The sequence below is a fragment of the Tachypleus tridentatus genome, chromosome 1 (assembly GCF_004210375.1).
Source record: "Tachypleus tridentatus isolate NWPU-2018 chromosome 1, ASM421037v1, whole genome shotgun sequence".
NCBI classification, from domain to species: Eukaryota; Metazoa; Arthropoda; class Merostomata; order Xiphosura; family Limulidae; genus Tachypleus; species Tachypleus tridentatus.
The window spans coordinates 72,940,317-73,012,405 of record NC_134825.1 but is presented as its reverse complement, the minus strand read 5'-3'; the positions used below and the strand labels follow the sequence as shown (position 1 = coordinate 73,012,405).

The 72,089-nt window shown below is 32.7% G+C and overlaps 2 protein-coding genes across 5 annotated transcripts; one reads left to right on the top strand and one right to left on the bottom strand.

Annotated features, from left to right (window-relative positions):
* The first annotated feature begins 11,695 nt into the window (after positions 1-11,695).
* On the top strand, positions 11,696-33,358 carry mtTFB2 (mitochondrial transcription factor B2). Of its 4 annotated transcripts, none has more exons than XM_076503859.1 (10): positions 11,719-12,300; positions 12,705-13,023; positions 13,587-13,655; positions 16,109-16,200; positions 18,380-18,527; positions 22,838-22,986; positions 24,872-24,964; positions 27,254-27,310; positions 29,699-29,853; positions 32,094-33,358. In XM_076503859.1, exons 2-10 carry the CDS (start codon positions 12,708-12,710, stop codon positions 32,296-32,298), a joined length of 1,284 nt encoding a protein of 427 aa, XP_076359974.1. In that variant the 5' UTR covers positions 11,719-12,300; positions 12,705-12,707; the 3' UTR covers positions 32,299-33,358. The 4 variants fall into 4 exon arrangements, with proteins under 4 accessions (XP_076359981.1, XP_076359965.1, XP_076359974.1 ...); XM_076503876.1 differs by having other exon boundaries at positions 11,728-12,300; positions 12,820-13,023; XM_076503866.1 differs by having other exon boundaries at positions 11,696-13,023; positions 32,215-33,358.
* Positions 33,359-36,975: 3,617 nt separating this feature from the next.
* LOC143252146 (MFS-type transporter SLC18B1-like) lies at positions 36,976-70,867 on the bottom strand. Its single transcript, XM_076503840.1, has 13 exons — positions 70,615-70,867; positions 60,780-60,875; positions 59,957-60,030; positions 57,615-57,762; positions 55,333-55,401; positions 48,704-48,794; positions 47,969-48,123; positions 47,502-47,600; positions 43,357-43,448; positions 41,299-41,394; positions 39,642-39,719; positions 39,149-39,242; positions 36,976-38,495 (listed from the first exon to the last, which is right to left on the bottom strand). The coding sequence occupies exons 1-13, from the start codon at positions 70,720-70,722 to the stop codon at positions 38,406-38,408; spliced, it is 1,290 nt and encodes a 429-aa protein (XP_076359955.1). The 5' UTR covers positions 70,723-70,867; the 3' UTR covers positions 36,976-38,405.
* Positions 70,868-72,089: the final 1,222 nt, after the last annotated feature.

The following is a 72,089-nucleotide window of genomic DNA, read 5'->3' as shown; positions in this document are numbered from 1 at the left end:
ATAAAAAGAACTTTATTCTTCACTTCTTTTTTTATGAAATATCAAAGCTGATTTTTAAAAAATTGATTAGAATAACATATCTTTTCAACCACTCTCCAGGTGTTATCTTTATTTTATTTTACATAAGCACCTAAGCATATTTGTTTAAAAATACACATACATTTAGCCATTTCAAAATTAAAATATCACTAACACCTTTTCACACACACATTCGCCATCGGCTACATTGCACCGGAAATGAGACGTTCACAACAGTACACACAGAAATAAACAATTTCGGGAAAACAGCATGACCCTATGATGATTTCACTAAACACGCTATATATATATATAAACGGCTAAAACGGTTTGGGTTGCGAAAATCTTTTATATAGAGGAGCGAACAACGTTTCGACCTTTTTCGGTCATCGCTAGGTTCACAAAGAAAGAAAGAAGTAACTGACCGATAGCTGACCACATGTTTGAAGGAGGTTGTGTAACTGAGTGTAGAAATGTAAAGGGCGTGCCTAGATGTTTGATTATATTTATTAATATAGGTATAAAGGTGTTCCTTTGTGTTTGTTTATTTTGGGCTTGAGTTGTTGTATAAGTAAGGCTTCTTTAATTTTGCGTTTGTTTATGTTTGTTTCTTTATTTAGTATTTGGGTGTTTTTTATGGTTATGTTGTGTTTATTTGACTTGCAGTGTTCGAAAACGTGTGAAGATGACTTTTTGTGTTCTTTGAATCTGGTTTCCATTTTTCTACTTGTTTCTTCAATATAGAAGTCGTGGCAGTTATCAAATTGTATTTTATAAATAATGTTGGTGTGGTGTTTGTCAGTGTAGTTTTTACATAGTATAGACCTTAGTTTTGTTTCTGGTTTTCGAATGAATTTGGTATTAACTGGAATGTCATATTTTTTACTAGTTTTTGCCAAATGTTGGTTACTTTTCTGCTGATGTCGGGAATATATGGTATTCAGCAGTATATGGTTTTCTGATTTTATGATTCGTGAGATGTATTTACTTTTGGTTGATTTTGCTTTCTGTCTAGGTGTGTGCGTATGTTTTCTACGGTTTGTGGAGAAAACTTATTGATGTTGATGAAGTATTGTTTTATTTTGTCTAATTCATCGTTAATTTTATCTGGTGAGCATAGTTCTATGGCTGTGTTTATTTGGTTTCTTAGTATGTTACGTTTTTGTTTTGTTTCATGTGCTGAGTCCCAAGAAATGTATAGTCCAGTATGGGTGATTTTTTGGTGGATTTCTGTTTAAAATTGTGTTTCGGTTCTTGTAATTTTGAGGTTAAGAAATGATATGTGATTGCTTTCTTCCTGTTCACATGTGAAGTTAATGTTGGGATGGAGAGAGTTAATGTGATTGAAAAGATTAAGTGTGTGTTCTATAGATGTGAATCCCGTAATCGTGTCGTCTACATATCTGTACCAGTGTAGTGGTGGATATAATGCTGTGTTAATTGCTTGTGTTTCAACTTGTGTCATAAAATATTAGCTAGAACTGGTGATACTGGGTTGCCCATGCTTAGGCCATTTGTTTGTATATAGTTGTGGTTGTTGAGCATGAAGTTTGTCTTCATCGTGGTGAATTCTATGAGGGTTGCTAATTGGTTGTTGGGAATGCCTATTGATGGGTTAGGGTCTCGGATGTATAGTTCCAAGGCTATCTTGCAAGCTTCAGCGGTTGGGACTTCTGTAAAGAGGAATATAACATCGAAACTGGCCATTGAGGCTTCATTATTAAGTTGATTAAGATTAGACTTGAAATTAAAAGAGTCTTTGATGAATGAGCTGGCTGATGTTACATATTTGGAGAATGCCCATGCTATGTATTTACCAAAATTGTAATTAAATGATTAATATGTAGACATTATTGGTCGTAATGGACAATCTGGTTTATGAGGTTTGGGGGTGCCGTATATTTGTGGTGTGCGTGAGTCAGTCTTGCGTCGGTAGGACTAAAGTGTTTTTGAAATTGTGTTGGCTTTTTTCATTTTTAGTGGTATTTTGTTTAGTTGCGTTTCGTGTGTTTTTGTTGGATTTGTTTATATTGGTTTAAATTTGTTTGTGTCTGATAGGATGTTCTTCATTTTTTGGATCTATTAATTCGTGTTCATTATGACTATAGCGTTTCCTTTATCTGCTTTTAGAATTTTTATGTGTTTGTCTTGTTTTAGGTTTTTAATGGAATTAATGTCTCTTTTTGTAAGATTGTTTTTTAGCTTTCTGTTTTGTAAAATTATGTTGATAGTTTTGTGAGAAAATTCTTTGCAAGAATCGTTTAAGATGTTGTTTTTTAGGTGTTTCTGGAAAATATTAATTTTTTCTGGGAAATTTGGCTGTTGGATGTCAATAAAATTGTCGAAGTTGTCTTCTTTCTGTTGGTTGTTTTCTTGTTTTTGTTTTCTATGGAAAGTATCACAAGTCTCCTGGCTAGATCTTCTAAACATGTTTTAATTTCTGAGGTTGGAATGTACCTAGGTGCTATTGCGAAGTTGAGTCCTTTGTTAAGTAGATGTATCTCGTCTGTGTTTAATTGTCGGTAGGAAAAGATCTGCCACAACAACAAAAAACTAGAGAAAGTAAGATGCAAACAACAGAAAAGACACCAACACGATAAACTGTTGACTAACCTCATAATTAACAGATCCGTCTAAGGTCTATACTATGTAAAAACTACACTGACAAACACCACACCAACATTATTTATAAAATACAATGTGATAACTGCCACGACTTCTATATTGAAGAAACAAGTAGAAAAACGGAAACCAGATTCAAAGGACACAAAAAGTCATCTTCACACGTTTTCGAACACTGCAAGTCAAATAAACACAACATAACCATAAAAAACACCCAAATACTAAATTAAGAAACAAACATAAACAAACGCAAAATTAAAGAAGCCTTACTTATACAACAACTCAAGCCCAAAATAAACAAACACAAAGGAACACCTTTATACCTATATTAATAAATATAATCAAACATCTAAGCACGCCCTCTACATTCCTACACTCAGTTACACAACCTCCTTCAAACATGTGGTCAGCTATCGGTCAGCTACCTCTTTCTTACTTTGTGAACCTGATGAAGACCGAAGAAGGTCGAAACGTTGTTCGTTCCTCTACATAAAATTTTTCTCAACCCAAACTAGCCGTTTTTACATATATATTTTTCTCTACAAGTGGGTTTTCGCGTCACCACTGACTCTCTCTCTGTATATATATATCACTCGTTCAATCACACTACCACTTCCAGTTTGCGCCTGAAGAAGAAAGCGCTCAAGTTATAATTGTTAATATTAACCTCTGATTATAACATATATATTTTTATGGAAAGAACGACAACATTCTCGGTCATTTTTATCTTTTATACCTATTTAATAAAAAAGTGACATTTACTTTTTCAATTTAATAAACGTTAATTTTTACACCAATCTGCTTACACGTACTTTTCAGGCCTGGCATGGCCAAGCGCGTAAGGCTTGCGACTCGTAATCCGAGGGTCGCGGGTTCACGCCCGCGTCGCGCCAAACATGCTCGCCCTCCCAGCCGTGGGGGCGTTATAATGTGACGGTCAATCCCACTTTTCGTTGGTAAAATAGTAGCCCAAGAGTTGGCGGTGGGTGGTGATGACTAGCTGCCTTCCCTCTAGTCTTACACTGCTAAATTAGGGACGGCTAGCACAGATAGCCCTCGAGTAGCTTTGTGCAAAATTCCCCCCAAAAAAAAAAATACACGTACCTTTTGTTTGCTTTGCTCTTACTATCATACATATTGTACAAGTATATCTTTCAAGCAGTTTCAACGGATATACTGTCATTAACAATGTGATGGAATTCGTAAAAGAGGAAGTCAACTGGTATTTTTCCAAACCCTAATGGTTTGTGTGGTACCTTATCAAGAGCGTCTGAAAGTCTGGTTACACCAGTTACACGCATTTTTTCAGTTTTCTATATAACAAGTAACATCCTCCAAACAGTTAACAAATCAACAAGGTAAAATATTCCTTTAGTGAAGTTATGCTTCGTGAATTGTATGATATCGTATTTCACTAAGTGATCTTGGTAAACCTCGAAGTATTCTCTAGTGTACTTTACATCCATGTCGTTTTGTACATTTTCTGTATTGACCCTTTCTGGTTTATAAACTAAGTCAAAACACAAAAGGTACGAAACAATAATCGTTAATAAGAACAATGTAAGAGTTTTGTTTGTTTTGGAATTTCGCACAAAGCTACTCGAGGTCTATCTGTGCTAGCCGTCCCTAATTTAGCAGTGTAAGACTAGAGGGAAGGCAGCTAGTCATCACCACCCACCGCCAACTCTTGGGCTACTCTTTTACCAACGAATAGTGGGATTGACCGTCACATTATACACCCCCACGGCTGGGAGGGCGAGCATGTTTAGCGCGACGCGGGCGCGAACCCGCGACCCTCGGATTACGAGTCGCACGCCTTACGCGCTCGGCCATACCAGGCCAGAATGTAAGAGAGAAATACAAGACACGACAAAAACAAACGTTTTTAGTGAGTGTGTAAAACTGGTAAGAGAGAAAATGGAAAAAGAATCATTTACTGGTTCTCTCTCACCAGTTCTGTGTGAGCGTCCTCCACCTCATACATTTGTAAGCTAAAAGTAAAGAAAGTTAAACAAAAACCCAAGAGGCTAAGCAGTGTTAAACAAACACAAATTAAATCTTTGCAATTCAACAACCTTAAAAGCTCTAACATTTGATAAAGCTAAAAAAAAAAATCCACAACATAACTTAAAGAAGTTGCATTAGAAATTACGAACAAATTTCAGTTTAATTTCTGTAGAGTATGTTGTTTTTTTAATACTGAATGTTATATACTTTCTACAGGCGTTAAAAATGTCTACAAACCTGATGCATTGAGTCATCAGTAAAAAAAATGATATGTTATAAGTTGGCGAAACAGGTCCCCACTCACGAGGTCATTCACGTAAACATCTTTCCAAAATGGAGATAATGACGTTACGAAATCCACAAGAAGATACTTTAATAGCTCTTCACACTAAATTTCCGACTTCTCTGTAGTTGGGGTCATATTAACTTTCTCCACTGTAACGGAAAAGAACGCCTGGAAAATATTGGTTTTTAAATTATGCGGTATTAACCCCCTTAAAATGAATGAAAAATTATCTTTCCTTTTACTTTTTCCATGGTATTTTCCTTTATACTTGGCTTAAACTTTATCATTGCGAATTTTGATTTGCTTAATAATTTTGTTCTATAGGCGCACTATTTTTCTTTTTTTCACCATTTTGGCCACTTGGGTTTGTTATCACAACCTCTTTTCTTAACTTTATTTGTTGCCTTTATATTTATTTGTTTATTTTCGTTTCATAAGTATTTTTTCACGATTTTTACATTAAATTCCCATGCCTTTAATTATATCTCACTGTAAAAATTTATTGTGCACTATAACGTAAATAAAATGTGTCTTTACAATGAGCCCTCATCAACTGGCTTTCGATATCCCGTGACGAAGCGAAATATTAAAGTAATAAAGATACATTCAGAAAATATAGGTTGTTATCTTACGTACATTATTTAAAATGTATACTGATTTTTTTGTAGTTAAGCATGAGTTTTTTATTATTTTTTTTTGTAATTAAGCACAAACCGACTCTACACAATGGACTATTTGCGCTGTACCTATTACTGATTGTTAGCGTTATAAGCCTCCACTTACAGCTATGACACTGGAGATTTGTTTGTTTGTTTGTTTGTTTGTTTGTTTGTTTGTTTGTTTGTTTGTTTTGGAATTTCGCGCAAAGCTACACAAGGGCTATCTGCGCTATCTGTCCCTAATTTTGCAATGTAAGATTAGAGAGAAGGCAGCGTGTAGCTTTGCGAGAAAATCAAAGAAAAAACAAACAAACATACTTAGTTAAAAGAAAACCAAGAAGAAATTTACGGAAAAATAAAAAGCGAAGAATAATGAGATAGAAAACATGAAGAATGTAACAGAAATTTATATTAGAAGTTAAAAAGAAGACATGATATTTGAAAAAGAATTAGAATCAATGATGAATCTGAGAGAAGACAATATCCATGAAGCTATTGGAGATGCACAGAGAAATTACAACAATATGGTTGAAGGAGTACAAAAAGATTGTAATGATAGAATTGAAAAGTAAAGAAAAAAGACAGAACATAGTATAAGATAGTATTATTAAGGTAGAAAAGTACATCAAACAGGGAATAGAGCAATTGAAAAATAAATTATTAAAAGCAAAGATTAAACCAGCCCTAGCTCTTCCTGCATCACCTCAAGACTTTCAACTTAAAACACAATCTATTACTGGATATGGAATAGAAGAATGTATTTGGTTTAAATATACTCTTCAAAAAAAGAAACACAAAAGGGATATTTTTGTTATTTTAAAGAGAAATATATGTAATAACGTTACAAGCTCAGAGTATGTGATGTTACACGTGTTAAGGCACTGATTGTCAGACCAAAATGACAATAAAAGTTGTGCACTTTGAAAACGGAGGAAAATATCGGATTTTTCGCCAAAACACATTTGTGTCCAATAAATTTGTTTGAGAGATCTGCATGTTTTGCAAGTGCAACATGTGCAAAATCCCTATAAAAGTGACGGGTTGTCGGTTTTCATAGCTCAGTGTTAAGCCACCGACACGCAATACAGTTACGCCAAGACTGACTGAAACACAACGCAACAACGCCATTGGTCGCTTAGAAGCAGGCGAATCTGGATCAGATGTTGCCAGAGCTGTGAATGTCCACCCAAGCACCATCACAAGGCTATGGAATCGTCACCAACAACATGGATCAACTTGTGACCGTCCACGATCTGGCAGACCTCGTGTGACCACGCCCGCACAAGATCGCAACATCCGGTTACGTCACCTTCGGGATAGGACCACCACTGCGACGTCTGCTGTCTCAACCATACCAGGGCTGCGTAGGATTTCTGATCAGACCGTATGCAACCGTCGACGAGATTCTTAGGCCCCATGTGCAACCCATCATGGTGAACGTCAACGACGTTTTTCAACATGACAATGCCCGTCCTCACACAGCCCGACTTACCACTGTCTTCTTGAGACAACACAAAATCAACGTTCTTCCCTGGCCCTCCAGATCACTAGATTTAAACCCCATCGAACATCTTTGGAACGAGTTGGACCGACGTCTGCGACGGCGACAACCTCAACCGCAGACTCTACCTCAGTTTGCAGCAGCTTTGCAGGCTGAGTGGACAGGCATTCCACAGGATGTGATTCGTCATCTCATCGCTTCCATGGGCAGGAGATGCCAAGCAGTTATTGATGCTCACGGGGGGCATACTCGTTATTGACGTTGAGTGACGTTAAACTTCAACTAGCGAGCGTGGACTTCGCCTTTGCAGACTTTGGATGTTCAGCAGTGAATTTGCAAAGTTTCACACATGTCATACAGAACTATCCGGAATAAACTTGTTAACAATATGTCTCAAATTTTGCCTTTTGCGTTTCTTTTTTTTAAAGAGTATATATTACAACTACTGCTCTACCACCTGTTATTAAAGGTTTGGTTTGGTTTGAATTTCGAGCAAAGCTACACGATGGCTAACTGCGCTAGCTGTTCTTAATTTAGCAGTGTAAGACTAGAGGGAAGGCAGCTAGTCATCGCTACCCACCGCCAACTCTTGGGCTACTCTTTTACCAACAAATAGTGGGATTGACCGTCACATTATAACGGCCCCACGCCTGAAAGGGCGAACATGTTTGGTGTGACGGGGATTCGAACCTGCGGCCCTCGAATAACGAGTCGAGTGCCTTAACCACCTGGCCATACTGGGCCTTTAAGTTATAGACGGCTAGCGCAGATAGTCCTTGAATAGCTTTGCGTGAAATTCAAAACAAACCAAACCAAAACTACGTAATAACGTTAACGTAATGATCCAGAACTTTTCTGTAGTAAATAGAAAACAAGACTTCTTTAAATACCAGACTGTGTGACATACTCAGTAAATAAGTAATCAGTTAGATATACAGTTCAGTGTCAGTTAGTGTCAGACAAGAAAGTTAAGACCTCTTCCATTCAGTTAGTTGTCGGCGTGTTGCTTATTGATGACATAGCGAGAAAATTCTGTAAGTAGGTATACAAGTAATTTAGGTTGCATAATGCTGGTCTCGAAATTTCTGTCAGAGATTTATATGTGAAGTTAGTACTACAAATGAACACAGCCTGTAAAGATGCAAATGTCATGGAATGAAAAAAAATAAGTTCGTTATTGTTAAATGGACTGGATGTGATATATTTATACCAAATAACTTATCCAAAGATAGATTATGAATTTTAATTCTGAGTGAAGCTATGGGGGTATATGCGTTATCCGTTTCTAATTTGTAAGTGATAGACTAAAGGAAAAGCAGCTAGTTAACATAATCCATCAACAGCTGTTGTGTTATTCTAATCAAATATTGGAATTAATAATTACTGTATAACACCAGCACAGCTTAAAAGAGAAACATTTTCATGATAAGACTCGAACTCGCGACGAAACCTGCACGTCACATCTGGTTCCATATGGATGGAATATGTTGCAACAATGTCACTGGATGCATTCATCCATTATTTTTTAGTTTGAATATCTAATCATTTTGCTGCCCTCTTTTATGTTCCACATTTTTTATTATTATTATCTAGTTTTATTTATTTACTCTAATTTATTTTTCCTCCGGAACAGCAATATGTTGTTGGGTTTATGATGCTGCAATTAAGAGTTTGATTCTCCTCGGTGGACATAGTAGATAGCCTGATGCGACTTTGCTATTGGAAAAGCACAGGTATTCTCCACTTTACCCTCTTTTTTCATGAGTTTTCAATTTATCGAAATTTACACAGCTAATTATTGCTTTTCTTTTGATCGTGCTTTTATTATTTTATTTGCTTAAAAATATCGTTATAAATTGTATCCATAATGTTCTAATTTATTTAATTTTTATGTTAGCTAAAGGGAGCATGATGTTAATATAAAACAAGTCCTAAAAATATTTGTATCAAATATAGATTATAAATATGAAGTTTTATGAGACTTCGTTAAACTAGTTGGATAATGAAATGAAATTTACTCAATAATATAGTTACGAGAGTACTGAGTTATTCGAAGATAAGAATCTTTTCAATATAGATTAATTAGTTAATATGTTTTCGTGAAGTATTTTGATCTATATTTGCTATTGCGCATATTGAGTTACGAGTAAGCTGATTTGTGTTACGTAAGCTATTGTCATTGGTAATGTAGGTCCACTACAAGTTATGATAATGTACGTATGTTCAAGTTTGTTGAAACGTTAAAAGAGGAAACAAAGTAATTTGACATCATCATGTGTACTAATGTTTAATTTATTTCTTCCACATAATTTACAAGTAGCTGCCAAAAAAAAAAAAGGACAACTTCATTGCACTAATGTCAGTAGGAGGATATTTGGATGAAAATTTGTTTTGTTTGTTTTGAATTTCGCACAAAGCTACTCGAGGGCTATCTGCGCTAGCCGTCCCTAATTTAGCAGTGTAAGACTAGAGGGAAGGCAGCTAGTCATCACCACCCACCGCCAACTCTTGGGCTACTCTTTTACCAACGAATAGTGGGATTGACCGTCACATTATAACGCACCCACGGCTGTGAGGGCGAGCATGTTCAGCTGGACGCGGGCACGAACCCGCGACCCTCGGATTACGAGTCGCACGCCTTACGCGCTTGGCCATGCTGGATGAAAATAAATCAAAACTTTCAATATTTTAAACAGATGTTCAGTTATTGAAAATGACGACCGTGAAATTAAAAAGCGAAAGTGACGTGTTGCTTGAAATCATTATGATGAGATATAAAAGATCAATAAAGTAAAGTAGAAGAAAGAGATACATAGTTAAAAAAAACCAAGAAGAAATTTACAGAAAAATAAAAAGTGAAGAATAAAGAGACAGAAAACATGAAGAATGTAACGGAAATTTATATTATAAGTTAAAAAGAAGACATGATATTTGAAAAATGATTAGAATCAATGATGAATCCGAGAGAAGAAAATATCTATGAAGCTATTGGAGATGCACAGAGAAATTACAACAATATGGTTGAAGGAGTACAAAAAGATTGTCATGATAGAATTGAAAAGTAAAGAAAGAAGACAGAACATAGTATAAGATAGTATTATTAAGGTAGAAAAGTACATCAAACAGAGAATAGAGCAATTGAAAAATAAATTATTAAACGCAAAATTAAACCAGCCCTAACTCTTCCTGCATCACCTCAACTTGAAAACACAATCAACTATAAACTTCAACTATCAACTTGAAAACACAATCTACTACTAGATATGGAATAGAAGAATGTATTTGGTTTAAATATATTACAACTACTGCTATACCGCCTGTTACTAAAGGTTTGGTTTGGCTTGGTTTGAATTTCGCTCAAAGCTACTCAAGGACTACCTGCGCTAGCCATCCCTAATTTAGCAGTGTAAGACTATAAGACCAACGAATAGTGAGGTTTACCATCACATTATAACGCTCCCACGGCTGAATGGCCGAGTATATTTGTTGTGACGGGGATTCGAAGTTGCGACTTTCGGTTAACGAGTCGAGTGCCTAAACCACTTGGCCATGGCTGACGGTTACTAACGGTCGTTCTTTAATTGCTCCAACCACGACACTAATTTTATCTAATCAATTCAGATGAAATTAGGAACTTGTTTTGATAGCCAATGGCTAGCGTTAATGGTTGCCATTGGTTAATCGAAAAACAGTAGACTATCTCCGAAAGATAGACCAGTCCAACCAGACTCAATTCAAAATCATTTTAAGAATTATTTGGTGAAATAGGTAACAACAAGCCACCCATTTTGCTGTCCATCTAAAATGATCAGGTTTAAGAACACTAAGTAACTTTCCAGCTGAAAGCCATAATATCAAGCGTTGACAGGCTTTATCCAATGCAGTTAGAGCGTCACATCAGAAAGAAATATCCGTTACAAAGTTCCAAAATCAGATAAAGAGGAATCAAGGGTTCTAACCATCTGGCCATGCTGGGTCTCACATATAGAATGGCAGGTGTCACACACTGTCGAATAGTAACATCAAAGGAATGTGTCATTACTGTGGTATTATCTCATAGGTGCTAGATAACACTTTCATTTTTTATTTTTTTCACTTTGCGATTTAAGACTTTAGTACCAAAGCTTGTAAAAACTTTGTAAAAAGAAATGAAGTAATTTATTCTTGTCATGAGGAATCCGTGGTCACTTTCCTTTGAAGCTTAGCAGTAAGATAGATGGCTTATAATGCTAAAAATCGGGTTTCGATACCCCTGTCAGGCAGAGTAAAGTATTCTGCACAGATAGTTTATTATATAGCTTTGTTCTTTACAACAAACAAAATCTTCATTTTTACCTAAGACTGAATTAGTTTATTCAGATAACTTGAAAGAACCTACCAAGGAAAAAACAGCGTTATTACAATACGTTTCCGAGTTCCAAGCTGCATGATATTTGTTTTTTTTCTTTACTTCTTATCCTCTATCTTTTCTATAAGCGTCCCCCCCCCTCTTAGTGGAAACAAAATAAATGGGTGGCTTCAACAGTTGCTTCTGTATTCCTCAATAAACTTCTATTTTTAATTGGCGAATGTTTTATCTTGTTTGCTTTAATCCAGCTTTTTAAAAAAATTCAGCGCACCCACAAGAGTTTGTTCATTACTATGAATGAAGGTTTAACAATATTTGGTATTATGCGACTTTATTGCTTCATTTGATTCTAGTGCAGAGCATGAGGGTTGTTGATGTTAATAAAGCGTAACGCATCTTCCTAGTAACGTGAATCTGTGAATAGCAGAATGTTAACATGGCATAGGTTTAATAATATTAACAATAATAGCAGATACCATTAATTGGATTTATGAAATTATGTTCATTTTTCGGAATGAATCTCGTTTTCAACGTAGCGTGACTGAAATATTTATTAGTTTTTACCTAGCAGTAAATTTATTGTTAATATGAAATAAGTGTGTTGTGCAACATAAATTTGAAAGTGTAGTTACTTTGTGAAACTGGAAGTTGGAGCTGTGTAAAGATAAACATATTAATTAATCGCATTTCTTTTCTTTTTTTTACTTTACATCATGATAAACTTTGAACAGAAATTCATGCAAAGTTTCACTTGTGCATTTGATTTATGAATATAAATTTGAAAACAACAACTGGAACCGTATAAGTTATTGAACTTTCCTGGTTTTGAATTTAGGATAGGCCTAAGCCTTCAATACAGGTAGAATTCGTAAATCAATTGAACTTGTGTCAAATTGTCAGTTACTTATTATAAGTTTTACAGTCTAGACCTACAAATGATATACAGCTGATCCTTGTTTATATATATTCGATATTATTTTCGGCTTTTTTGCGTTTTATTAAATATGTGAATATACTGAAGTTTATAATTTTTTTAGTACACTTATAATAACGAGTGTAACGTGATTGGGTGAAATAGTACTTGTTGGTATTAAGATATAATAAATACAACATTAAAATATATATAAATTAATTTTTGCAAGAAATTAGTGTTAACAATTTTCTAAGTTGAAAATACAAATAATTACGTGTTTTGTTGATCTACCAAATTAATAAAGAATGATAACAATGAAATTTCTTCATCCAACTTATTCCATCTTGAAGTACATGCATCTGTTTCAACGCCTTTTTGATAAAATATCCAAAAGAAACTTTGCTATTCAACCTTTTGCATCTTCAAAACGATTAAACAGAATAAAGTGGTCTTCCCCTAATTCAGTTATACATGGATTTGAAACAAAAACAGAAGAACCTGTGGTAAAAAAGAAAAGGAATGTGCAAAAAAAATCTGAAGAGAATATAGATTTGATGACCATACCTCCTGATGTTGCTGAAGTTATACAGCATCAAGGACTTACTGGCCGTTGGATAAAAAGTACCCGATTTCCTGATAATTTGTACATAGCTAGCACCCAAATTGCAGGTAATCTATTATTTTTTATTTGTAAGTTTAATACAAGAAACAAAGAGTATTGTGATGAAGTATGGATAAACAGAATATAGGATATATTTGATTGTGTTAATAGTATGTTGTAGAGTTAAGTTGTAAATGAAGCAGAATGATAAGGATTATTTGAGAATAAATATGGCTTCTGTAGATATGTCTGATAATCTTGCAGCTTTCATTCATTGTTTCAGAGGGAAATTTAAAGAATATAAATTAATAGAGTACCCATATGAGACAAGATAACTTATTGTTCAGTGTGTTAAAGAGGTTCATTAAATTCTCATATCCTAGTGTTTTTAAAATATTTTCTGCATTACAATTTATTCTGTAGCATACAGTATACATGTTATATGTTCTTCTTTTAAATATTTTTTTAATAAATATTAAATGAAGAAATTATAAACTGGCTATTTACAGCTTTTTTAGTTTTCTTACATTAGTTCTTCATAATTTTAACAAGTAATACAGCATCTATTTTTATATCTAGGATGAATGTGTTATACTCTAAAGTCTAAACTAACTGTAAACTTGTCTTTCAGATATTTTGACACATCAGTTAATATCGCAGTTTCTCGGTGATGAAACTTGTGTCTTTGAAGCATCTCCAGGTATGAATCTGAAAACAAATTCATTTTCTAATTTTTATTATTAATATATGAATAATTTTTAATTCTATCAAAAATAGTGGAATTTAGGCTCATTTTTATAGTTCCATTTGATGTCAATGGACATAATAATAGATATGTAAAACAAAATTATAATACCACCCTTAATATTAATTGAAATATGTTTTGGGTTCAAGAACTTGATTTGCTATGGATAATGTTATAATATTTTGCCTTAATGGAGTATAATTGTATTTATTTTAATTACTATTTTTAAGTACTTTCATCAGGCATAGTTGTGTTTGTAGAAAATGTGCCATTATTAGGTTCTGAATTTTGATTAGATTTCCACTCGCCCTGTCAGAGCACTACAAATCTAAGTCCACTGGAAAGAGGGGGGAGGCACAATCACTCATGGTAACAGGCATTATAAATTAAATGAAATAGATAATATTAATTTCCAATTAGTGTAAGCTATTTACCTACCACAAAACTAAAAATTAACCTGATAATGAATAAGGCTAATTAAATACACTCATGTTCTTACATATGAATATTAGAATGCATTGTTTCATCAGTTGGGTACCCTCACTGTTTTTATGATATTTTGGGCTATAATGCATACTTTGTCAACAAAATTTGGCCAGAATAGAAAATTTAGGCTATGAAGTTAATACAAAATTTTACTTGTTATCATTACATACATGTGTAAACTCTGCAAGTCAAAGAAATTACACAAACAGATAAGATAGTATTTTTAAAAAATCATGGCTTCTGTGGGTATGTGTAATAATTTTGTAGTTTATGTTCATTGTTTTGGAGGGAAAAATTAAATAATCTAAATTAACTGAGTACCCACATGTGACTAGATATATTAGGAATGGTATAAAAATGGTATTCTGCTTTTGCATAATTACATACATGTATAAACCCTGTTCTGAATTGATAACTATTGATACTGTTTCCCAGAATTTATTTTCTTTTAACCCTTGCTTTTATTACCTAGATTCAAACCTTATATGTAATACAGTGAGTGAAAGTAGCAACAGTGTGCCTTACTTACAGAACACATAAACATTAGCTGCTGGCTTCAAGTATTGTCACAGGTTTAATGCCATACATTTTCATAACATTTTTTGTATGTTTATAAATCCCAAATAAAATTTGTGTGATGTGTCACACAACTATATCTTAAGTATTTGTATTGTATGCTACAAGTTGGCTAACTGTGCCTTACTTTCTACTGTTTTTGTTTTATTTCATATTCAAGAGATAACATGAGGCCATTAGGTTTGTCTAGACTTTTCCATTGTATACTACATTATTCTAAGCTACATATTTTATAAATTTCATTTTGTGTATTTAATTCTAATTACTAAAATATTCACTTAATATCCTCTTAAACTTGTGCAAGTTTGTAGCTGTTATCACATCAGAATAGGAAACTATTCCAAAGAACAATGCAACACTATCTTAACTGGAACCAAATTTGAGTTTTACATGTTTTAGATTTGGGTTCTTTTATCTTACTGTCTGATGACGGTAACTGTATTAACAAAACTAGTTAGGTGAAACAACCATTAGAGATTTTGTCTTTAATTATGCCAAAAATCATTTATGTTTTAACGTATAGTAGCATAGTGTACCTGATAATAAATTAAGTAGATACTTCCTTATATTCAAGGCTTTTAGATCCATGTTCATTGACAAAAGCCCTTCTGATATCTGTAATTCCTTTGGCTTGTACTCAATATGGATGAAATAATTAGTAGTTCTGATTGAATATAAATTTCAGGTCTTCATGTACTGATCTCTGAATGTATTTGAATATTTCAGATCAGTTAGCAGATGTGGTCACACACATTGAAAATGTATTGTGTGCCTGTGCTACCACGTCATTATAGTGCAGTATTAAACTAGTTACTTTGTAATTGGTTTATGAAAACTTAATAAGGATGTACAGTTTTTCATGAGTGAGTATCCACTGTAGTCCTTGTAATTGAATGAGACATTTAGAAGATTTCCCATTCATACTTTTGTTTGGATTGAACTTGCCAATTTTGTTGCTGTTACTACCATGATAACCTATCTGTATTATGACTTGAAGGCAAATGCCACAATGTTTAAAAGCTAGTGGAAAGCATAAGTGGGCTAGGTGATACATTACCTAGTGTGTTATAAATGTGCAAATAGTATCATGCCTGTATATTGTGAAGTAATTATTTGTGGGAAGGCTTTTAATTCATGACAAAGTCAATATCCAGTTAGATCAGATTTCAGCAGATAACAGAATATTGAGTGGGATTGGATTTAAGGAGATAGAGAAATATCTAAAGGGAAAAAATATTTATTCCATCTTTAGTACTTAACATTTTTGTGTAGATATTGTAATATTTGTAGGATTTCTTGGTAATCAGTTTCAATAATCAATACTCCCTTCTATATGAAACCTTTAGGTCTGTGTTTGTTAACAAAAGGTCTTCTGAAAGCTGGAGTTCCTCATCTAAGAGTATTTGAGAAAAGAACAGACTCTCTAAGTCATTTGGAAGTGAGTGGTTCAAAGATTTGTACACAATTTTTTTGGAAAATTATAATTCTTCATGTATAGGATTTCTTATAGTTTTAAGACTTGATATGAAAAATGACAAATTGTTTTTAAGTATAATATGTATATATGTGTATTACTATAAATATTAAAAGCTCAATTTTGTTCACACTAATCAATAGTAGTATTTGTAAACTTATAATAATATTCAGACTGCTGTGTCTCTGCAGTGATAAAAATTCATATTCATAAGAACTTACTAAATGTTAAAATCTGGTTCATTTAATGGAAGTGGCATTCAACATCAGTGTTTATTTTTTAAAAAAAGTTTATGAAAGCTGTCACATGAAACTACTTTTGTAACTGTGATATCACTATTTTAAAAGTAATTCTAAAGCATGTTTAGTTTGCGATAAAGAAGAATAAATTCTCTCTTTTATATTCCTATTTACAATATGTTTCTAATAATACTCATGCACAAGGGTTTATTTTTTGTGGACAAAATCCTTCATGATGAGTATTGATGAATAATTTTTATGTAAGTTAAAGTCACAAAGTGTAGTATTTAATGTTTCACTACTGTTGAAGTTATTAAGTTGAAATTACTACATTGGTCTTATGTTTGCCTTGTGTCTGTTGATGATAGATGAATTAAAAACTTCAGTCAGTTTATGTCAGGTAAATCACCCTTAAAACTGAAGGTTCATGGGCTTTGATGCTGTTTGGCAAGTATATTTTTATCATACAGAAGTAAGGTTTTGCCAAGTTTTGCATCCCTAGGTCAAATAAATTTGATGTGAGAGGTCACCAAATATTTGACTCATGATGACTTTCATATAAGACTGATCACATAAAGGTACCAATAATATTTTATACTTTTATGCTGCTTTTAAAAATATTGAAGAATTGCTGGAAAGCTCTCTGTGATCTAGTTAATGATGTCATTTCTTCTAATATTTAGCTGTTTTTTTTTACTTATGACCTTGAAGTGTTAACTTATGAACTCACTTTGAGAGTCACCCCAACTTATATGATCAAAATCAAGATAAGGTACTGTCTTATATAATTTGGTTGTGCAGGTGTGAATGATCGTTGTTCATACACAAAGTAAAAAGGCTATTGTAATGAGATGATTCACATAAATAGTTTAACTTTTAACATTATCACAGTCTTTGTTGACATTTTTGAGTACTGTTGTTCTTCCTTTGGTACCTTGAATAGTTGCTAGATGAAAAATAGATCAAACAAGATGATCTTATTAATTCTGAGCATAGAAAAGTTTAGAGAATGACAAATTTTCTGGGCAAATTGGTTTGAAGGAGGTTAAGGATTGTATATGTGGGCCATTTGCTACTCTTTTTTTAAAGTATTCGAATAATGGACATGTGCTAAAGAATTGAAAGTTAGCTAATGTTACTTCTTTCATAGAAGGTGATAACAATTGTCCTAGTAATTATAGGCCTGGTTGTCTTTTATCAGCAAAAGAAAAATTCTGAAAGTCTGATAAAGATGCTTTGCAAAATCACTAAAGAAAGTTTAAGATTTTGTCGGATAGTTAGCATCATTTTACTATAGGAAACTCTTGCTTTACTCACAATATTTTTTTCTCAGTTGTGATCCTGCATGGTTGTACAGCATTCTGATAGTGCTGTGCGTCACAAATAACAGGCCTCTCACAAATTATTCAGTTGGCATTTGGTTGTGTGTTGAAAACATAGGCCTACCATTTTGACAATATCATGTCCAAGTGTAAGTTAGCTACCTCTTTAAAAAAAAAGCTCTGTTCTGCTTTTTAAGAGGAATGTTTTTTGGAAGTTATGAAAACTGAAACTGCCTATGGACATAAAAGTGATGCACAGAGGAGTTTTTAGTCCATCCATTACAAAGAAACACTAGAGAAGACAGCTTATTAATATGTTAACATTCATGGAAGAAGTTACTGTTTTATTAATACTGATGATTTTGTGTAAGCTCTATAAATTATTTCAGATTATGTGTTAGGAACTTTTAATGATAATTATGTAGTTCTAAGCTCTGTGAAGAAGCTTTATGACTGATCTTTTATAAATACTTTACACAGTGTTAGCAATGCTATATAAACTTGGAAATATCTATGAATGAACTAAAAAAAACATGTACTATCATACAACAAAAAGAAATATCAGAGTTTTATTTTATTCAGGATCTAAAAGAACAGTATCCTTCACAGTTAGAGATTGTTAAAGAAGACATTCTGAATCTTCCAAAACTTACAGCTCGTGATATGCACACAGGAGATAATACTGTTGATCAGTTACTAAAGGGAGTGCAGCACCGTGAGTGGAAAGAATGTATGTTGCTTTATAAATCATTCTTTATATATAACTTTATACACTCGTACAGAAGAATTATTCAATGCATAGAATTCTATGTAATTTAAGTAAAAGATATAATTTTTAAGCTATCAGGTTAGTTAAGCTACTACATATATGAAAAAGACAAATTTTATTGGAAAGCCATTCAACCCTTTTGCTATGGGTTACTGGTTAAAGGGCATGTCATCTCATTTGATGATTTGCATTCAAAGTTTTATTGAACTGCTATTTTATAAATTTATGTCAGTAAGTTTGGAATCAAATTGTAGATTATAATTCAAACTTTAATATTACTTATGAGTTAATTTCTTAATTTAGAAGTAAATGTTAAAAAAAACAACCAAAATTTAGATTTTAGTAAATCATGTAGTATGTTGAATGTAGCACTGGTTGAAATTAGATGTTTGTGATAACAAAATACTAAGTCTGTAGTTTCATACAAATTAAAAACTAAAATGACCAATATTGACATGTCATCAAGTAAAATATGAACCTCGTATCTTTTTATTTTGATGAGATATGGTGTATGTACTGAATCAAATACAGTGGCTTTTTTCACCTCTTTCCATTTCTAGAAATGGTCCCTTATACACACTTACTACAATATATGATGTGAATAACCAATCAACAGCCTGCTAGTTTTCTCAGCCACTTTAATCTCTGAAAAGGCTACCATATTGTTTTGATCTAAGATTTCAAGGTGGTAGGTTGCTTCTTTAGTTTACTCAAAGTTTCATACTATTTTAGACCTAAATACAGCTTAGTTACTAAGCAGTGTAGTTATTTATTATTTTTTTTATTCAGCTATATATATACGAAACCTAAAAAAAAATTGATATCTTCCATGTGCAAAATTTTAATAGACTTAGCAACTTACATCCAACTGCAACTGTATTCAGAGGTCGTAGCCAGAAGAGAGAATTCTTTGCTTTACTTCTTTATTTATTGTTCTGTATTTTAAGAAATATAAGTTTCATAACTTCTTTCTAAATAGTAATAATCTATATACATATATAATGCATAATCATTTAAATGTTACTATACATTACAAAATACTAGTCCACTAAAACATGACCAAAAACCGGGCCAGTTTTATATTATTGGCTACGGTAATGTAAGTGCACATGCACCATGTCAATGCAAGTTATATAATGCAAGCTAGGCATGACTAGAAGGTCAATAAAATAAAAATAATAAAAAAACATATGTATAATTATATAATGTTATGAGACTTAAACTACTTAGACTGAACATTTATATTTTCATGTTATAATATCTTGTCATTGTAGCATGACAAAAAAAATATATTTATTTCCTAATTTTCTTATGATGATTGATTATGAAGTTGGTCTGTTGACAAACTCCACATAAGGTATAGAAAATGACATAAAATATAAAGTCTTACAGAAATCAAATATTTAAAGTGTGTATAGGAGGTTCTAGAGATTACACAAATAATATTTGAGGTTTTTGGGATAAAGAATAGGTTTTTTTAATCACAATATGAAATCACTTTGCACTCAGACTAACAACTAAACAAACTTATTATTTTCACAAACAAGTCTTCAGTAAAAGTCTGCCAAATCTTGTGAAAGTATACCTATGGTGCCAAAAGTTATAGGGTAGATGCTTAACATGTGCAAATGTGTATGTAAACTTGTGTATTTTATAATGAGCCCGTTATGCCCAAAGGGTTTTAAAATGTGAAACTCTAACAAAAAACTAAATATTCAGTCAAGAACCAATTAGAATTAAAATGATGTGATAATTTTGTACTTTTAAGTAAAATATGGTTCACATGTATTGCAGATTCAAGTATGCATACTGTTTTCCAATATGGTATTTACCTTTTCTCACAAGATTAGCTGTTCTAGTTCCATGCTACTCTCCATATGCCCCATCTACCCTGTTAGAATTGCAATATTAAAACATATGTCTTTTTCAAATCATTATGTATCACCTTCTTACCAACCAGAGAATTACATGCTTGCATGATGTGTGCAACTCTCTAATTAACTGTGGTGGTGACACAGTTCACCTTACAAATGTTTTGATTTTTTTAAGAGCCATTGGCCTTTTTAATTTTACTTAAGTTTTTATTTGATGTTAAGCTACTGTTTTTGTTTTAACTTAATTTCCCTGTACACTTTATAATATGTTTACTGTTATTTTTTACCGGTTGTTTAGCATAAATAGTCTAGTTGCTTTGCACCATAAAACACCAAACAACAATAACCCTCTATTCAACTATCACTTCTCATTTTGCAGCACTTTGGTTTGGATGTATCCTTTGTTTTTTAATGCTTCTTATTTGACTTTATTTCCTCGTAGGTTTTTTAGATGAATTTACTTTCATCCAGCCTTTTTCTTCTATTAGTATTTTTCAGTTAATTCTAGTCCCAGTCTTCTCATTTATAACTTTGTTCAATGGAATTTTCAATTTATAATGTCTTCTTAGCTCAATCACTTATTGCTCCATTGGTTCTATTGCATTTGGGTATATGGCCATCAATGACATCACTTGAACCCCCTGGGAGCTTCACGATCGATAGAACTTTACTCTGAATTTTCTTCCCACTCTTAGTTACTTTCCTATTTCTACATGAAACAATCTGCTTTGGTGGTTTGACAAGGTTCATATGTTGGTGAGCATGCTGTTTTCTCCCCTGCATCTGGGTCTCCATCTTTTCACAGACATATCCTATAAGGGATAGAGGGCAAGGGTCAGTCACTCAAAGACTTTGGACCATTGGTCTGTGGAAAAAGGTGCTGTCTATATCTGTGTTCTTAAACTTCTAACTATATGTTGGGTGTTGCATCATTTCCTTTTCTCTCCCACCCATCAGATTACTTCATTGGGTGATTTCTCTCATTTATTCTTTATTGGCAAGCTTAAAGCCTCAGTTTCCATGGTTATAGCACCTGCTACTATCCCCTCTTTTCTCTCTTCCAATTTCTTCCTACCTTCTGCATCAACCTTGGTCACATGTCCTACATCCCACCCTTCATGCCTTTTTTTTTTTTGTCAGGTCCTCAGTGAGAAGATGTGGTTTCACAAGTCAAGTCACTTCCTTGTTAGTTGGTTCCATCTGTCCATCTTCCATGGAGGTGTACTAATGTAAGCGGAAAGTATTCTGTTGTTGGTTTATCTCTTGAAATTTTCCACTGACCAGCATACTGTGATCCATGTAGTAAAATTTCTCACCTGGATTTTTAACTATGAGTATGTGGTTTCCTTGCTTTCTGTATATTGGGTGGCCTTTATCCCATACCTTTCATTTTTGTAATACTGTAGAGTTTTTACTTCGCCTGTCCTTACCATGCTCAGGTATTCCTTCCAGATGCATTGCCTTCCCAGGAGAACTACCTTTCTGGACTGGAATGTTAATTTAGTCCTCCATTTTCCTTACTTTGCATCTGTTTGAACCATATTTCTCATGTTTTCCTTAAAACAGATTTCCATCTTTCCTTAGCCTGTGAATGTCGACAGATTTGTTTCCCATGGATTTTTCACATACTCTCTATCACCCTACCTATCTTCTTTTTTCAGATTCTTTCTTTCTCTTGAAGACCTCAGAAACTCAGGAGTGTAGTTCCTCCTTTTCTTCTGTTTCTCTTCCTTCCATTTCCTATCTTTACCTTTGACTGAATTATAAAGATGAAAATTTGTTGATTGTAACTTTTTTAGCTGAGTGTTCCAAACAAAACTACATTTAACAATACGTGTTACTTAATTCTGAAACAAAAACATTTCTCTGTCAACAAGCCATTAAAGCTTAATAGCTTGACATTATACATCATATGTAGAGTGAAGCATAGTTGCACCTATAAATACAGAACTGTTTCAATAAATTAATTCAGTTGTCAGGCATTTTTAAGTTCCAACAACAACTTGGTTGCACAGCCTTTAAAATAAAAAGGAAGAATGTTATGCACTACAACTAAAGTGTTACAACAGGATATCTTGTTAGTAGGAGAAAGTCTAACCAGATATTTTTACTGGGTTTTCAGAGCAGGAGAGAAATATGTTATTCTTGAAGAAGTAATTTAGGGGTTAAACACACAATGATGTGGCTGTATGAAGGATGTGTAAAAAAAAAAAATGAAATTATTTTTTACCAATAAATGTATATGTTAATGTAAGATTTATACCCTTTCTTTATAACTTTATAACTCTAGAATTTTTAAGTGTATTTAAACCGTGCTTAAGGTAAAATGGTTTATATTATTTATGGTTATCTGTATTTTGAATGCATGTAGTTAAAACGTTTTTAATGATTTTTCAGCTCCACCATTGAAAATAGTTGCTGTTTTGTCAGAAAAGAGAGAAGTTACCTTTCTAAGGTTTTTGTTATCCAGGTTGTCTTTACAAACATCAGTGTATGCTGTTGGTAGAACTCAGCTTTTTGTGTTTGTAACTGGAAAAGAATACATGGTAAATGAAGTACAAAAACACACTTTTATGTGACCTGTTTTCAAAGCAAGCAAACAGTGTTAAACAGAAGTTAATTGATATCTATATCTTTCAGTTAATAAGTGTCTCTCTTACTTTCTGTGTATTTATATTGTCTCACTTTGTCTGTGTAAACATACACACACACACACACACACACACACACACAGAGGACACATTCCAAGTTGTTTTATTGATTTAAATGTTTTCTTAAGCTTTAATTTCAGATAATTTACCTGTTTATAGAAAATTATTAAAAAAATAACATCATCATAATATTTTTAATTCAAAAACATATTTTCACAGTGAAAAACAGTCTTATAAAAGGTTTCAGAAAAAATAATTTAAAGAGGTGTGGTTTATGGTTTAGATGGTTCGAGTCATTATGTTTGTGTTTTAAAAATGAGAACATTTCTAGATTCCTGTTTAAATCATTTGTTTAAAATGAAGGAAGGTGGTTAAATTGAACTACATGTGACATTTTTCTAGACTTAACAGGCTGTGTATTTCAATTTTTTCATCTGATTATGTTACTTTAAGTATTAATATTGTTATGTGTTTATATACATTTTATACCATTTTAAGTTTTCTTTAAAATTGATTTTTAATTGGAATTTATCCTTTGTTTGGAAAATGTATGTCCATCTGTTTTACATTGGTGTTTTTAGAGTAAAGATAGGTAGGATTATAAATAAAAAGTAAATTACTTTTATTCCACTACTATATGAGACCCAGCATGGCCAGGTGGTAAAGGCACTCGATCTGTATTATGAGTGTCGAGAGTTCGAATTCCAATCACACCAAACATGCTCTCCCTTTCAGCTGTGGGGATGTTATATTGTGACTGTCAAGCTCACTATTAATTGGTAAAAGAATAACCGAAGAGTTGGTGGTGGGTTGTGGTAACTAGCTGCCTTCCTACTACTCTTAAAGTGCTGAATTGTAGATGGCTATTGCAGATAACCCTCGTGTAGCCTTCCACAAAATTCAAAAAACAAACAATCCACTACTATATGAGGCCTAATGTATTTATTACTTCATGTTACATGTACAGAATCAAATGAAGTTAGTTGTAATTATGTTTTTACAATAGGTAAGTTTTAACCAATTCACAGCTGAGGAGGTATATTTAAAAACAAAACTTTTCATAAATTGATTTACTGAAAAAAGTTTGTTATTTTGCTAGTCTGTTGAATTGCATTAATCTAATGAAATATACCTTTTTATAGTTTTTGTAACCTTACATTTAGAATTGAATGAAAGTAAATCTTAGTTATTTTTGAATTTTAAAAAAGGGAATGCATAGTTACTAAAATAAGTATACAAATTTCAAATATATTCATGGTAATAAATAAATCATAGCAAAATATCTTAGTCTACTTATGTCATGTTTAAATAAAAGGTCTCAGTTCTAGTCAATTCAAAATCTTCAGTATTAGTGACTTTTTGTTATCTTGTGAAAAATGTTAAAGTTTTAAATAAATGTTGTAATATGTAATTTGTTTTCGATATAATGTACTTCCACATACTACAATTGAAAAGTACAATACATTTTGACTAAATTAAACATTGTTTATTCAATATTACATTTTGCAATGCAAATGCAAACAAACTAATAAGTTGTGGTTTTTAAGACATGTTTGCTATATAGATAATAAAACCTGATTTCATGTTATATTAAGTCAAAATAAGAAATTTTCATTTAGTTTTAAGCTTGAAGTTTAGATATCAGCTTTTATTGAAAGAGAAATAATTTCATATAAGAGTTATTCATAATTACCAGATAGGCTTATTGTATAGTGTGTATGAAATATTTGATAAGGCTGAAGCAGTTTGAGATTAATAAAGTAAGTCTTTTTATTAACAGTATATGACTGCCTCAGCTGGAGACAACTACATGAAGTATCGGAGTTCTACGGTGTTATACAACCTCTTCTTTGATATAGAACTGTTGAAAAAAGTATGTTTAAAATGATAAGTTTTACATTTAGGAACTACTTTTATAATTCATAGAGAGAAATAGGTAAATAAAGTAGTACCATGGTAGTTTCTAGAGATGAATTAAATAAATGAATGAAGTACCATGGTTGCTTCTGAAGAAGAAATAAGCAAACAAATGTAGTATCTTGTTATTGTATTTTCTGAAGAGAAAATAAACTGATATATAATTTCTTGTTACTTTCTTAAAAGTATAGTAAGTCTGGACTTACAGTGTCAAAATCCGTGGTTTTATTTCCTTTGGTAGACACGAAAGATAACTGAGTGTGCCTTTCCTCTAAAGTAAACAAACAAAATCTAAAGATTAAATAAACAGGTAGATATAATACCATTGTAGTTTCTAGAAGTGTAATAAGTAAACAGCTGTGGTATTATGACAATTTCCAGAGATGTTATTGCATTAATAGAGGCACTATAAATGTTAAAAAGTGGATGAAATGAGTTTATGTTATTATCTTTTATTGTTTTCATGTGATTATTTATTACTGTGATTAAAAACTGGAAAGAAAGTTTTATTTTGAAAAATAAAAGATAGTTAAATGTTCACCGTGCAACATAAATATGTATACTCGCAGGAAATCATTAATGTTTTTCCCTACAAGATACATTTCAGGCATACAGATTTATTTATGTACAATTTAGGTGACAAAGAAACCACTTGATGAATCATCAGCTTGTAGAGAAAGGACCCTAGTTGTACAAGTTTATACATACATTTTATCCTGAAAAATAAAAATGTTTAGGATATAATTATTCCTATATACTAGTGACTTATTACTCCCATAAATATATTTCATGCTGAAAATTTTTTTAGTCCTGCTTGATACACATTTGTTGTAGAAACTAAAATACTAATTCTTAGATGTTTTTTTTGTGTGTGATTGGTAAAAGATTAGGATTAATCATTACCTTATATAAGTAATATGATTAAGCCTGATAATAATTTAAGAAAATCTGTTTTCATTTTTACCTATTTCTAAATTAAATTGCATAAAAATAAACTTTAATATATTATTAATGTTACAGTTTTACCAATGGGGACTTCCATAACCTTTTTAAACTTATCTTTCCAAATAAGTAAGCACTAAGTTTCTCGTGGGTTACAGGGTAACTTTTAACATAGGAGTCACAGAAAAATATTTTCACTAAATTCCATCATTATCTTTAAGTAGAATAAGAATCCTTTGTCTAACGTACATAGAAAATTAGATCTGAACATCAAGTGTTTTAACAGGCAAAATCATAAGATTAGTCTGTATAATGTAATATTTGAATTCCCAGTCACTAATGAATGGTAAAAAACACATTTGTAAACTGAGATTTGATACATGACATGATGTGACTTAGTGTGGTAACTTATGGTTTTGGACAAAACATTAAATAGGTTATCTAAGTATTAGTAACTAGAGTGGCACTCAGTAGAGCACACATCTCTACTATGCAGCATTGATCATATTTGGCTTGCAAATAATATGAAAATGTGCCTGTGGACCATTTTTGAGTTGTAGTGCAGAAAAAATGTGTAAACAAATTGGCAAAAAATATTTTTATTTTATTTTTGTGACCTTGACCTTACAAAAACTAGTCACTTCTAATTTGGGTCATTTTCCAAATTTACTTCAACTTTTGTCCAAATGCATTCAGATGTTTTTGAATAATCTTGCTAACAAACACACACTCAATGTCTAAAATGTAACCAATGTCACTTTTAGTGGTGGAGGTAATAATGGCCAAGTATGTGTTTCCACTAAAAGGATTATACATATGTATGTATGTATGTATGTATGTATGTATGTATGTATATATATAACTTGTTGTCTCACAGAATACTGATATAAATAATATTTTTACTAAGATTTTGTACATTGTAATCCAGCAAGCCTGCTGAGCTTCTGGTGTTGAGAAGAAGGTTTTTTACACACCATGAACTGTTTCCTGAGAACCCTTACATAGAGCAAAATGATACAAATTATTATCAGTATTATTGTGGTGTAGTGTCATTCTCATGTTGCTAATAGCTAGTAATAAAACAATTCAATAAAAAAACTGCATACATGAAATTTTGTACTTAGCATAAAGGTTTGAAATAAAATCAGTAAAACATTAAAATATATTTTGATATATTTTTAATGTAGGTTATTTTCTGGTCTTGTTAGTTTTTTTTCCATATAATAAATAATGTTTTATTCTTACTTACTGTTTACTGGAAAAATGTTTTGACAGAGATTAATGATATTTTTATTTCTTAAAGATTCCAAGAAATTATTTCCTGCCACCGTTCAAAAGGCAAGCAAAGAGCTGTAAAAAGGTATAAATAATAAAATTATGTACATTATAATAATTATTTGTTTGACAGGTATTCTTTAAACCATGTTGTCTACATGGGTAGAAGGTATGAAGAGCTCTTTGCTCTAAGTAATATTTACAAGACAATTATTATTGCAGGTATAATATAGTAACATTAAGTAATAATTTGGATTGTGCTATGTTGTAGTAGCTGTAACAGAAAAGGTGACATGCCTATGGAAAGATTCATTGAAATAATTTTAATATTTATTTTTACATCTATGGATATGAACTGATACAGAAAATACAACTATAATAATGTTAAGAAAAAGGACAAATCATGCTTTTAATATAGTTTCAGGCATTGAGATAAAATATTCTTCCAGTATAATGATCCATTTTATCTTCAAATATGGAATAACCTTAGTGTTTACTGTATTTTAAAAAAATACAAGTTTCAGAAAGGATGTAATTATTAAAGTTATTCTTGCATAGAAAATACTGTAAAAATATAATCTGTTCTTCTTAGCATAAAAAATAACTTTTTTTTGTTATGAATGAATGAAATCCAAATGTAAAGTGAGTTTTTATTCAGTGCATACATTACAAAAACTTGTAATGTTTGTAATGTATTGACTAGAAGACCTAAAAGTGTTATCAGTTTTTGGCCAAAGGATAAGTGTTGCATTAGTTTCTGATGGGATCAGTTTTAAACTTTTGGTGATAATTAGCAACTAAGAATATCTAAAGACACCATTTAAAAGCATGAAATTAAAAATGTAAAAAAAACATCGGGTATCATCATAAAGTGTCACTTTCTACTAATAGATATCCAGTATAATATAGAGGTATAGTGAATGACTGAAACTTAAATGTGTTTATAACAGGAAAACTCAATCAGTTTGTACTGTAATTAATAAGTTCATTAAGGCTACTAGTATACTTAATATATCAGTTTAGTACATATTTGGTCAACTGAATGATGTGTTGACCTTGTAGTTTTACACAAAGTTCATCTGAACCTCAAATTTAAAAAATGAAATATGACTGGTTTAAATTATAATAAAGCTTCAATGGGTTGAATTTGGTCAGAAAATGTAGTAATCCTGTGGCAGTTGTAGATAGTGATATGGTCCATATGACATTTGGTTAGGAAATATAAGTGATATGGTCCATATGACATTTGGTTAGGAAATATAACATTATTGTATTAGTTGTATATAGTGATGTGGACAGCAGATGTGTACTTTGGATTATTTATTTCATTCAGAAATATTAAAAGTGTTTCATTTGTGCAGAACTTAAGATTCATAATGTGCTAAACACTACAGTTATTTTTGATTCACATGCTATGGAGAGCTAATGCTGTATTAAGTAATAAGCTGTGGGTTAATGTGCTTAAAGAACACAGCAGATAATATACTGTTCATTGTACTGAATAAGATAGTTGGGTTAGTTTAACAACTTCCTTTGATTAATGATTAAGGCAGAAAATTATGAATCTTTGAAAAATGTCAGGTTTTCTAACAGATATGAACTTCAGAATTTCCCTGGTAGAAACATGAAAACAAATTCCATTTTGGATTTTAAAATACTTTATGACTAAATATGCTGCTAATTGTGTACATTTTTTACTACTAGATTAGTTCAAAAATAGATTTCATTTTTAAAAGATGGAAAGAGATGTCAACCTCTAAACAAATGCTTGTTTTTCTTTTTGTGTTTTTATTTGAATATTAAAAAAGACATGTTAAAATTTCTAGAATAACTTTTAGAAGACATACACACTTATTAAACATATTAATGAAATGAATGGTCAGACTATAAAATGTCTTATGATAATGATGTTTAGTAGGCTTTCCAAATAAACTAAACTTTTTTAATAAAAAGTTATTATCTTACCAACGTAGAAATAAAATATGCGTTTTTTTTATGGACAGGCTTAGCAATGGGTGAGATATTCTAGTACAAAACTAAACTTGTACAGGGTGATCTAGCAGTATGCATATACTATGAGCTTTACAGCTGATTTTAATATATTTAACTTCATATTTTATTACTTGGATAGTAATCTATATGATAAATATTTCATATCTTAGTTACTATTGTTTTCTCCCGCATTAACTCCCATTTCAACAATAACTTTTACTGTAGTGCCAGCTATATAATGCAACCAAAGACCCTTATGAACATATGGCATATCACTAATGTGATCAATGAAAATTTGAAGCATCAGGTCCATAGTAACTACCAGTTTATCTTATATTATTGGATAGTATTAAGATCATTGTGGTCAAGAGAGAATGTTTTAACATGATTCATTTTCATGTGTGTCTGAATATCAAGTAATTATGTGTTGTTACAAGGAACATGAATATATTGCTCAAACTTGTATTCACTTTCCCACCAGATAATGTATGATGCAGAAAACCTCTACCTCATGAAGCTGACACCACGTGCGAATCTTTTTGAAACTGTAGGATCACCAGAGAAATTGCCAGATTTGTTCTTTTTTGTTAAACAACACTTGATGAAAAGAAATAGTTTAGTGATACCAACATTAGAGTAAGCAAGGTTTTTTATTGAAATAGAAAATATTTGGTTACAATTTCTGTAAGATTAGATTGTTTTAAAAAGTCAAGTGTTGTGTTTTTACAGAAAAGTAAGCTTTGTGGAAGTTTTCATGTGTCAAAATTTTGAGATATGTCTTATCTTTTTCAAAACAAAATACTCAGAAGCTTTTAGTTATCCCATGTGAACATGCCATGACTTGTTACAGAGTGATATTCAACGTGATATTGTGTATTTGGTTTCAGAGTTATAACAGTACACATGCCCTATTCACACTGTTAATGTTACAATTTGTTTTCCATTCTCAACCTCTTAATGCCAAGGACAAGTTATGGGACCTCACTTGTCATGTTAAAGCTGGAAATGTAGATAGCTAATTATTTTTATATGTTGTTACAAATTGTACATCTCAGAATACATTATACTTGTGCAAGTAATTTTCTTTTCTACCCATTTTGGATTAATTTCCTATTTCCAGGGTGAAGACTATATCTGTTCCAGAGGCAGTATGGTACCCCACAAATGTGATTTGTTTTCATTTCTAAGCACATATGTTCATTCTGGGTGGTCACTTTCCACTTGATACTTTGACCCCATGAACATTTAATTAACATAAGAAAAATTGTGCAGGTAACTATGTATCAATTGGGAATTACAGTTTTGATTGTTCATTATGGTTGAAAGTTCACAAAGATCCAACTGGTAAATGTGAACCTTAGAAAATCATTTGATTTGTTTTCAACTGAAAGAAATTCTTTTGAATGGTTAAAAGAATATTTAATAAAAGTTCTAAAGAAACGAAAAATTAGACCAGGCAGATTTTGAACCTGTAACTGTGCAAGGTTGTGGTATAAACTGTTTGAGTCTGAGTGTTAACATTGTCACAAAAATCCTAACTTTATAGGGAAATGTTGTACATCCTTAAGATTTTTTATATTTTATTGTTCTAAATGTAAATGCTAAAATTTATGTCTAAAATAATAAAAGTTCACTTGGCATGAAAGAACATAAAAAGATGTGAATTTCACAGTATTGTCTAGAAGAATGCTGGTTGATACTTTTTAGAATAGTATTTTTAGCACAATTAACTTAGAATAAGTATGCTGATCACATCTCAGACTAAAGAATAGATAAAATCTGAAAACAAAAATGAAAGAATAATGAAGAATGTAAATAATATCCTTATTATAGAGTTGTAATGGTATTCTTTATATATTTAATAGAAACTGACACAGCAGTGTATTTTTGGAACTTTTTTGTACAGTTTTACTTGTCATAAGGCATTAGTATTAGACCAATAACATCTTTAAAACACTGCATTCTTAACCTGTTGATTTCCAAGTATTTCGGCTACTACAGCAAGTCCAAACCAAGTTAAAAATACAACTCTAATTCTTCATCATTTTGTAACATTTTTCGAGACGCCATTTTGGATCGAAAGTAAAACAATATGTAAGTCAAATGCATGTATGGTGCTGACATCTAGTGTTGAAATTTAGTATTAGTGAGAACGAATTAACTCGTCTGTGGCATTGTGTTACCGATTGGCTTGGACGAGTTACCTCTTCTGCAGCACTGAACAGGTTAATCTAGTCTCTTGGGGATTTTTAAAGAATTAGAAGAGTGCATAAGAATAGTATTTCAACCACATTATATTTCTCACAATCATTGCCAACAAAATGTTTTGTTCAATCCAGAACTCTTCAGGCTAGCTGGAATACAACAATAACAACAGTAGTGATACAATAAAACTTGTTATGATGTTTGCACCTCTTACAAGCTGCCAAAGAATGGCTTATGTAAACAGTGTTCTGACTACTGCTTTGTTTGTTGTATCTCAGTTAGCCTGAAGAGTTCTAGATTGAGTGAAAAGTGTCGTTGGAGGTGAAAATGACAGATGTAGTGTGATTGGAATACTATTATTATTATTATACACTGTTATAATTCTTCAGAAATCCCTAAGGGACTAGGATAAGAATGTAGTATTTAAGTGTAATAGGCCTAATACTAACATTTTATGACAAGTGAAATTGTAATCATTCATTGCTGGCTTGTGACAGGTGCACACACTGTACAAGATTTTATTATTGTTGTTTTCTTTTAGGTGATTTAGACTACATTAGTATTTTCTAAATTTTTTATCAAGTATTTTCTACTACTACTACTATTGTTGGCAGAAAATTGTTCCAGTTTAATTAAATAGTTTTCTGTTGTTGTGTGTCTTAATCACTTAGAAAGTGGATACCACATTGTGGACCAAGACTAATTAAGGAAGGAATGACTATTTTCACTAAGTTTGGGGACTTAACACCAACAGAAATTCTTAACATTTTCAACAACTTCTCCTCTTGGCAGGAATATGAAGATTCTCCCTTCAAAGCTGCAGTTCACAGAAATCTAGGTGAAGTAGATGGTGAAGTACATTACGAGGATGAATAATGGTTGTTTGTCAGCAGTGAACTTAATGTCTTGCAACAGTACAAATGTGAAAGATAAGATAATATTACTAAAACATTTTGTAACCTGAACAAAGTAAATAGAATGGCAAGGAAGATTGCACGTGGTATTACTGATCTAGTTGTATTAACTTTGATTATTGATTCAGATTGCAGAATGACTTTTATAAATTCCAATACCAGTTGATTTCAGTGTCACAGATTTTAGATATTATATCTGGACAGAACTTTATTTAATTAAAACAGCAGTTGTTGTTTTCTCATTTAGTTTGCTGCAGGTTTTAGAACATAATTTCTGAATTATGTTTTGATTTACAAGACAAAAACAAAGTTCATTTTTAGTTTCAAATGATTATTCAGTACAAATTTTTGTATAAATTTATTGTTTTTAGTATTGAATTATATTACAGGCAGATTGTAGTGATTTTGTACTTTGAAATTAGTGTTACTTATCATAAGAAAATAATTAAATATTTTCAAGATATTCTTTCACTCATTTAAAATATTTAATTATTATATTTTTTTGATCTGGTCAAGATACTGTATTATTGTATTTCACTATGGAAAGGATAAATGATGTTCTGTGCAACATGTTCTATTTTTGTTTTTATTTGTAGTGCTGTTTTTGACATACTCTTGTTTTATAGTTTGAAGTTTCTCTAAAGTATGTTACAAAAGGTTGCATGCCCTTCAACTTCAAAAATGTCTCTCCATACATTAATTTGTTAACAAGGATATAACTTGCATTACATATTTCAGTATAAAAGAGAGTGTACTGTAGCTTACATGTTATCATCCAGTTGTATATATATATATCTTCTATTCAGGCATTTATATAGACTTTTTTTATTCATTAATATCTGTATTTTGTTTAGTTTTTACATATAAATCTTACATATTATGGAGTAGATTTTTCTCTACAATTCTAGTTATAAGAATGGTTTGTATAATGATTGTTTGGCAGTATTACAAACAGAACTACATGTAGTCTAATGATAAAAGGAAAGTGTACATAATTAATGGAAAATAAAAAATTGACAGACAATTCTATAAACATTTTGTTATTGTATATGGGAAGTAAACTGTAGTTTTTAATGACTCAGTAGTGAATTGTAACCCATGATTGATATAAAAAACAATGAAGTTCATAGTAGCTTAGATACTTTGAGTTTTTTGTCAATCTTTATTTAGTTGTCAGTTGTAGTTAAGAAATGTGTGAGTTCTTCAGTTCGCTTTCTAAAGTGGTGTAAAATCAATGTTAAAATGGATTACCTGAAAAAAACAATCAGCTGACAGGATAGAAAATAGTAACTTTAAACTTGATATCACTTAATGTTTACTTTGTTAACTCATGTTCTCTTTCTTTGCTGTTGAAATTACCTGAAAAAACAAATCAGCTGACAGGATAGAAAATAGTGTGGAAACAACTAGAATTTAAGTACAAAATGTACAGAAAGTTCAGTCCTTTATTATCCAAACAAAATGTAAAATTATAATTAATATATTAGCAATGCAGCAAAATATTCAATATTAGAATACAAACACTAAATGGTTTCTGTTAAATTAAAAATGCATTTTATAAAAGTAAAACAATTCTTAAAAACAACAACAGTGATTTATATAAAGATCATGGTACTACATGCTTTCAAGTAAGATATGTCAAATTCAGGAATCTTTAACTGGTCTGTAAAAATGTAGAGTAAAACAAAACTTATTTCTACATGTATAAGCAGAAATACAAAAACACTTTTGACCACATAAGATAAGTAGTATGAATTAAGCCTAATTGCTTATATGGTGGTGATTTCCCTCAGGTTTTCAATTTAGAAAGGTTAAACTAAAACTATAACATTTATTATCAGGATGAGAAACAGATTGGAGTACTTTTCTGTGAAAATAGTTCAGCTCATTTAATATCTTCCAAAACTTTCCTCATCAGTATAGTTTATGACTGTTATGTACTAATGTTTTGCATAACATAACTGGTGATGCAACAAACCTGAAAAACTGATTTGAAGTTCTGTGTTAAGCTGTGTCTGTCTTTACTTTAGGGGTTCTCACATATTTGACAAAAGCTGACCAACATGTTTTTATTCTTCTTTTGAGTGTTATCATTATATGACCATTAGTTTGAATGAATAATTTTAGAGCACTGTCTAATAACTGTTATAGGTTCAATGTCAAGTGATAATTATATATAACCATTAGTTTGAATGATTAAGTGCATAGCACTGTGTACAATAATTATTAGCTGATGTTTCAATGTTAAGTGGTAATATATGATTAGTTTGAGTAACTATAGAGCACTGTCTCTAGTAATTGTTAGCTGATATTTTAATAAGTTGATAAGTGTTAATAATATATGATAATTAATTTCAACAAATAACTACAGAATACTATGTCTAACAACTGTTAGCTGATGTTTTAATTTATAATCTCATTAGATATGAAGAACTGATTGACACTTAAGAATATCACGTATTTCTTTTAAATACTGCAATAAAAGTCCTTTTAATTTTCTTTCTAACCATTTGTTTAGTTGGTTAGTGCAGCTAGCCATTCATTGTTTATAACTGATAGACCAAACATGCTAAGCAGTCAGTAACCCACTGACAACTCTCAGGTTATTTCTGTCATCCTGAATAACAGTAGTTGATCATCTCTGACCTTTGGCCCCAAAGTGAATAATGGGACACAAACCACAGATTCTTAGCTTCATAGTCTGAAACACTACAAACAGAGGTCTTCTCCAAGCGTAATGAATTTGTCGATTGTATAATGTGTTGACAGTGAATAAGGCATAGATATATTTAATTGTTGTTAATACTAATTTTCATCATTTGTCGTTTTATCCATTGAATAACTATGATATAATGAGCTATTTTTAGTGCTTGTTTTGTGTCGTTACATTAGTTTTAAAGCTTGTCACAATAACCATATTGTGATAAGTTTTGAGATGATTGACTTGCACTATTTACAACATTATTCTTCTTTGTTTTGTTACTTTACTGTTTTAAGAATAAGTGCATTATATAGTTTGTTTTTATAAAACTGTCTTCTGCTAATAAAAATATGGAGTTTATATCTTTAGTGTATTTTTGAAATACCTCTGGTTTCGTGTAATGGATATGTATCTGTTTTGTATATTCATTACCTTCATTGATTATGAACAAATAAAAAACGATCAACTATTAGGATGATAAAAAATAACAAATATTAATAAACAACAACATAAAACAACCTTAAAATAAACAAATAGAAGTTTAATGATTTTGAAACAAACTTAAACAGCTAAGATAACATTTTTTAATCTTGACTTGTTTACAAATTTTAAACTTTTAAAAATGGCAAAACCATACTCTCAGTAATAATGTAAAATATAAGCAGCCAAAACTAGAGCATTAAGTACACCTGAAGCGAAGAACTTATTAACTCTTTCACTGCTGATGGTATTTGTTTTCCTCTAGAATATCTACACACCATATAAATTTTATTTCAGCCCTGAAGAGTGAAATAAAGTATATTTTCTGCGAACTTAATAGGTATTCAATAAAGTAGGTAATTTCAAAATTCGTAAAAAAAAATCCCAAGTGTTTGATACTAATTTGAAAATTTTAGAAATGAACGAATAATCATTTACTTCTTACGATAGGAGATCACAATCATCCGTAAAATATTTCATGGAATCATTTGTGGAAAAAAACCAACATGATATGAATAATAGATGATATTAAAATGATTATACATTGACACTTGTGTCGGTCTGTTTTGTTTGTTTTCTTAGAATTTTGCGCAAAGCTGCATGAACGCAAGATGGGCTAGCTGTCTATAATTTAATAGTGTAAGACTAGAGGGAAGGGAGCTAGTCATCACCACCCCCTGCCAGCGCTTGGACTACTTTTTTACCAACGAATGATGGAATTTACCATCACATTGTAATGCGCCTAAGGCTTAAAGGGCGAGCATATTTGGTGTGACGGGGATTCCAACCCGCGAGTTGATCGCCTTAACCGCCTGGCCATGACGAGTTTGTGTGTCTGTACACGTGGCAGAGAAAGAGTTAAGAAAGATACTATAAGCTGACTACGTAAAAGTATATTTTATAGGTCAATCTAAGAACATAATTATTGCCTACATCTTGGAAGAGGTAAATAATATAAACTGCTAAACACACACTGAAGATAGCGTACAAGCTAAACACTAAAATATAGTTCTAACAGCCATAAAGTGATAATATAAATACAACAGAAGCAATATTAAAGATAATGACCTAAACACATACACAAAAGAGCAATCTTTTAGATTAAAAACTTGAAAAATACTAATCCAGTCAAAAGTTAACAGTATAATCAAAGCAGCTTTAAAGCCAGTAACGTAAAGTCTTTGAAGCTAAATAATCTAGGCTTAACGTTATCAACACTAGCACTGTGAAAGAAATAAATAATTTTGAAACTTATGACCGAATCATGAAAACTTAATTTTGAAGCTAGTTTACTAACAATTTAGGTACTGTGAAAACAATATAATCACTCCAAAAGTAATCTTGGTGTTAACAATTTAAACAGTGCTGAAACATCTTTTTTGATTTTCCAGTTTGCACATAACATATAACCCTTAAATGTTCAGCTGTTTTTCGTTTAATTCTCGTAAATATATATATATATATAAATGACATTTATATATTATTTTAATAACAATCATTTAACGTACGTTTTGGGTTAGATTTGGTTAAAAATAAATTTCATGTACATGCATGAATGAAAAGATAAAAAGTGCAGTTTAAAACTGGATTTTTGCTTATTACATTATACGTTTATTCAATCCTTAATATTAGGTAATTTTGAATCACGTTTTCAAAGAATTTTGATAAATAAAATAGAATAAACAGTTTAGTTGAGAAAGTAAAGAATAACTGCAGGTTTCTAAAATTCGAGATATGGGTGTAAGGAAGATCCCGTTGGGGAGTTCGACACTTCCCCCTAGCTTTCAACTATATTTACAAAAAAAAAGTCATATTTAGATAGATGAATACTTGTCCGTAATCTGAACCGCTTGGAAACAAGGGAAAATACGCTTTTTTGCTTTGTAATTCGCTCATTAAGTAATATAAATTAAACGAAAGACATCAACTACAATACGTCATTTATAAACTGGTGGATTAGAAATGAGTCGACTCCTTTAAAAAAAGGAGTTCAAGCCTGATTCCAACGATTGATGTTTTATTAAATAATAGCGTTCTTATCTATGTAACTAAATAATATGATCTTAACTTTGTCCTTGAACTGAAAAGTTGACGTAACAAACAACGGATTTCCAGAATAAACGCTCGTTCCTAAAATAATTTTATTTGTATCTTTGGCGCAGTTGGAGACGTTTTACTGGAGAACATCTCGTCGCTGTTATGAGTTTTCAACAATTTACATCGTATGGAAATTAAAATACAAAATATAAATATTTTTTCACGTTTTTATCCCGTTTGTTTCAATCACGTGAGATCATCAATAACGTTTAAAATAACTAATTAAGATGAACGTGAAACCATGGTTTCAATATTCGTGAATAGTGATGTGTAACACGTTAAAATGCAGCTTTTAGCGAGCGTGGTACAGAGAACATAGTTTGCATTAACAACCAATGAATCAATAGCTGTAAATAGCATTTTAATCCCACTATTTGTTAATTAGAAACGTGACAAAATACCTTAAAAACAGACGAATTATATATATTTGGAGTTTGACAGAAGTAAACAATTGTGAGACGCAGATGTAACAAAAGAAACGCAGTAGAAGACGATTATGGACGAGCGAGGCTTTTGTGAGTCGCAGCTTCATGTTTTATTATCAACTGGCTTCAAACAATATGTATTCAGTTACGAATGACTGAGCAGAGCAATCTCCAGTTGTATTAATGTTGGTCCTCCTCACTTTCAGTAAACACCTTGCGATTTGAGAAGTGTTTCCAGCAGTTCGTTAGCAGTTTGCTGAGTGGCATCATTGGACAATTCGTCGAATTTTGAATAGTCAAACTTTCCATCACCACCGTTCAACTGTGAAGCAGACTTTCCATTACGGATCTTTTCGTCTAATATGGTTATATAGAGGGAGTATGTTCTGTAGGGTCTTTTTCTTTGGTCGGAAGAATCATTTTGTCGAAAAAGTGAACAAACAAACATGCAATTGCCTAAAATGCGTAAGAAAAATTGAATTAAAACATAGGTGACGAAGTTCGAATAGATTTATTTTTCTTTCGTAATTAAATATAATAACTTGCTCAAATGAAATCCGTCACATATTTGACTAGTGCACACTGATTTTGAATAGGCTAACATTTATAGAATATTAAAGATATCTTTTCTGAAGATTTTTGAGATAAGTTTTTTTTATACAAACTAGTTAAACAAGAAATTAAGTTCTTCTCATTGCAGTTGCGCTAAAATTAAACGAGAAATTTGCGTAAGGTATTTACATATTTACGTAATTAACTTTTTTTTATCCTTTACAATAAAGTTGTACGAATTGTATTAGATATAAGCCAGGTTTTAGTGGTATGATATATTTAAAACAGGTAGAACATGCTTGAACGCAACAATTCAAATTCCAAAAACTGTCATTGATAAAACAAAGCATCTTCATACGTATGAATTTAAAGCTTATTGACAGTGTTAATTAATATTTGTTTGTAAGGCTAATTTACAATGGATATAAGATTCACTAATTAATCTTTCTGTCCTACATGTAAAAGGTATTATCGGTACTGTAACCTGTTTACTGACAGTGTAGAACGGCCTGGAAACATTTTGTAAAAAAAAATCTGTCAGATACGAAAGTGCTTACCAGGCTGGCGAACACGAAGGCATGAATGGTAGTAGACCAAGACATCCCTAACTCTTCCAACATCACCCCAGCTGTGAACCCTCCAATTAAATTCCTGAGTTGGAACATTTTGGGTTAATTAAAAAAAAAAAACAAGTACTGGGAATTATGATATTTAAAGTGTATAAAAATACAAATAACTTTTGGTAAGAAAGAAAGTATATTTTGAGAGAAGCTGGTCGTACATTATAACAATGTACAGAAATACATTGTTAATACAGAAACTAATTTTAAATTTAAATACAGAAACTAATGTATTGTTAATATTTGTTGTTGCGTTTCCTTTGAAACCCAAAAATATAATTATATTCAATATTCTTTAAAATTATTTATGAATCAAACAATGCTTCAAATTTGACTTGTTCCTTCTTGATTTGATCCTTTCTACAGTTAAGTTTGATAAACTAAATACAGTTAAACAGACACTTCTGGAATAGCCAAGCTTTTCACTTACCCCAGGGGAATAGAAAACGAGACAATGGACGACACCAGACTAAATGTTCTGAAAGTTTCAGGCAAGCCTCCTTTTTGTCTGTAGAAAGAAAATTTAAGTTTATAATTCTTAAAGTAGCAAAATAACCCAATAAATGTTACAAATGAAAATAATCTAAAGATAGAATTCACGGGTTTATTTGTAACTTCTAAACACTTTTAGGAAGAATTATTCCGTATTATGATGATATTATCCCAAACCGAATAAACCAAACTTTATATTTAATCCGTTTAAGTATACTTTTATATAACATACTATTAAAATAATCATGATATGCAACATAATAAAAATCAGAAATACGTGCAAATTGACAGTATACAATTACTTATACAAGTTGGAAAAAACTGTTTGACTCAGAGAAACAAAAGTTCATGCTATGTGATTGCAGTTGTTAAGGTGTTTGTTTTTTTTTGTACTATTGTACGAATCTGCACACCAGACATTAATAGCTAACTCAACGAAAGGTTTCAGTGACTGTCTGTAAGATGTCCCAGTGACAATAATAGAATGGTATTTTCCCAAGTCAGTAAACTGGACTGAAACATGAAATAAGCAAAGGTTTTTAATATGTTTTTATCTTAAAATTCCACTTTTGCGGTATTACATATTTCTAAACTAAACATTAAGGACTTAAAAAATTTGAATGACAATTTAAGTATCTTTTCTGCCCTCATGGCTTTTCAACTTGTAGTGTTAGACACAAAGAAAATTAGACATTCAGTCAACTAGTGGGTGTATTTATAATAGTTCTTATCCGCTGACAAACACAAGGCCCGGCATGACCAGGTGGGATAAGACGTTCGACTCGTAATAAAGAATAGCCTAACAGTTGGTGGTGGGTAGTGATGACTAACTGCCTTCCCTCCAGTCTTAGACTGCAAAATTAGGGATGGCTCGTGTAGCTTTACGCAAAATTCAAAAAACAAAACAGATAAACACAAGCAATGTTTATATATAAAACTTTCTCCAAATATACACTTTTGAAGCTAATCTTGATAAAACAGAGTTTTGAGAACTAAACGCATTCGAGCAATAAATCCACTTCTTTTCACGTTTTCTAAAAACAGTATTTCCTGTTTTTACATCTTAATTTAGGAAAACCTCGACTCCACTGAAACACTTATCATAATCAGTGTTTCTGTTAGTGAGGTTATGGTTACTACTATTCCAAGTTAACTATGAAATAATTTCCAGTAAAGAAATATATTAATTAATGGAAGCGTATTGTTTTTATATAACTTCAACCATTGTCTTACCATTCTAACAACGAAACCAGCTTACACTAGTTTTTCCTTTACAGTTAGTGGTTGAATCTTCATTGGATGGAGCTATGAACAAAATTTGTGTATTTTATAATGATCTCTCAGTAGAACAAATAGTGCTACTGCATAGCAGAAGATAATTCTTTTTGTGATATTCCACCTGCTTAACTATTGCTTTAGGAAATATATACTGATGAAGATTTAAAAGTGTTAGGTGTGATATCTTTGAAGCTATTTCCACCTAATTACGTTCAAATCAATTTTTTTCAATTCCACATTGGTAAACTTACAAACATAAACTTACACGAACCTTTAGACACAGGAACAAGGTGATTATGGTAAAGGTTATAACTTACCTAGCAGACCGCAAACATACAGAGTAAGAACAGGAAATAAGAGGTCCTGCCCCGAATCCCTTCAGTAGCAGACCAACGGTCACCAGCCACACTTTACTGTCAAATAAACGTGATAAAATACAGTTTATTTCTGTAATGTAACCCTTAATTATAGAAGCTCAGATTGTTACTTGTTTTCAAGAATAGTAAAGATGTAGTCATAACAACGTTAAAAGAACAAGAAATTCTAAGTACTTGTATGAAAAGTATCCATCTTAGACGAAACTGAAATAATACAGCAAATCATTAAAAACAAAAATGTATTAACAAGACATTTACATAGGATAAGACGACCTCTGCAAGTTTGTTTGTAGTTAACCACGAAGCTACAGGTTATTCGTGTTATGTCCATTACGGATATTGAAACCCAGTTTTTACGTCATAAGTCTATAGAAGTACCGCTGTAGTACTAGAGAGGTCCTCCGCAAGCACTCATTCTGTTATTATTTGTCTTTCTTCTATTGAACAACTTTAAAGTGTTTTATATTACCGATGATCCGGACTGGTTTTTTAATAATCTAGAAGACTAGCCAAGAGATATGGTTAGTTTTATATGTCATTTTAAAATTCACCGTAGTTTTTGAATGTCCGCACCAAAACAACGTTAATTACATAACCATTAAAACACCACCCTGTACTAACGAGTAGTGACATTGTGAATTAGTATTATTTCTGTTCGTTAAAGCAGTGAGCACTTACGTTATCGAAGTTTCTTCGTTTAGATGAATTTCGTGGAACGATAACTTGTTTGATTCTTTATCTTCGAAAACGATTGACATCGGGAAAGAAATCTGGCAGTTCTTAATTACAAATTACATAGTTACGTATCAGGGGGTGAGGTGACCTACTTAACTCTTTAAACCCCTAAATGTTTTGCACAATCTGCCAGAATCATTTTCATGATTTCCTAATAATTGTCACCATACCTTACAAAATTCCAATTAGCTTACTTTTATTATCCCTTCAACATCAGCAGTACCAAACTGAGACATTGTTGAATAAATCGCTTCAAATACTTCTCTATTGAACATCTGGTGACAGAAGAACGTGAAGAGAAATTGGTGGGTGGTCTAAGTTTGTTTTTATATAAAGTGTGGATAATAACATGGTTTGGATTAGTTTCCAGCCAACGAGACATAAATGTCATTGGACGCTGCCACTGTCGAGATTTTTGGCCGAACACTGGGAGCGTCTGCTGAAGTTTAAGAAGTTAAAAATGTATACTAGCTTTTGTTGAAGAAGAAAACAAAAAGAAAAGAGGTGAAAGTGTTTGTTACTGATCATGAAATCGATTTTTGTTTTGTTTTGTGTAGTACAGAATCAATGAAGAATTGTTGCTAAATGGTCAAAAGTATCTAGAGCTTAAACAGAATTCATGTTCCATCTTTATTTGTGAATATAACTCAGGACGAATGAGGAGCTGTTGATAGGTGGCCAAGTGTTTCCACTATCCAAAAGCTTTCAAGACATACATTAAAATAAATTTATTTCTAAAACTACAGCTTTAAACACGTATATGTCACAAATTTCGTTAACACTGCGAAGTCAAATTTCTTGTTTTCCTACACTTTTGGGAGTCTATTTCTATATACGTGAGACTTTTTAAAGTCTAACACAACATCCAGCTCAGCACATTTAAACTAATTTTATATTAAGGAGTAGCAGATATAAAATGCAACAGTAAAACGGGTTTATAAATCACCGACTTCTTCAATAAGACATTATTATGTAAACCACTATATGTTAACCCACGAACATGTGTTGACAGTATTTCATATCCAATACTAACGACAACAATTTATTACGTGTTATTTACGACACTGTTTAAAAATGCGTACAAATAGTCTACTATCTAATATCGATGCTAATATTATACAATGAGTTGTCTATAAGTGTCTTAATTGAATAATACTCATGAGTATAAACTGGTGTTAGTTAGTCTGTTGACTACAGTGTTCGTGTTATTTAAGTTTACAGTTACAACATATTCAGGTTAAAAAAAGTTTTAAATTTACTTACGGGGAGAGAGGAAGGAAAGCAGCTGGACCAATCAGCATAAAGGATACAACTAATACAAGGGATCCAACGCATTGAAGAATGTACTCCAGCTTCTGTTAAAACAACATATATATATATATATATATATATGAAAATTGGTATGAGTGAAATAAGTCAGAGCGGTACAGCAGAAATATTATGCATTTTTCGACATTTTATTGTAAACATTTGCCACCAAAACGTTTCTTTCCATACAGTTTATTTAGGCTAAAAGAAAACACTTCGTTGTCTAATGTATATTTAATAGAAGAGCACAACCGCTAAAGATTATCATGTATTTGGTTGGAAATAAAAGAAGATAAAATACCACAAGTATATTGGTAAATTAAAATAATAATATACCAGGCAGGTGGTAACACTGCGTATATATGGATGGTTCATATTGTTCGTCGAAATAGTATTTTAAATATCTCCTCAATAGGTCATCAGAACTTTACAATACTATACAATGACAATAAATATATAACGACTGTAAATATCATAGAAAAAGTTTGAATTTTTTGTTTTTCTTTCTTCTGATTCATTTTTATTACATGATAAAAACAAAACATTGGTGGCAACCAATTTTATTAAGGTGACGTAGTATCAAACAGATTATCTGTTTTATGAGCATTATTAATAGCTAGAAGTAATTTTAAAAAAGCAAATCATAATTCTAGTGAAAATGATGTTATTATTACCTCTTGAAGTTGGCCTTCTCACAGTAATTTGGTGTTTCTTTAAAAAGTTTAAGTACAGGGTGAAACAAGAATTATCAGCCAGTAATAGAAAAATACTAAATATTATAGTTGGAATCTTATTGTATTTAGAACTTGGTTATAAAGACAACATTCTCATGTATATGGAAACACTGTATGAAAAAAAGCAAACTAACAAGTAAAGAAAACCTTTTCAAAAAATAAGTAATTTAGGGATGGCTGATATCAATCCTTTAAAAAAACAACAACAATACAAACAAAATAGTAGGGATAAAAATATATATATGTAAAAACGGCTAGTTTGGGTTAAGAAAATTTTTTATCCAGAGGAGCGAACAACGTTTCAACCTTCTAGCCGTTTTTGCATGTATATTTTTCTTTACAAGTGGGTTCTCTCGTCATCACTGAAGATAATGGGAATGGCATTTGTGTCCTCCCTACACAGGCAAAAATTAATATATTGCAATATATATAACTGTTCAATCACAAATTAATTTACACTATTTTTGCCTGTTAACATTCTACTACTCTGTGTCTATGCTATTGTGTAGGAGTGATACAAGTGCCATCTCTACTATCCTGTTTGTGTTGTTTATAAAGTAATCATATTAGTTATTCCTACATTCACTTCCTTTAAAAAAAATCCTTTATTTATGTACTTTAAGCATAACTATACTCGCTTGATGAAACAAACAAAAATATTTCACAATCGCTTTCCCTGAAATTAAAGTACCTCGCTGGGACAGCTGTAAGTCTACGGATTTACAATGCTAAAATCAGGGGTTCGATTCCCCTCTTTGGACAGAGCAGAAAGCCAAATGTGGATTTGCTTTAAGAAATCACAAATAGTGACATTAAAATACTATATTAGTTAAGTAAATATTAAACAAAAAAAATAGTAGGATAGTTTTAATTGTTAAAAAGTGCTAATAAGTTAACACCTTAGTTCACTTGGTAGAATATTTGCTTGGCATGCGAAATATCTCGGGTTCAAACTTCAACTTAGAAAAACAATGTAGCCGTCATAAAACCACGAGATAAACAGGGCTTTGACTGGACTTCACTTGTGAGAGAGGATTAATGTGACAGAATGAATTATTAAAAAAGTTCTTTATAACTAACTGCCAGAGGGTAGCCCGTTAGCTCAATTGGTTCAGCAATTGACTGGTGTATGAGAAATTTCCGGTCGAATACAATCCGAGCAAATACGAGACTTCATGTTACTATAACAGTAATTTAGTAAACTATAACAGGCACATACATAAACGAGTAAAGTATGGTAGGCATATTTGGTGAATATTTGTTTATGTTAGGCACAAATAGCCTATTGTTAGCAAATTGTTATCGTTGTAAGCCTTCAGACTTACCTCTGAGGCACCGGAAGGAGGAGTCTAGTAAGCGAGTAGGATGTAACACAAATATTTAGAGCGTTGTAAAGTACAATTTATTTTAAATATTTCGTTAATTAACTGTTAGTTACAGAAATTGTGGCTAGGGTATTCGACTTTCAATCTTCGGGTCGCGGGTTTGAATTCTGTCACCGAAAATATTCGCCTTTCAGAGTTGGGAGCATTGTAAGTGACAGCAAATCTCATTTTTTTGTTGATTAAAGAGTAGCCAAAAATGCCCGGCATGGCCAGGTGGCTAAGGCACTCGACTCGTGATCCGAGGGTCGCGAGTTCGAATCTCCTACACACCAAATATGCTCGCCCTATCAGCCGTGAGGGCATTATAATGTGACGGTCAATAATTACCGTAATAAGGAACGGCTAGTGCAAATAGCCCTCGTGTAGCTTTGCGCGAAATTCAAAATAAACCAAAACAAACAAGTAACCAGAAAATTAGCGCTGGGTAGTGTTGACCAACTACCTTCCTTCCAGTTTACCACTTTAAAACCCGGCATGGCCAAGCGTGTTAAGGTGACTCCTAATCTGAGGGTCGCGGGTTCGCATCCCCTTCGCGCCAAACATACTCGCCCTTTCAGCCGTGTGGGGCGTTATAATGTGACGATCAATCCCACTATTCGTTGGTAAAAGAGTAGCCCAAGAGTTGGCGGTGGGTGGTGATGACTAGCTGCCTTCTTTCTAGTCTTACACTGCTAAATTAGGGACGGCTAGCACAGATAGCCCTCGAGTAGCTTTGTGCGAAATTCCAAAACAAACAAACAAACTACCACTTTAAACTTAGAGATAGCTAGTGCAGATAGCCCTCAAGTAACTTTAAGCTAAAATTTCAACAAAACAAACAAGCACAGAAATAATCTCTTTGAAGAGTCTACAACGGGGCCCGGTATTATCAGGTGGGTTAAGGCGTTCGACTTGTAATCTGAGGGTCGCGGGTTCGAATCCCGGTCGCACCAAACATGCTCGCCCTTTCAGTCTCGTGGGGGGCATTATAATGTACGGTCAATCCCATTATTCGTTGGTAAAAGAGTAGCCCAAGAGTTGACTAGCATGTCTTACACTGCTAAATTAGGGACGACTAGCACAGATAGCAGGCCCGGCATGGCCAAGCGCGTTAAGGCGTGCGACTCGTAATCTGAGGGTCGCGGGTTCGCGCCCGCGTCGCGCCAAACATGCTCGCCCTCCCAGCCGTGGGGGCGTTAAAATGTGACGGTCAATCCCACTATTCGTTGGTAAAAGAGTAGCTCAAGAGTTGGCGGTGGGTGGTGATGACTAGCTACCTTCCCTCTAGTCTTACACTACTAAATTACGGACGGCTAGGTGCAGTGGGCTAACAACCTACTCACTTAAAATCTAGCCTGTTACAGAAACCGCAGTGATTGCGGCCCTATGTTCCTTAAGGAATCGAGTGGCAGATGATGATGAGCGCAGATAGCCCTGGTAAAGCTTTGGGCGAAATTTAAAACAAACAGTTTACAATGTGTTATATCAAGCAAAAACGTTTTCTATACAGCACTGGAAGTTTCGTGTTTTATACCTGTTATGTGTGAACAACAAGTCAAAATTCATACATACGAGTATATATATAACAACTGAGACGTCCTTGTTGCGTGGTAGTTTATGTTAGATCAAGTATTACTTTATCTGCAATCGTTTCTAATATATTTTTTAAGCAGATGAGAAAATTATATTACATTATTAATTTTTGTTGTCGTAAAAGTACTCGTTTTTGTTTTTTTTTTATTTTTCTAGACCACGTGAGCTTACAATACTCGCAACTTTGTTTGTTGTTTTGAAATTAAGCACAAAGTTACACAATAGGCTATCTGTGCTCTGCCCAACACGAGTGTCGAAACCAGATTTCTATCGTTGTAAGTCCACAGACGTACATCTTTGTCACTGGATGGTTCTAAACACTTAACTTAGTATATGCTTTAAAACACATAGGCTCACAATACTTTATATTTATCACTATATCCCACACATGTGGGCTTACAGTACTCACAAGTTGATCTGCTAATCGTCCAGCAATTGGTGAGCTGAAAGCGTATGATAGGAACAGGCAAAGGTAGATACACCCTACTTCCATTGGATGTAGAGAAAACTGAAATCAAAACGTTGGACAGTAGATCAATAAATCAAGATACATACGTGTGTGTATTAAAACACGGTGTTTAGTATTTAATTTGTTGGATCAACGCAATTTTCGTTGTCTATAACATAAAACTATATTGAACTAAGGGCATTGAATCCAAAGTGAATAATTTTTGTAGCTTCACGAGCAGTGCGTCAGTCGAAGACACAAATCAATCGTAAGAAGCTGTATGTTTATTTGTAAAACTACTTAATTAACTCACGAATAAAAATGTTTATTTCATTACGGCTTGTTTTTAAAATAATTCTTTTGATCACCTCTAGAAGTTACATAAGATAACCGTGTCATGAAACCCTTACGAGGAATCGAATTCTTACCTGTTGTAAATGATCACTAAGGGTGATTAAAATGAAAGCATCGGCTACGACGTTTAGGGTTACGCACAGTATGGAGAGAATGGTTGCCGGCAACTTAAGTATGTTCAGATATTCCTGGACAGTTAGAGCAGATGGATTTTCTTTTGACTGATTATCTAAGAACAAATTGAAACTGAAACCTAAATCGTTGTTATACATGTTCTCATAAAAATGTAAATTATTGTTTACATCATTGTGAGAACAACGTTCGTTATTGGTCCGTTAAAAAATGAGATACTTAAACGTTTTTCAGTCATGTACAAGCACAGATTTGTAAACTACAAACAAGGAAACTTGAAACAAATAAAAAAAAAAGACACGTAATTTATCTTTTTTTTCGTTGACGTTTAAAATAAATTTTAAATAGCTCCATGCTTAAATCATCAGCACAAATCAAATCAAATTTCAATCAGCACATGCTAGATACTCTTTAAATATTTCCCAAGCACTAAATGACTCTATATTCTAAATCGAATAAACTTGAACTATATATGATAAGTAATCATAAAATGACTAAATTAAAATAAACATTACAACGTTTATTTTATAGAGAAAAAAGAACGCCTCATCATAAGGAAGAGTTTTAAAATACATTGTTGTGTAATTTTTAATGCTGTGTTTGTTATTGTTTTTAGTTGAGTTATTTGTAAAATATTTCTTAGCTGATCAGTAACAGGTGAGGTGTCCTCCACCCACCAGAGCTTGTGTTCACAGTCCATACACTAACACTGGCCATGAGCATAATTAATGTTCCAAATACGACAAAAGGTGTGTGATAACCTCCAAGCTGAAAAATATAGAAAAACATTTACACATAACTCACTTTAAAATACTACCTTTAAACCATTAACACAAAGCTAAGTTTAAACCTTCACATATCTTTATTCTTAGGGGGGTTTTGCTGCCCTAAGAAATATTGAAGTTTAGCTACATGACACAGCGCTGTGCATTCATAACAATGTACAATCAAATTATTTTAGCTTTAACGTTTCCATAAGACATCAAAGAATTAGAATTTTGAGTGTGCAACACTTACAGAAAAAAAGAAATGAATACTAAAATTATAAAATTTTCTCCTTAAAATTTATAAATTAGTTCTCCCCTAGCAACTATTATCGACTGAGTTCCGACGTTTCAAAAATTATAATTATGTATATAAAAATAAGTTATTCAATTTGCATCCAAAATTAAATGATATCCTATGTCCGCTGGTGGGGCTCTCTCATACCACGCATATTGTTCCTCTCCCTCAGAAACTGTCAACAGGCGCTGTGCGATCGCTCCGGCTGTACAGCAGGTGTTAAAATGGGTGTGTGTGTGTGTATGTGTTTTCGTCCAGCAAAGCCACATCAAGCTATCTGCTAAGCCCACCGAGGGGAATCGAACCCCTGACTTTAGCGTTGTAAATCCGTAGACCGTTAAAATGGTAAATTGTTTTTTGTCGCATGTCACATGGTTATTAAAACAAATAAATATGGTATTAAAATTTTTAGTAAAGTACACTTTACAATCTACTGTGTATTTAAAAAGTACATATATTATTTATATATGAAAAAACGAAGGTTGCTTTTTAACTGTTTACGTTGGCAGAACAGAATGTATGCAAAGCATTGTGAAAATCAAAGTTATTAATAATGTTTGCAGCATACTGTTATTAAAATATAAGTGCAGGATATTAAAAGTATTGTATTAGGTTGTTCAAAAATAAATATCATTTTTGAACTGAGAAGTTTGGAAAAGTATAAATCAGTGTTGTAAAACATGCTTTAATCAAAGTAATCACCATTTGCTTCAACACACTTTTGCCAATACGTAACCATGCTGTTTATGCCCCTGCTGTAAAAATCAGAGTTTCTGTGGCCAATGAACTTCCTAAAAAATTCTTCTGCAGCTGCCTGGTTTTGAAAGCGTTTATTTTTCAAAAAGTTGTCAAAGTGCTTGAAAAAATTAAAATCTGTAGGGGAAATGTCTGGGGAATAAGGTGGATGAGGCAGAATCTTGATTCCCATTTCATTTCATTTTTGGAGTGTCATCCTTGACAGGTCTCATAACGCCGATTTTCTTGATCTTTAATCAGCTCATGCAGAACCTATTTATACAACTTTTTCATTTTTACAATCGTACTCAGGCGGTTAGCAATGCTTGATTTGCTTATGCGAGGGTCTGTCTCAACTGCTTCCCTTAATGTATTTTCATCTAAGAATGGCTTCCTTCCATGACCTTCATGGGCTTCAAGACTTTCCTCTCCATGTCTAAACCTTTGGAACCAACGCTGAACTGTACGTTCAGTAACAGATCCATAGTCAAATGCATGGCTGATGTTCAGTGTAATTTCGGTAGCTTTTCGTCCAAGTTTGAAGTCGTAGTGGAAAATCAGATGAAAGTCCTTTTCCACGCTGCCTTGGAGGTTGCGAAACTTACTCTGAGTAGAATTGAAACAGCAGACAATTAAGACACTTTGGAAGCGACAAACGTTGGATTAAACCAATCAACCAACGATAAGTTACTCAATATTCAGCTTCTAAATGTCACTGTGAGAATTCCAACATTTATTTCTGGACAACGTAATATATATGGATTCATTTTTTATTCTTTTTGCTTAATTTAAAGGAAGTTGAGTTTCGTTTTTTTCTCAGCAATATTTGCGAATTCAAGTTATCACTAACGTAAGTACTTAGTGTCAAATAATTAATGTTGCATATATTTTATTCATTTAAAAATGACTTACGGAAGTAAATAATTACTTTTAAACTGCAAACATTACAGCGTTAGTTTTTTTTTTGTTTTGTTTTTTATAAGTACAAAGCTACACAGTGAACTGTCTGTGCTCTGCCCACCCGGATATCGAAAATCAATATTAGCCTAATAAATTTTCAGACTTGCTGCTGAACAACAGAAGAAGCAACAATGTTAACACAGAGATCTTTAGATAATCATCTACAAGCTGCAACTATTAACATACAGCACGCTTTTAACACCAACTCTAAAGTGTGAATATCAACAAAAACATTAACACTTATACAAGTAAGATTTTTGAAAATAGTTATTTAGATATAAATTTTTCTTTAAATTAAATTGCAACAGAACCTTACGTAAGATTTTAAATGTGGTTGCTACTAGGTCGCTGCTACGTTAAACAAACATGTTTTATATTCATATAAATATATATATATATAAATTATGTCAACGTATGAATATACATCATATATATAGAAATAAACAGAATTACATTTATCGAAATGACCGTTTCTATATGCATAAAATTATTGGGAAGGGGACGTTTTCTCCTTTTGTTTTCTACCTTTATGTGAGGCCTAGAATTGAAGTTACATTTCTCTTTCTCATAAATAACGTTTTGTTATACCCAAGGAAAAGAGAATCAGTAAGAATATGAGTATGGCCGTTGAACCCTAAAGAAATAGCAGCTTGCAAAACAAAATTGTAGCAATGTGTATTTGACAATGTTAGAAATTAAATTTTGTGTTGTATAACACCCTCAAAATCTACAAAAATACCCTAGAGGAAAATGTTTTATAAGCAAATTAGGTAGTCACTTTTCACATTTAATCTCGCAGCGTCTTCTAGTGACAAGCTGGATGAAATCATGGTAAATTACATCAATAGCCTTATCGACAGAATGCCAAGTAACCCTGCAGAGGTTATTAGAATACTCGGTACTGAGTGTGTAATATTTAGTAATGTAAGGTCATAGAAGGTATAATAATTTGATGTTATATATATTGTCATTATGCATGCTTTGGTAAAGTTTTGTTGTGATAGATGAAATTCTGAATTACACATCTTTTTATAGGTGTTTGACAAATTGTTCTTTTCTAATAAATCGTTCGTAATGTTAATAGAAGATGTATCGTTATAAAAATTACAGATGTAGATGTTTAATATAACACGAATTTCTCAGTTTGACAGAACTAGTCGTACTTATATTCCATCTTAATAATAATGATCTTATTTCTTACAAAATAAGTGTCCCCCAGTGGCATAGCGGTATGTCTGCGAACTTACAACGCTAAAAACCGGGTTTCGATACCCCTCGTGGGCAGAGCACAGATAGCCCTTTGTGTAGCTTTGTGCTTAATTCGAAACAAAGACAAACAACAATACAAAATAAGCAAACATTTTGCCTAATACTATATTATAGCCCGTTGTGTAGCTTAGCGCTTAGCAACAAAGGATACAGTATGAATTCAAATAACGAAGAACTCTGAGCTTCCATACGTCTGTGCTCTATTTTAAAGCTTGAAAAATCCGTATGCTTTGATGTGGTGTGTTTTGAATTTCGCGCAAAGCTACACGAGAGCTATCTGCGCTAGCCGTCCCTAATTTGGCAGTGTAAGACAAGAAGGAAGGCAGCTAGTCATCACCACTCACCGCTAACACTAGGGCTACTCTTTTACCAACGAATAGTGGGATTGACTGTAACATTACAACGTCTCCATGGCTGAAAGGACGAATGTTTGGTGTGACGGGGATTCGAACCGTCGACCTTTGGATTACGACTCGAGTGCCTTAACCACCTAGCCATGCCGGGCATTTCACATGATATTTAATTGTATTACAATAATGCTATGAAGAGGGTTGTCCACTGGCTAAGGTACGTCAAATGTTCACTTTATAAAAATCAGAAATAGATACGTGTTGTTACCTATAGTGTAGGGTACCTAGTAGCAAAATACAGCAAACAAACAATGCACCGACAAAATTACGCTTTAATGAATTACGTACATCAAATCAGCAAATTTTTTTGAGGACGCAATACTCATGACGTCATCTATGGGGGTCTACGGAGTTGATAATTGATCAAAACTAAACTACATTTTCAGAATCAAGTTACGATTGCCTATAAGTGTGTCAGGTTTCATGAAAATTAGATGTTCTTGTCCTACGTTTCCTTTTTCATTTCTAGAATCTACTCCTTCTTCCCATGTTTACCAAATCGTGAATACTCCATGTTTAACATGGTTAATTAGCAGACTTTTACTGATTTCAGGTATGTTGCAGTTGTCAAAATTCCACTTCCAAAGCTACCACACATTATCTTGGTACCAATTTATTTAACAACAGATCGCCTATACAGCAGCTCTCTTGTTTCACTCCAGTAGTATTGTTTGGAGTTCTTTGGTAAATCATATCTACTTTATCACAAAATTTTAGGAATGTTTCTTTTAAACAACAAGATAAACCTAATAAAATATGGACACAATAATTACAAACACAAATAAGTGAAGTCCTGTTGGATTAGGGTAATGTGTAATAATAAACTGTATAAATAATGTATATGTTGCAATAGTTCATCGTGTTAAGGGAAACTGACTGTTAAACTAATTAGAACCATGGTCTGGGAAGGGGAAGATAAAGAAAAGAAGGGGTTTAGCCACATTAAAGTGAAAACTTTCCAAACTGAAATTTTCTTGGAAAATAACATATTTTACAGTGCATTTCTGAACAGTTACCTGAAAACAGTTTTACTTTTATTTTATTATGTTGATAGTTAGGGTTAGTAATACCATCTTTCTTTTTTAACTTTTTGATATTTAAACGTTATCATCTGTACCTAGTAGTAAACTATGGCCGCCAACGAGAGTCGACAGAACGAGCAAAGGAATTCTTGAACAACTTTGTAAAGTACAGCAGAAGTCAAACTGATCTTAACTGGAAGGCTATTTGAAGGGGTAGTTTAAACTTTAAAGGCATTATGAAAATGATATTACAAACACTATCGTATGACAGCCGTTAACAAGCCCGAATTCCCTTCAGTGGCTCAGAAATAAGTGTAAAGGGTTATAACGTTAAAATCGGGGTTTCGATACTTTTGGTTGGCACAACACAGATAGCCCATTGTGGAGATTTGTGGTTGAAAATAAACAAACAAAACCAGTTTTACGATCGTTTATATCAGATATAAACTACAAAGCATTGCTTCAGCGGTGCTCAGAACTTGGAAATATATAATGTGGCCTGATGGGACGAGGTTTATTGTTTTCTATACAGATGTGATACTTGTTTGTTATTAAGCATAAAGCTACACAAAGGGCTATCTGTGCTCTGGCCACCACGGATATTGACACCCAGTTTTTAGTAGTATAAATCTGTAGAAATACCACTGAGGGCAAACTGATAGCAAAGAAAGGGTTGCTAAAAAAACCTTATGAAGCTTTTAACCCTAACTCTATTACTCCGACAGAATTTATGGACTTACAACGCTAAAATACTGGATTTTATTCCCCGTGGTGAATAGAGCACAAATAACTCATTGTGTAGCTTTACGTAAAAAGAAGACAAAAGAAACATAAAGTAAGAAAACAAGTTTTAAGTAATTTTTTGTGTTGTTTCACTTTAATATAAAAAACAGCTTGAGTACATATTTCAACGTTATTATTATTAAAGATCGTTTGTTTGTTTTTCTTGTAGCAAAGCCATATCAGGCTATAATTAAATAAAGACAATTTTTAGTTAATTACACTAATAACTGACGTTGTTCTAATTCATATATATGTCTTTTTAATAATAGCTATTCTCTATGAACAAGTCCATCCTTCACTGTCAGGTCTCAATACATATAAATGTTATGCATACATAAAAGAGAAAATAAAACGGAAACGCCTACAAAATCATCCTTTTCATATACATAAATTAAAGGCTAGCTGAGATCGAGGAAAGCTCTATCTTTCTAAGAAAATGTCAGACCTGCGATTGAGATAAAAAATGCCCTTTTTTGGTCAGGCCTAGTGAAAATACAAAGACAATCGATAAAGAACCAAAGACCATTGAGTACATGTAGACAGTTCTACTGGTAACTAGAAGGACGTCACATTTCTCTAGATACTGATTGGTTACAACTAGTGGTGAGATTTCCAAAGAGAGACCAAGTCTTAAAATGTACATTAATTTTAATAAGTTCTATGTCAAAGCAAATTAAAATTGCCACCAGTGACTCCGCTGTGAAGCTTTTAACACTTAAAATCGGGTTTCGATACCCGCAGTGGGAACAGCATATATAGCCCACACATAGGTGATTTTACTTGCGTACATATGAGTATGTGCATATATATGAGACATTAAAAAACAATAATATGCGGAAATAAAGTAAGTGTCTTACGTGAAACAGCTATGAAAACCAAAACTTGGTACTTTATTTAGAAACAGTTGCAGAAAATAGTGAATAACTACAGCATAATAAATGTGAAGATTACTAAACAGAAAAGGCGTAGTTACAAACATGTTAAGTAATTATCAAAAAAAAAAATGTTTCGGTAAAAAATTAGCGCTGCTTGTATAACAATCTGATTTTGATAAACTGAGCTTACCAAGTACAGAAAACTTCCAGCAGGTGGCCCTGTAATCATTCCTATAGTTATGATCGTTTCGGTGAGGCCCTGAAAAGAAAACGGAAAGTTATAAATAATTGCGATTTTGTTTCAATCCTGTAAATTTATTTCGAAATAGACGCAAGTACTAATTCGAATTTAAGCATAAGATATACTGAATCATATACTTCTACAACTATTATTAATCTATAAAACATGGTAAGTGATTTTTGTTCATGTACTTTTTAAGTTTCGTTATTTGAAGTAATTTAAACTAATGAATAATCTAGTTTTGTATAAAAGTAAGAAAACAAGTAAAACGGGATAACGTATGTGAACGGTAACTCTTTGTTGTATAAAGAGTAGTTCATTTGTTGAATAAACTGTTTGTTTTTTCTTCATAAATTTTAATCTCAATTATTATTAAGTTATATTTTATATGTTTAATTAACTAAACTGCAAATAAGTATAAAATAAATATAAGCATAAAGTTTCTCATTCACTGTTTCTCCTCTTCAGAAATATATATAGAGGTCGAGCAAGTTATATCAAAATGATTTTGAAGCTTCGTCAATTCGTGTTCTGTTTGACGACTGTGCATCTTGAAAATAATCCTGCAGAGTAATTTCCATTGCAAAAGGCTCAGTAGTAAGACTGTCATGTCCATAGCCCGTTCTTCCTCTCTCCGAACTTTCTGTACTCCATGTAGTGTACGAACATATCGGTTTCCATCTCCCATTTCAACAGTCAGATTGTACAAAAATCCGTAGAAATGCGTCCGGCGACTTTATATGGAATAGCAAAGCACAGCTGTTTTATTATCTAGCTACTTGAGAAAAGCGACAGGTGAATGGATATGTTGTAAAAGTGACTTGTGTTCACGTCACTTATGTCGCTTTTTCAAGCAGAGATTCTTTATGACTACGTTTCGTAAAGTTCCCTGAGGTATGTAAAAGCTTTTGTCACTAACTTTTGTGTTCGTGGATTTTCAGCTGTTACAAAAATCCGCACCGCACTTCGCTTACCTTGGTTGAGGTAAGACTTGTTGCAGGTCCTTTTATTAGTGATCCTACAGCCTCAAGTTCATCCATATTTTTTTATTTTACAATGGTGTTAAGTACAAGTGATATCCGCGTCTTTAAAACTAAATCCTCGATCTGAGCATATCTTTATAATATGTGTGTATGAATAATTTGCGTCTGAAAATGCTGTTACCTACCTTTCCCAAAAGGATAAATATTGTATGGGATCACTCCACCAACGATATGCAACTGTAAAAGTGTAGTTCTACTACAATAATTTCACCGTGACTTTGTATCGGCTGTGTTTGACATGTGACGTGTTTATTCAAAACCGTTTTAATATAATGCATTTAACCCTCTGTATATTTTTCTTTCTATGGGGCCAATACTGAGAGTGGACCTAGTTTGACATTATACACGATACAGCATGGCCAGGTGGTTAGGGCGCTAAACTCGTAATCTGAGTGTCGCGGGTTCGAATCCTCATCATACCAAACATGGTCGCCCTTTCAGCCGTCAGGGTGTTATAATTATTACGGTCAATCCCACTATTTGTTGGTAAAAGAGTAGCTCAAGAGTTGGTGGTGGGTGGTGATGACTAACTGCCTTTCCTGTGGTCTTACACAGCTAAATTATGGATGGCTAGCGCAGTTAGCCCTCGTATAGCTTTGCGCAAAATTCAAAACACAAACAAACTGACATTGTTAGCGGAAGTTTGTACACATCCAGTTGTTGCAGTATGAGAGTGTATGCTCCTACATGATATTAGTGTGTAAAAAAAATGTCGCCATAATAGATCCAGATGGAACTACTGATTGATTTTCATAAATAAATAATTTATTCGTATCATAGAACAAAATTCGGGATTCTGTACCCGTAGCGGACAGAGCAAAATAGAACACTTCACTTAATAAAAACAAGAAAAGCTGATTGTAATATATACGTGCTAACAACTGTTTTGTCAGAATGGACGGCAACTGTCTGTTGTGGAGACACAAGTGTAGAGGATGACGTTTCGAAAGTCTTCCGCCTTTCGTCTTCAAGTTTCATCTTGAATACTCTCCTTAAACAATACATCAAAGAACTGTTTTGTCCTTTTCAAACGCATTGTAAAAACCCAGAATATCCATGTAATAAGTGGAGATAAATCATTTACATTTATACTAAATCATCCATTCCGATCATTCTTCATACCTTATGATGTCAACACCGCTCATTCCCTAAGCTTACAGGACAATGATATCTTAAATGGTTACTCACGACATAATATCCTGGGTTTTCGGAGAATGTTTTAACAACAACAGCAAGAACACTGGTTAGGTAAGCAGCAAAACCGGCGCCCTCTACCATTCGAATTACAATACTAAGTATTAAGAATACTTTTCCTCCTGGTGAATTTTCAAGACATCTGGAAATAAATAATATTCCCATCAATACAACTAAAATTTAAGTTTATGTATTTGTTCAGAAATATTTTCAACTATTCAAGTTCTTTGCGAGTAAACGGACTTTAATAAATCAGACAAGTTGAGGTACCCGTCCTTTGTCCGGGTTACGGACTTTAAAAAAATGTGGGGGTGGATGCTATGGCAAGTAACACAAAAATCATAACTTTCACACAATTTATTCATAACGTAACACGTTATTACATTACCAACAGTTTCCTATAAGCTTTAAAACTCACAATATATATATACTTAAAACATGGTAAGCCCCCAGTGGCAGAGTAATATGTTTGCGGACTAATACCACTAGAAATAGGGTTTCGATACCCGTGGCGAACAGAGTACAGGTAGCCCTTTGTGTAGCTTTGTGCTTAATAAAAACAAATAAAACATTGTATACACTGTGTGATGGTCAGGGCAATGTAGTAACGGTAGGGGTTCTTTCTGTTACCCACTTTCAACACCCACCTCTTAATGCTCTTCCACACAGTTTTCCGTTAAATAATTAATCGACGGTCATTGGTCAGAAAAGTGTCTTACGGGATAAAGTTGTAAGGTCACAGGTTAAAGAAGTGAGTATAGCTTAAGAAATGTTTTTTCATATCAACATCATGATGGTTGTCGTATCAGCTTCATCCCACTACAAAGTGATAGCGCACTCTTTGAGATATACAGTATGTTATTCCTCTCTCCTACACTGTGTGTATGTTGTGTTATAGCAAATGTTTTCTTACAGCAAAACCACATCAAACAATCTGCTATGTCAAAGGAAGGGGATCAAACTCCTAATTTTAGAGTTATGTGACCGAAGACTTACTGCTGACCCACAAAGAAACGAAAAACCTGATAAAGTATGTTTAATGTAAGGATATGGCGAAATGTACGAATATAGTTAACATAAACTTACGTCAAAGATAATATACGCTCAATAACAGCAATATTGAGGTGGAGAGGGTTGTGAGCCTCCAGGTTATTGTCCCACCCCAGTTTGGTTGAGATTGACCTAGAAGTAGTTAGATGAGGGACAAACAAACAGGCACACAGATTTTATTTCTTATACATATTTAATAAAGTAAATATAGCATTAATTTACGAGCGACTTATTCGTCTTCAGATAGCAAGTGATTATTTTATTCAATCTTTAATGATAAAACAAAATCAAGTTGTCCAAACATATCTGGACTTTTCTCATTTTTAACATTATCAAGAACTAAAGGTTTCTGAGTATCTCCCATCATCAAAGGTTTTTATAAATTGTTGTTTTGAATTAAGCACAAAGCTACACAATGAGGTATCTGTGCTTTGCCTGCCACGGGCATTGAAACCCGGATTTTAGCGATGTAAGTCCGCAGATATATCGCTGAGCCACTGTGGGGCGTTTTTATAAACGCTTTAAAACTTATTCATTCTCACTCAGATAGTATTTTATAGTTATTACATATTCCACACTAGTTATTATAATCTACTATGTAGTTTTGAAGGTAAGGTACACAGTGAAGAAAAGAACCGAGTTGATATTTATTATACAAGGTTGGTATTACTTTCTAACCTGTAACATCAACGCTTATTGTGTCTACTAATGGAAAAAGCAGTGCTATTCATGTCACGTTATCGACTACGCTGAGTATATATACATTTTTGAAGTAAGGATTAAAATGTGTACTTTACCAATTAGTAATACGAGAAAAGCCTCACGTTAAATATGTAATTTCATACGGTGAAGTTATTATGCACGATGGCTTTACGTGAATTTTGTCTCCTGGTAACAATAGTGTATCACATATATTATAAATAGGATTATGAATAATATTTGAATGGCAACATATTGTCCTTAACTGGTTTTCCCAACTCTGTAAGAAAAGATTACTTAGTCTTCCTGGTTTTCAGAAGGGAAATTTTCAGTATAAAAATAAATCTCTTTTATTGTAAAGTTACACAAAAGAAAGTTTAAACTTTCTTAATTTACAGATAATTTGTAAACTATTTTCGCGTAAGTGTTAAATTTTAAAAATTATTAGAATACCAACTTAAAGATGAAAATATATTAAAGTTTTAATCTTCACAAAATAGGTTTAAATGCAATAATTTAATGAGTAAAGGTACTTATAATTTCATGAAACAAAAAAAATTAGTTCAAGTTGACGTAAAGTAACTTACCCAAAAAGGACTGTAGCGCCACCTGTCAGGAACAATCCTGAAACAATGATGAACTTGCATCCAACTTTTGTAAGCTAAAATAAATACAATTTCTATTTGATATATTAGTTCCTTTCAATGAAAATAAACCTATTACATATAGCCAGCTAAAAACAGTTGCTAAATATTTTCCGATTATTAGAAATATACAGTTTTTAAAACGTTTACCATGTTACTTATATCCATGCCACCTGTTAGTACAGCAGTAACTCTACGGATTTACAATGCTAAAATCAACGGTTTGATTTCCCTTGGTGGGCTCAGCAGATAGCCCGATGTGGGTTCGCTATAAAAAAAAGCACACACACTTGTCTCTGTAGGCTTATAATTCTACTTTTTATAATTTCCTACATTAATTATATCAAAAAATTTTCAGTTAAATTATTTTGTGATAAATATTCACAAAAACATTAAATACTTTAATGCTAAAATGCCCTCAAAATTTTTTGAAATTACAACGTACTATCCATGGTGGATGGAAGCCATTATTTTTTATGTTTTAGTCTGGTTGTGAAGAAATTGATACCTGAACCAGATTTATGTGTTATGAAAAAACAAAACAAAAACAGTAATTACTCTTGTTTTATCTTCTTTATCAGCTCTTTAATCTTTTCACAGCACCAGCTAATCTTCAATATCTATTTCGTTCAATACATAGGTTACAAAAAGTTAATAATTTTACTGTAAGATATACTCGTAACGCATCAGTAAGTTAACAACTGGTTACTTGATGTGTTTGCTACATCTAGTCTATATAGTGTCAAATAAAAGCCATTGTACTTACGAATTTACCAGAAATGACGCTAAAGATGACTTGGGACACACTATAAGCACCGAAAACTATAGAATATTCAATTGCATCTAGTCCCTTTGTCCGAGCCTAAACAAAAATTGGATTACATTTTTAAAATAATTTACATTTTTGGTTTGATACTACTTAAAAATCTCGTCGACTGTTTAACTCGTAGTTAAATTATTACATACATTTTTTTTTATTTGTCGAATAAAACAAATTCAATATAGTACCTGTCAAAACAGCTCAATAAAAGCTATCGTAATATTAAACAAAGCAAAACCCACGTTTAAAATGTATGGCAGCCACAGCTAAAATCTATGTATACAGCTGATAATTTTATCAACTTTTAATTGTTAAGTGCTGACACTTAATGTAAATGGAACATTTTAAAACGTGAATTACTACATTTGTATTGTACTTCCATAGATCTTTGTAACGAATTATCTGTTATTTTCTAGTTACACCATAATAAGCCAGAGGTTGCAGAATCAGTTTTCCTTAATTGTTACCTGATTTACTTTTACTTGTTCCATACATCAATGCAGTAAAATATCATTAGTTCCCGTAATTCTCACGTGCATGTCATCTGTGATGTTGTTGGTTAAAAACAACAACAATGCTAAACCACAGTGATTACAGGACGTACGGATTAAATGTATTATCATACAAAATAGAAATAGTTAATAATGTTAGATAACTAGATCTTAATAATAATAATTCGGCATTCAAAGTTTAAAATCATTTATTAAACAATTTAAGGCATAATTCATCCGATTGATTCTGCTCATGTTTCTGGAAAGGGAGCTCCGCGATTTATTATTTTTTTTCCTTCTCTTTGAAAGGACTAACTAAGCCTATTGTTTGAAGAGTCATATTTATCGTATTTATTGATTATAGATTGTGTTTGAAACATATCTAGAGATTAGACTTGTCAAGTATAAATGAAAGTAACCACAAATTTAACCGTATCTAGACTTATTTGGTTTCATAACAATACAGCGTATTAATCGTTGGATTAAATTCATGTTAAAATTATATCTCTGCAACATATTGTACAAATCTGGTTGCAGGAACTGCTTGAAAATGTAAAACATACATCATATATATATATATATATATATATTTGAAAAATGATTTATTCCATACTAGCTGCAAAATGGTGATATTTATAATTATTCCAGTCATTATAATTCCACACAAAATAACAGAAAAACTTGAATGGTATCCTAAATGGTAAAGCCTTAATATGTGATGAAATAGTTGATGATTTTAACCTTCCATAACTAGTTTAGAACACATGTGTGGTAAAGTATATTTTAATTATTTTTTTTTTTTCAGTTTTCGTATATGTATTCAGTATAATATCCTTGTATATCGACTGCTGAGAGATCCAAACATATACTAATCTTTATTGGTTGCATTTAGGTTATATACGAACAATGACGCTCCTATAGAAGCTTGTACTAATCTAACCATGTTTCAGTGTTCATTCCCTTGAACTTGCACCACCAATTTCAAGTGGGTACACAGACACTTGTACAATTTAGGAAAAGGCGTTGTTTTAGTTGGTCGTTGTTGGTCATGATGATCAGCTACACCTGGATCTTTACCTCTCTCATTGGTTATTGTTTTGGTTCTTGAAAATTAGATGAAGCTCACATCAATTTTTCGGTAGAATAAGGACCAGTAATTAGGAAAACTCGTTCTTTCATCATGCACTTGCGAGGTATCTTTTTTAAGTCATTTTCACGAATGTATAAAGCTAATTTTTCAAGTTTTCTCATATAAGTTTCTTTTTTTGTTGTTGTTTATTGTCAGCACAATTATTTATTCATATAAATTTCCATAAATACTGGCTGAAAATTTACAGCACTAACACTATTTTTACATAAATAAACCCTTTAAAAATAAAATTAATACTACACCTAGCTATCGGTTTGCTAAGTAGTAGGTGGCCTTAGACTACATAAGGAGTTTACAAGATTTAGTGGTGAGAGGTATTCAGGTCTGTTATTACCAAGTCGGAAATGGTTTTGTTTCTGTTTCATCAGGATTGAGATCCAAATGGATCTGGGAGGATCAGGTGCAAATTTGACCTCTTCCTCCTTCTGCAATGGTGTAATGGATGCGCAGACTGAATGTTAAACGCTAACATAAACGAGGGCGTTGAATACACCAAAGTTTATAACATTATATTAAATACCCCTATCAGGGTCATGTCCATTTATAAACAACCTTTATTGTTGCAATTGTGATACACTGGCTATGTGTAGTCCACATATATAAATGTTTTATCTCATTTGATAGTTCGCACTACATGTATTTACATAAATGCCCGTCAATACACAGTTTTATAAACCATAAAAGAAAATATCAAATAAGCCTAGCAATAAGTAGTTAATTACTAAACCTGTAGAGCATGTTATTAGGTGAGAGATACTTAGGTTTATTAAAATTATGAGGGCTCGGCATGGCCAGGTAGTTAAGGTACTCGACTCGTAATCTGAGGGTCGCGGGTTTGAATCCCCGTCACACCAAACATGCTCGCCATTTCAGCCGTGGGAGCGTTATAATCTGACGGTCAATCCCACTATTTGTTGGTAAAAGAGTAGCTCAAGAGTTGGCGGTGGGTGATGATGACTAGCTGCCTTCCCTCTAGTCTTACACTGCAAAATTAGGAACAGCTAGCGCAGATAGCCCTTGTGTAGCTTTGCGCGAAATTCCCAAACAAACAAACAATCCATTATGCGTAATATAGCGATCTAATCTAATACGCGTAACATTTCCTTTTTGTGTAAGTTTTTCTTAAAGTATTCAAATTACTTATTTAGAAGTCTGTCGTGGAGTGGGTGGATATTTACATATTTTTGTAAAAAGTGTGAGTTTGTTTATCTCTGGGCTTTGTAAATGCTTGTAAGAACTGCATTTTGTAGTTTCTGGTGTTCACTTTTGATTTTCTTGGAAGCTACACAAATCCTTGCTAGATTAACACATAGTATAAATGGTCTTATGTATCGATTGCATATTTGTACTGTGTTACTTGGTGTTTCAACTGTACTATTTCCTGACAGACTTCTAACGTGGTTTATTCTTCACCATAGTTTGTTTAAAATTTCGTTTAAATGTTTTTACCAAGTTAATATAATATCATATATTAGACCAAGACATTTTGCTGACATAGCAGTCTGGAGAAGTGTTCCTTGCAGATACAATTTTCGGGTAATTTTCAGTGGTTTCTCTAACCGTGAACGTACCAGTATGTGTGTTTATTTTTATTATTTTCTTCAGGCAGTATTCTGCAATAGCATTTAAAGATGGTTATAGATTTATATCCACAATAGATGGTGTTGATGAATTATTTTAAATAACTACATCGTCTGACAAACTGTAAGGTGTAATAAAAGTTTTTTAATAATAATAACAGCATTTTTGATTGAATTGGACTGAAATATTCATGAGTAGGTGAAAGTATAGAAAATTAAATGTACGAACAGAAGGTTAGTAGTCATACTAAGGGTGTTTTATTTGGTTATGATAAAATATTTTTAATCATGCACATTGAAAAATCTTGTAATCACACAGTTCTGCTGAATATTTACTTAAAATTGTTTTAGTACAAAACGCAGTTAAGAAGCAAATGCAAGTTATGAAAATACTGCTGGGATCAGAAACTACCATTTAGTACCACTTTACAGATTAGTTGTAAATATTTATCTGAAAGAAGTCTCTAGGTATAGGTGTGTATGAATAGGTAGATTTTCATGGTCAGAAGACAGAAATTGGTACTTGTAGAGGGGACAGCCTGATTCATCTACTGGTTGTATAAATCAGTGTCTTCAGACTCGACCTCATTTCTTTCTTACTGGAACTAATTCGTACTTAAATAACATCCATGCGTTATGGCTGGAACGCTACTGTTTTGGAGGGTAACTGTATGAACCAATAACAATATCGAGCAACGCAGCCGTGAGAGTGGGTCAGGTGGAAGTCCAGTGAAGACTAGGAGATCGAGATACCCAAAGGTGTATGGAATGGATACACGTCCTTCGGGAAATGAACGTGTGCGCACGTAAACCTACAGAAATGTCGCTTGACCAAGTAATAACCGTAGTTATCTTTCCCTAAAAAATAATTGTTGTTAGTGGACACTTTCAGTATTTACCGCCTACATATTTTTCTGAACAACAGACCGATCAAAATTTATCTGACCTTGTATACAGGTCATGTGTTTTAAGTGTTACCAGTAGCCACTAACAACAAAAAATGGATAAATGGAAACGGGTGCACAAGTTAAAAACATTTAGACTGACGACAGTGTTGTGTTTTTTTCCTTTTGTGCGTGACAAAATGGACTATGATTTACAATAACAAGATATAAGAGCTGAGTAAAACTACTTTTTTTTTTTTTAAACAAAAGCTTTCATGCACGTGATCTGAATACTGTCCGGACCGTCATGTGATACTACTTGTCTTCATGTCTCTGGTCGGAATGTTACATATTTAACAACGAAAGTAACCTGACCTTGCTTGCGCTGGAAACCTCGTGACTGGATGTTTTTAACCGAAATATAATTTAGAAGGACAAAAGTCTTTAAAAACGTTATTATTCCTACCTAACTTCTTACTGACCGAAGAGTTTTGGATACGTGCAAACGTTCTCTCGGGTTTGAGCGAAATAGTGCACGAAGTGATATATATAACAAAAACGTGTTTTATTTAAACATATTATCAACTAGTCCTTAAAATAAAGCGACCTTTTATCTCTCATACTGAGCTTTGTAAGCTCTTCTAAACACAAATGTTTTATAAGAATTATTGTTAATTTACATTTTGAGGACTTTTATTTGCACAAAGATACTGTTAACAGTCTTAATTTTATAAATTTATTCGCACATTAATTTGTTCTTAAAAACAGGACAAAAATAACAGGTAAGGTTAAACCTAATTATATTACTAAAGTAATAAAGTGAGAAAATGAAGAATAAATGTCATAGAACAATAGGCTTAAGATATTTAAGCTGAAAGACAGGATGAAAAATTTACAGGCCTATATGAAAGCTTGAAACTTGGTTAAAAAGTAGTTAAGAAATACTTACGGACTAAAGAGAAATAAATGTCTGATGGTATTTAAACTAAAACTGAATATTTTAAAAGTTTCTTACAGGTAGGTGTGTGTGTTTATTTTTCTTATACCAAAGCCACATTGGGCTATCTGTGCGTAAATGGTAGGACAAAAAAAATTGCGAGGCTAATTCTTACATGTCATTGCAGAAAGTAAATTTCAACACCATGGAAATGTTTCATTATGTAAACAACTGAATAACCCATGAATATATATGTGAATGTAAACAACTGAATGTATATAATTCTTTAGAATTCCCATGTACTTGTACCAAGAAATCTAATAAGGGTTCTTCTTGAATGAGCATACTGATCAAATTTAGGGTCTGAACTAACTGTCATAGTGCCTCTTGTAGTTTCTTAACTATATAGAAAGAAGCTAGCATATGGTACTGGTATATGCTAGAAGAAATCAATTTAATGGCACTCCACAAACAAATCTTGATAAAAACAGTGTTTAACTCTAAATATTAAGTTTTGTTGTCATGCCACGGGCCTAAAAACGTAGAGAGCTGTAGTATAGCAGAGAATTTGCATAAAAGCTTCACGTGATGCTATTTGGACTCTCTGATAAATTGCTGCATATTTGAAATGCTCCCCCAAAACTGTCGAATACACTTAAGATTCTAAGACCGAAACAGTTAACTTTGAAAATAGGTAAGGAAGAGGCATAACACTTAAACTCAATGATACTGATGTTAAATATCTTCATTTATGCAGCTTGGGACAGAAGAAAGACTGACACTGATCTCAAGTATGAGAAAAACAACCATGCACTAAAGGGCATTGTTAAGGTCAACAGTGTCAAGAATACTGAACAATAATGAAATATTTGGTTATGTAGCAGTTAAAAACCTTTACTTCGATTTCCAAATATTGTCAAGAGTTTGAAAGTTGCTAAAAGAGTACAAACTGGACTGTTGCTGATTGGAAAAGGATGTCATGAACGGATGAGACCAAGTTTGAAATATCTAGTTCAAAACGTAGGTTGTACGTTCGGCGGAAGAAAGGTGAAAGATACCTCAATGTATATCACCTACTAATTAAATATGAAGGGTGGCAGTGTGATAGTTTAGTGTATTTTCTGCTGAGGTAATAAGAGATATTTGCAAAATAGATAGAATAATGGACCACACAAATACCATCAGATATCGATACAAATAAGATAATGACCTCAAAACCTCATCCAACCTACACAGAAATTACTTAGCTAAGGAGGAAGCTGCTGGAGTCATTCAAATGATGCATTGACCACCACACAGTTCTGATCTCAACCAAAGAAATAACTTTTCCAGACGGGAAATATAAGAGACACTTTACAGATAAAAATAGGATAAATTAAACTCAACTGTGATTAAACAGTTATATATATATTGCTGTATGTTAATTTTTGCCTGTACTATTATGTATGTATGACACAAATGCCATCCCTACTATCTTGTTGGTATTGGTTTTGAAGGTTTGTTTTGGAATTTCGCACAAAGCTACTCGAGGGCTATCTGTGCTAGCCGTCCCTAATTTAGCAGTGTAAGACTAGAGGGAAGGCAGCTAGTTATCACCACCCACCGCCAACTCTTGGGCTACTCTTTTACCAACGAAAAGTGGGATTGACCGTAACATTATAACGCCCCCACGGCTGGGAGGGCGAGCACGTTTGGTGCGATCTGGATTCGAACCCGCGACCTTCGGATTACGAGTCGAACGCCTTAACACAGCTTGGCCATGCCAGGCCAGAATGTAAGAGAGAAATACAAGACACGACAAAAACAAACGTTTTTAGTGAGTGTGTAAAACTGGTAAGAGAGAAAATGGAAAAAGAATCATTTACTGGTCCCTTAGCGCGCTAGGCCATGCCAGGCCTGAGGTTTTGAAGGACTGATATTAGCCATCCCTAAATTTACTTCCTTTTTGAAAGGTTTTCTCTTTATCTTTTTTCATACAGTATTTCCATATACATGAAAATCTTGTCTTTATAACCAAGTTCTAAATACAATGAGATTCCAGCTGTAATATTAATATTTTTCTATTATTGGTCGGTAATTCTGTTTCACCCTGTACTTAAGTTTTTCAAAGAAACTGCAAGCTATTGTAAGAAAGCTAACTTCAAGGGTTAATGATAACATCGTTTACAGTAGAATTATGATTTTTAAAATTACGATTTGTTGGTGTGTGTGTGTTTTTTCTTATAGAAAAGCCACATCGAGCTATCTACTGAGTCCACCGAGGGGAATCGAATCGCTGAATTTAGCGTTGTAAATCCGTAGACTTAACGCTGTACCAACTGGGGACAACTGACAGTTATAAGTTATTAATTATACTTACAAAAGCGAATGCTCCGTTTGAGACGAATGTTACCTCAATGAAACTGCTCACACCACTGTTTTGGGTTTTGAATTATCATGTAATAAACAAAGCAGAAGAAAGAAAAGCAAAAAATTCAAACTTTGTTCTTGTAATATTAACAAACATTTCCAGAATTTATGACTCAGTCGTTACATGGATATTGTTATAAAAGGAAACAATAAATCTAAAGTTTCATGAAATGTTAAAAAAATATTTAAAACACCATTTTAATGAACAACCTAGGCCATACCGACACATGCAGTGCTACCACCTGTCTGATAGATTACAGTTCAAAAGAGGTAATCATTTCTCTATTTAAATCACCAGTTAAGTATTACTTGGAATACTATGTAAAGCTTTAGTCTCTTTAAGTGAGACAGGATAATAACTTGTAAGACAGAATTTAGAGAATGAAGAAATTACAATAATTATTGGAATGGAAGGGTTATCCTATGGAGATAGGCTACAACCTCTTAACCTATTTTCTCTTAAGAAAAGAAGGATAAGACGTGATTTTATCAAAACTATTCGTTATATTAATAAGATAAAGGTTTCTGGTTTCTTTTGCTATGTTTTAGAGACATTAGGAAGAGAGGACACAAGTTTAAGATTCAGAAAAAGACAGGCTAAGTCTTACATAAGATAAATTTTATTGGCATATGGGGTGAGTTTCCATCTGTAGCAGTGGAGGCCAGCATTTTACAAAACAATGTAAAGGAAGAATCGATAATGTCCTGAAAGATAAAGGATAGGTTTAATTATTTTCTTTTTAAAGGTGAGTGTGCAGTAACAACCTTGAAGGACTACATAGTCGTTTCTTGTTTATAGGCTGATTTATTAGCATTCTGTTTTACAATGGTTATTCTGGGTTTCATGAACTTATATAGTAATAAAGATTTAAGTTTTTAAATAAAAATGTGGATTTTAATGTAGTGCTTTATAGTTAGGCGCACTGTAAATATGCTGGATTCTAAATTTTAGTGCTATAAGCTCTTCCTTGGTTATAATCCTGTACGGTAGGTAGTTTCTGTAGTTAAAAATTCTTGTGGATAAATTCCAACTTTACTACTGAACAACATTTGGATAAAACAGATTATCCCAATTTGTGTATCAACTTCACATGCACTAAATTTGCAAGCAATATCTATGACAAAAGAAATGTTTGTCAATTTACAATATTTGAATTACGTACTATTAAATCAAATATAGCAAGTTCTGTTTCAACACATGTACACATATTTACATATTTCTCATAGGTTATATAAATACAGGATAATTTATAATTAAACACGCATAATTGTGTAATAAACTGATGTACAACTGCCTCAACAAGTAACAAAATTAACGTTTATTTTTCAATACAATAAGAATTTCAAAGAAAGACTGTTTTTAACTTGATTAAAATGTTTATTTAAACGTTTTCACATTGTAGTATATTTAGGTTTTAATAGTAGAATAATTCCTTCTAAAATAATTTGTGTTGTTGTGATTTTGTTATTTCAGAGGTGTGTGTTTGATTGGTTTGTTTTGAACTTCCGGCACAGTTACACCAGGACTACCTGCGCTAGCTATCCTTAATTTAGCAGTGTGAGACTAGAGGGAAGGCAGCTAGTCATCACCACCCACCGCCAACTCTTGGGCTACTCTTTTACCAATGAATAGTGTGATTGACCGTAACATTATAAAGCCCCTACAGCTAAAAGGGCGAGCATGTTTGGTGCCACAGGGATTCGAATCCGCAATCCTCAGATTACGAGTCGAGTGCCTTAACTATCTGGCCATGCCGGACTTTAACTATTATAGCTGTTACAATTTTTTAATTATTAAACTTTCTTTAGAACATAAGCTTGATTTATTACCATAATTACAAGGGAAGTTTCATTCTAATCTAAGGATTTTCATCTTTTTTACTGAAAACTGCCTCTAATGTAATGTATAAAATTAAAATAAACACTGGTATGAATAAATACTGTTGTAATTTGTGACTTCCTTCAATGAAACTTCTTCACCCTGCAAGTTACTGTAGAATGTACCTGACGATAAATTGCTTACAATAAGATACATTGTATCTTCTAACAATCTTCTTAATATCGCAAACGTGCTCGCCCTTTTAGCCGTGGGGGCGTTATAATGTGATGATCAATCCCACTATTCGTTAGTAAAAGAGTAGCCCAAGAGTTGACGGTGGGTGGTGATGACTAGCTGCTTTCCTTCTAGTCTTATACTGCTAAATTAGGGACGGCTAACGCAGATAGCCCTCGAGTAGCTTTGCGCGAAATTCCAAAACAAACAAACAAACATCTTAATATCGACTCATAAGTAAAAATTAATAATAATAAAAGTTTAAATCTGTACTTACCAGTTGAGGGAAGAAGGGTGAAATAATGGAATAACATACATAATTACAAAATATTCCGAACCATAGAGTGGAAAGTAGCAAAATATTTCGAATTGAAAGTTTACCCATTACTTACGCTACAAGAAAGACAGTCAACCAGTTATTGGTTTTTAACTTTCAGATTTTTGTTTTCGTTTTCTTTTGTATGAAGTTCAATAAAAAGTGAAATGGTAACTGGCGGGAAGTGTCATGAAGCTGGTAGTTTTCCTGGATCTTCTTTTAGTGGTACTGAAACTTATATTCTATGCTAATTGATACTGTGGATTCGTATCTCACGCGCCCTATGAAAACACCTAGTCATGTGCTACCTGCCAGAATTTGATTGGTTCACATGATAAACGTCATGAGACAGTACTAAAAATCTACAAAATACGTGAATTACATTCTAACATTTTGTTTTATGTGAGTACGGTAGAATATTAAAATGTAACTTTCTTCAGTAAAGTTTTTGGTAACTTGAATAAGAAAGAATTGCTTTTTTAAGCTAAAAACTTTCTTTACTGAAATACACAGTGAGAAAATTAACACTCATTTGTCCTTTTTTCAAATTTCTTAAAATGATTTTTGTTATTTACTCTTTAAGTATATTCAAAATAAATTAAAATGGTCAATTTTACAAACCAGTCTATTAAGCCATTTTTCGTATACTGTTTGACACGGTTAATGTATGATGTCGTTTTACACAATTTAAAATATTTTACGTGTTTAAAAGAAATGTTCTGAATTACTTGTTAGAAACTGCGCTGGTTGATACGTCTTTTTTCCTGTATTATGTAATAATATGGTTATAAATATGCTTAAATGAATCCTGTATTCAAACATTATTTAAGACAGTGTTTTATCTTGTATGTTACACATAGTTTTTTCTTTGAAGTATCAACGTTTTCTATTCCTGAAGAATAGAACAACAAGTGTAAACGATCGAATCTCTTAGATAATAGTTATATTGTGATAGATTTTGCAATCGGCACCTTATTATTGTGTGCTGTATTCTACTGTTGAAAGTTGCAGCTTGATTTTACTATGGGAAAAAAACAAACGAAAAATAGAAGAAGAATTCGGGACCTAAACCTAGGACTTTTATATGATATAAATAGTGTCTAGATCACTACTATATCTGTCCTATCCTAGCTGGCCTAATGAATCCTGATATTAGGCGGAAGGTCTCAACAGCACTGGCTATGACAGATGTTGTGTGGTTGATCTATTATAAAATAATCTACTTTACTTTAAGTCATGGCCCGGCATGGCCAAGCATGTTAAGGCGTGCGACTCGTAATCTGAGGGTTGCGGGTTCGCATCCCAGTCGCGCCAAACATGCTCGCCCTTTCAGCCGTGGGGGCGTTATAATGTGACGGTCAATCCCACTATTCGTTGGTAAAAGAGTAGCCCAAGAGTTGGCGGTGGGTGGTGATGACTAGCTGCCTTCCCTCTAG

Coding starts and splice junctions, on each gene's coding strand:
- mtTFB2 (XM_076503850.1), top strand. CDS start 12,660: ATGATAACAATGAAATTTCTTCATCCAACTTATTCCATCTTGAAGTAC. Junction 22,987..24,871: donor TAACTGGAAAAGAATACATG/GTAAATGAAGTA, acceptor TTTTATTAACAG/TATATGACTGCCTCAGCTGG. Junction 24,965..27,253: donor ATATAGAACTGTTGAAAAAA/GTATGTTTAAAA, acceptor TATTTCTTAAAG/ATTCCAAGAAATTATTTCCT.
- LOC143252146 (XM_076503840.1), bottom strand. CDS start 70,722: ATGGGTAAACTTTCAATTCGAAATATTTTGCTACTTTCCACTCTATGG. Junction 48,795..55,332: donor CTGGAAGTTTTCTGTACTTG/GTAAGCTCAGTT, acceptor TATATTTTTCAG/CTTGGAGGTTATCACACACC. Junction 39,243..39,641: donor TCGTTTTCTATTCCCCTGGG/GTAAGTGAAAAG, acceptor GTTCCAACTCAG/GAATTTAATTGGAGGGTTCA.